Raw genomic sequence first — 72,089 nt, forward strand, 5'->3', positions numbered from 1 at the left:
GACAGTTGAGAAGGAATGTCGTTGCTATGACGACCACACACACCGCTTACAGATAGGCTTAGCATCTTGAATCGCAAAGTTATCTAGAACCTTAGGGATATTTGTAGCTGATACCTTTTCGTGTGGGCGAGAGTGAGTGTAATAGAAGATAATTCCGCCATTTCGAGCAAGTTATCGCGTCGCAGAAAACAGCGGCGAGGTGTATTTGTTCCGAAGCGGGCGGCCAGCGCGCCGCCATGTTGTCAACGCAGCTCGCAAAGCCCGCAGCAACGGGCGTACGCCGAGATTTGATGCGTGAGTGCGCCCGCAGGACAGACCGCGTTACGTACGGATCTGCGCATGCTCATTCGTTACCCACATCGTCGCTGCGTCTTTTTTCAAAACACGTGCATAACCTTCCCAACTGCTATGATAAGGTGCTATTAAAATTTATAACCTAATTGTAGACATGAATTGCAGTCTTTGGATGAAACATTCCGCTTGTCATCTGTAAAGGATGCTTTAAGTAAAAATGGATATTTATGATCTAACGATTCTATATTTCCTATGCAACTGAGTGCTCTTTGTTTGCAATAACTCAAGCCTGTGAATGTTTCTCGTAGTCGCAGCATCCTTTCTGGGCCTCTTACTAAAGGGCACAATTCGTGATGGAAATATACAGCAAGGAAAAATCTTCAAAGCCTTCAGCCTACTAGATGACAGTCTGTCCAAACTGGTCACCGTGGGTGGATTCATGAAGGATAAAAAGGAAGTTGATTGCGTGAACGCGAGTGTCACGCGCTGCATTCGAAACGTGGCTCGCGTAGGAGCTGCGGCGGTGGTGACAGATCTAGCAGGGGACTAACCGAGTCAGAAGACCAGTTTCCGAAGCTTGCTGCGCACTAACTCCCAAATTTCTGCCCAGGAGAGACATATATGTCAAGGCGCATGGACGGCCCCCTTGGGTTAACCAACGTAGCCCTAGCTGACAATGTGGCCAACACTTCTGACAGCTGCCCCACAACCATCTCCGCCGAGTCCGATCTGGAGGCATTCTGGGGAGCCCGGAGCATTATGTCTCTGCCCAGGAGACCTGGATGCATCTACCGCGCATGGCGTGAAGCGGTCCAGCTCAACGAAGTGGCCCACTGGGAGCAGCCGGCTGCTTTGAAAGGAGCCCGGGGTGATGCTCCAGTGTCAGCGCCACCGTGTACACTCGGGGCACGAGATCACCGCCGAGAACTGGCAGCAGGGCCGGTAAGATTCGAATTTAGACAAGATACTTTAGTTCCGCAACCCTGTTAGTTATGCACCGTAGGGCAGCCGTAAAAGCGATAGAATACCTACTCAGCAATACCGCTTCTCATGACCAGAGTGTAGGTCGCTAGAGCTGTAACATTTGGTTTTCAGTGGGTGCATGGGGCGAAAAAATAGGCTTGGTTGGGGGGCTTAAAATCCAGCTTTTATGGTATGACGCCACAGAACTAACGCGGCTTGACAGCGAATCCACGTGTTGATTCTTGTTAGTGTTCATGAACTTTACCACTGGCTTAATCAATGCAATATATGCTATCTCTGTTATATAATAATAATTGTCCAAGAGTACTGACGTCAGCTTAACAAAGCCGCTCGAGCGTCCCTGTGCCACCTTGGGGTACAGTATCTCCGACTCTGAATGTGAGGTTCCTGGAGTGTTCGATGCCCTTCCTATCAGTATTGAAAACTTGTTATGGCAGCTCTTACCAAATGGGCGATGGCAAGTGACAGCGTGACGTCGTTAAGCTCTAAGGCTTAGTAATTCCCGTCTATATCAGCTGGCATCCCCGTCTGTATCAGCTATACCCATAATTTTTCTCGCAGCGCCGATGATGACGCTGGCAACGGGAACGACTGAATCCTACCATAAATACCGGGGATGGGCGAAAGGTTACTTGTCCAGTACAATTCTCCTTAGAAGCACGTGATAATCAAAATTCAGTCGCACTTGCACCTATAACTTCACAGCGCACGTTTTCGTCATTTTGTTCCTGAACGTACGAGAAGTATCGCACATCCCGAAAATAGATATCTAGAAAGAAAAGTTTTACGTTCGCTTTCTTGCCGCCCGGACCTTTTCAAGCTTTTGGTAAAGCAGCGCAAAATACTCGCGGCATTTTTTCCATACAGCGGCCGAATCATCCTTGCAACTTCCGCTTCATCCCGACCAAGAAAAATATTTACTGCCCGTGGCAGATATGTCGGCCGTGAAACCTAAAACCAAGAAGGATGGCTAACTGATGGTGAAGAAGCGCAGACTTAATTTGGGACATTCAATCCCATAAACCAACTAACCAAGCAACCGATAAATCTGGCACTAAGAAGCAGGTAGGCCGTAGGCCGGTGAGTATGCTTCCCAGCCAGACGGATTTCGCCGCTCAGTGAAACTTAGATGATAGATTTCTGAATATGATATCAACTTTTCCTTATAGTATAATATCCTGTTATTACTTCACCTTTAGTACATCGCTGAGTTTCTGGTATCTCACAAATGCTCCCTGAGATTCGTCACATAAGCCCCATATGACGGCTGTACAAAAGCGCGACTGTTACCTACTACACGCCTGATAATTAATGCGGCTTGAAACGCGCGTAGCCGCGCTCTAATCCGCAAATATCTACCAGAATTATAAATGGGGTGTATTTGGACCGATTAACTATTTTAAACTTCACTCGATCGCTTCAAAAGATCTCTACACGTTTTTGGCTCATAGCATGTCTAAACATCTATTGAGAGTTTCATTCTGACTTCGTTTGCTTAGATAAATGCTTTTTCTATTATAGGTAGGATCCGCATGGAACATCATACAAAGTCAGGTTGCTGGTCTGAACAGTTTCAATTCTCTTCTGCTTCTGCATGGGTCATGTACATAGTTCGTCACATAGTATTCTCATGAACATCTTAGTTTTATTTGAACGGGGCATGTTCAAAGCTGTGTGATGTCAGCAATATCCTTTAAAAATACTGCGTCACAATAACCTCACGCAGATTTTTGCATACTCAACTGAAACAAATGCATAAAAAAATCGGATTCTTCCTACGTTGAATTATATTTGTTTGAGGTATGAGCTTTTAAACTGTGAGAACTCCGGAGAGCTTGCCCTCAGCTCTGATGGTGTCTTTGCAAATGCAGAGCAGTCCGCCCCGAAGACCAAGCCAGATGGCCCGTTCAATGGCAACGCGAACCTGCTGGCCCCACAGCGTGGCGAGGAGCACGATGCCCTTGAACAAAGCTTCTACTGCACCGAAGATGTCGCCGGCAACAAAGACACGGTTTGCCGGTCAGAAAAGACGCTGTTTCTGATGCAAGATGCACTGTCGTCCCTGGTGCTTGGTGGAGCAAGCAGCTTCGAAGGCAAGAATGACCCCTCCACATGCGTCAACAGGTTGGCCCTTGCTTCCAAGAGCATGGACTTGACCTACGCCAATGCCTCCTCCTCTGCGCACGACTGCACTGATGCGTGGACAAGGATGTTCCTCCACTTGTCTCAAGACCACGCTTGGTGGCAAGGCCATGGACATAACTTGCACCAGAACATGTTCCGAATTCTGCCTTGCTCTAACTGCTTCACCGGAGAGCAATATAGACTTGCTACTGCAGTTCCGCAACTCTGGTTGGGTTTCCACAGGAGGGACAGCCGAGAGAGAGGTAGAATACTAGCCCGGCAATACAGCTTCTGATGACTGCAGTGGAAAATATTTTGGGTGGGGTGCTTAAACTCCGCTTTTAATGCTATATCGTCACAACATTAACGGGGCTTGTCTGTGCCTCCACGTACGAATTTTCTTTACCGTTCATTATCTTTGCCTCTGGCTTAGTCAATTAACTATTTGTTTGTTATCTCTACTATCTAATGATTATTCCCACGGCATACAGCTGTCAGCTACAATGTTATGTCAGATATCACATAAAATAGATATAAAACGACGCTTATCAAAGCCGTTCGGACGTTCCTGCGTGACCTAGGGATTGAGTGCAAGATTCATGGAGGATTCGATTCCCCTCAACCTTCTACCTGTGTTGACAGCCTGTTATGGTAGCTCCTACTAAATAGGCGATCAAGTGGTCGCGTGATGTCATTAAGCTCTAAGGCGATGTCAAGTGGTCGTGTGATGTCATTAGGCGCTAAGGCTTATCAGTTCCCGTCTATATCAGCTATATTCCCACAATTTTTCTCACAGTGCCGACTATAACACTGTCAACGGGAACGACTGAATTATTAAGTTTTGAGAAAGGGGCTTTTAACGCTGGTAAGACGCAGATATATGATCTTGTGTACGGCCCTTCTTTCTACATCATCATCATCTAAGCTTGATTTTAGTAGATACTAATATAAGCTTCATGGAGTTTCGTACACGTTCCCTGCAACCGATATTGCATTCATGAATTACAGGCAATCCGCGCATTGCCGGAGCACCGATTGAACTGTGCGGGCCACCCGTAGTATAGATACCAGGGGACAGGTTACGTGTCCAGTACAATTCTCATTACAAACACGTGACTCTTTTATCATCACTGCGCACGTTTTCGCAATGTTCATAACGAACGCCCGAGAAGTGCCACGTATCGCGAAAATACTATGTTGAAAGAAAAGTTGTGCGTTCGCTTTCTTGCCGCTCGGATCTTTACACGCTATCGGTAAAGCAATGCATTGTACTCGCGGCCTTTCAGCCATACAGGGATGGAATCATCGTTGCAAACTTCCGCTTCATCCCGACAAAGAAACGTGTTTACAGCACGTGGCAGGTACGTTGGCTGCGCAACCTAAAACCAAGAATGTTGGCCAACTGATGGCGAAGAAGCGGAGTTACTCAGGTGTTCTAGAATACGCACTTTAGCAACAGTGCTTCTGAAGGCCGACCCTAAATCTCTTCCACATAGTGACTTGCGCTCGCTTTCATGCATTTTGGGTGCCGCATTAATCGCGAATCTCTTCATTTGATATCTTAATTACCTCGAAAGTAGACTTAGCATGATTTTCCCAGCTACGATATGATGTGAAATGCCGCTCGACATAGTGATAATATACCGCTTAAAAAAGCCTTATGAAGGTGCCTGCGTAGCGTAGGAATGCTCTGTCCAAAAAAAGAAAAAAAACTATACGACCCAGCGAAATATACAAAATATTCCCTTCGGTTGTAAACATTATGCAGACTTTTCTGCAGTTCTGTAGCACTCACTAGTAGTACTGGATTTTTTTTCTACAGACGTTTCTGCATTCTGTAGTTCAATAGTAATTTATGTTGTAAACATATAATTCTTCTGTTACTAAAGAAGTTCCTGTTGTTAAAACAGGTAGCATGAGAAAAAACCAAACAAGTTATGTCGTAACAATAGGAAATCGTTTATAGGTTTTTCCGATAGGGTGGCATGTCAGACTCAGAATGCAAGGCTCCTGAGGGGTTCTATTACCCGCACCCTTTTATCTAAATTTGCAAACCAATTTTCCGAGCTCCTGCGAAATCACCAATGTCAAGTAGTTGCGTGACGTCGTTAAAAGTCAAGGGTTATCAGTCCCCGTCTATGTCAGATGCTGTAGCCATCCTATCGCTTTTCTCTCACAGCACCGGCGATGATGATGACAAACAGAACGCCGGCGTTTTTCTGAAGAACTGTGGTCTTAACGCTACCATGTTAAGAAGCAGATACATGATCTTGTTGGCGGCTATTCTTGATACTACACAATCCCGGTCCCCCAGTGCCGGCTTCTTCTGAAAAGGTGCTGCACGAGGTTGTTCTTCAGGCCTGGATGTGTCATGCTTCGCATTGCTAAGTGCAAGGGGTTGGTGAATGCCTTGCTAGAAAGTCGACACAGCCAGAAACACTGTATCAAACACGTCACCACTTTGTTCAGCGGGGACGGCAATGGTCCCGGATGAAGACAGTGCAGGTCACAGTGAACTGAGGCTGAAGCTGACAGAGTGCCTAGTGACTACGCATTAACGTGCTGTTTATTGTTTGTTACTGGACTGTGGTGGATATTGCATTTTTAGATTCAGTTCAGCTCTAATAACATGCCCAAAAATATCTTGAGAGTTCTAGTTTTGCTGTTTTGTTTATTTAAGGCAGCTGCATTGGGAAAAGCTTTAAATTATAAGATCAGAAGAAAACATTACACAGACTCAGGTACCCCGTCTTTAGAATTTAAATTTATGAATACTCAACTGTAATGTACATAATTCGTTAAATTCAATTCTAGTCAGACCTAAATAGCGCAAATCTTCCCGAGGCCAGCAGCATCTACAAATAACCCTGCCTAGCACGCCAGGCATGCCTGTTTTATCATCGGAGATTTTGCTGGGCACTAATACTTTAGCGTTCGAATTCATTCACATTCACTCCTTTATTTTCCATCAATCATAACATGCGCGATAAAGGGTAGAAAAATATAAATATTTTCTAATAATATGCTTGACTCCGAAAGATTATTACGTGTTCAATCCGGAAACAAAATTTATTTCAATATTATATTAGAAGCCATGCTTGCCTGCAAGCCACCGGAGACGTCGAAATCATTCCAAACGATCAAATACACCAAAACAACACATTCATTGGGAATAAACATGCTAATGGCGACTAGCTGCTACAAAAACACACATTTGTGTGTTTGCCTTACTATTGATGAAATATGTGTGCACACTTTTTATTCATTAGGATAATGCAGATAAAATATGCTTTCAATACGCCATTTCAGCATTTCTACAGTGCACGAGCCACTTGAAATGTGTGAACAACTCTGCCACACCATCTACGACAATGGAAATCAATTATTGCCTCCTTCTATAAGTCGAGAGTAAAGCTAGGCAGCTAAGCATCCTTAAATAAAACATTGAAAGTTTCGTTACAAATCTGGTGTATAGTGCGAAGTGATTTTGACGATTTTATTTGCGTGCCACTAGATTTGTAACGAAACTATGCTCAGACGGTAAATGGGACCGATGAACTCAAGCGAAAAAGTGGGGTTGTGATTTCAGAAATTTGCTCTCAATCTTTGTTTCTGTAATTCAACAACGTTATATGTTTTCAATAATTTGTTTAAAAACAGGCTAGCTTGCAACTTCACATAATTTTGCTGTCAATGCTTTTTTTAGTTTACAGATATGTTCTGTCCCTGGCGTATTGACAAATAAAAAGCTCACTGTGATAAGTTTTGGTTAAGAAATAGAGACATTTTCGGTACTGCTAAGTTTTCTGTTTAAAATTTTCTGTGATTTTATAGTTTTTTTGTTCAGAACTGCAAAAAAATATTTCTTATTTAACCACAATTTTTTGTTATACGGCGTTTCCTGTTTTTAATTTTTCAGTTCTTTTTTTCTCTCGCAGTCAAAAGAAGATGCAAATATATATTTTTTACTCGTCTTTCATTTCACATGGTTTTCTACCTGTAAGAACAAAAAAATTGCGTTAAGCGCTAATTTCTTCAATGAACACCATTTTTGAAGCCAAAGTTTTGCTAACTCCACCTCACGAATATCTTTTGGTGCTGGCAATACTCGATGGCACCCGAGCAACAGCCGTTGTCTAGCCACCCAAAAAGGAAAGTGGAAAAATGCAGAACAGATATCATTGTAGCAGGGAGCGAACCTTCCTTCTCGTTTGGTCTAATATATGCTCATAGTTGCCCACTACGGACTTCAGTGTGGCGCAACTAGTTATCTTCTGTCGAATCGAGTCTATTGCGCCTCCCATCGTCGAACAGCGCTTTCGGGGTTGTTATACCATTTCGCTTTCTATTCAGCATTTACCTACTATCGAAGTAATAATCAGTTTTCGATAGAAAATACAACAGACGACATAAAATATTGAATCTTTTGCCTTCCTAACATGGTTCCAGCTGGAAAAGAGAAAATTAGTTTTTTCGTAAGCGTATTTTGGTCACGGAAGGAGAACCGATATTCTCTGTACTGATACAGAAATGTTCTTTAAAAATGCCTGTAATTTAACACATTTTGTATAGTGAGTTATGCAATTTTTCACAATTTTTCGCACAATGGCTTGCTTCAGTTTTATAGAAATATTTTGCTCTAACGCTGCAATGGGTTTCATTCCCTCCTGAAGCGATCACTGCTTTTAGGCGGGAAGGGAACCTATAATAGTATAGCCTGCCAGTTCTTTAACAGTGCTGCGCAAGCGTCGACTGCACGGAGCTGCTGCGCCGGAAGACGCAGGAGATGTCAAGCGAGGGCAAGAGAATGCCCACCATTCCTGCAGCTCCAGTTAGCGTCGCCAGCTAGGCTGTTCTGATTGGCATCGGGGCCCGAAGAAGCTGTATCTGCTTGTTTTCACCCGCCATATGCGTATATAGTCCGAATAATATCTTGAAGGTATACACATTTGCAATAAAAGAGCTAACAAGGCCAATATATCTTTGTAGTCGTTACCTTGGCAAAATTATTGTCGATAAAATTAAATATCCTCACCCTGATTACTTATAAAAGAAACCTTCTCGCGACAGCCCTAGCAGATGGAGCCACAGACAAGTAATATTTGAAACGTTAAATCATCATCATCATCAGCCTGACTATACCCACTGTAGGACGAAGGCCTCTCCCATATTTCTCCAATTAACCCGGTTCTGTGCTAGCTGCATTCACTTGACCCCTGCGAACTTCTTGACCTCATCCATCCACCTAATTGTCTGCTGCCTCCTGCTACGCTTTCCTTCCCTTGGAATCCAGTTTGTTACCCTAAGCGACCATTGGTTATCCTCTCTTCGCACTACATGTCCGGCCCATGCCCATTTCTTCTCAATTTCCACTAGAACGTCAGTAAATGAAGTTATTTCTATGACCCCACTCTCGCTTCCTATCTCCTAATGTTACCCCTACCATTTTTCGTTCCCTAGCCCTCCACTAAAGTAGCATGATATCCCTCCCGTCCTTCAACAAATCTATAGTTATCTGATCCTCTCCAGCTGATTTCCCCCTTTTCATAGTTTCTATTGCTTTCTTAACCTCGTGCTTCGTCACTGGTGGAACGTCTGACTGTTTTTCCCTATCGCCAATCTCATTACGGTCCTGACTACTTTGGCTGCTGTAGAGATCAGTACAGAACTCCTCAGTTACTTTGACTACCTTGTCCATATTCGTGATGTCATTGCCCGCATTTTCCCTTAGCGCATACACCTGATTTTTACCTATGCCCAATTTCGTGACCGCTTTAAGGTTTTCCCCGTTCTTTAAAGCTCGCTCAATTTTCTCTATGTTACACTTCCTTATATCGGCCACTTTGCGCTTATTGATTAGCCTTGATATCTCTGCCAAGTCTATCTGGTCTGTTGGGTTGGAAGCTTTCATACTCTGGCGTTTCTTAATCAAACCTTTCGTCTGCTTAGACAGCTTACCGGTATCCTCTCTAACTATCCGACCGCCTACCTCTACAGCGCACTCTGCAATGATATCTCTGAAATTATTGTCCATTTCTTCTAGGGTAACGTCGCCATCCTCAGTTAGAGCTAATTTTTTATTGTGCGTTCCTAATCTGTTGCGTTCCTTCTTCAGATTTAGACTAATACGAGACCTCACCATCCTGTGGTCACTGCATCGCACTTTCCCAATTACCTCTACATCTTGTATAATGGCGGGGGCTGAACACCGTATGAAGTCAATTTCATTTTCAGTCTCCCCGTTACACTCTAAGAACTGGAACTCTTATTTCAAGAGTCAAACAGCCTAATTACTCCTGCAGATCTCACTTTACTCCTGCCATATGCGAGGAAGAGTGAAATGGCCTTTCAATCTTCCAAGAAAAAATGAGTAAAGTGAACATTCTACTCCTGCAGATTTAGATAGCGTTAAAGGTTGTTTTACTCCTGCGATAAAGAAATTATAACTTTCCGTACCACACATGTTTCGATTGTTGCTCGGGCAGCACAAGTGTCCGTATTGGACATTGAAGCAGGCTTCTTTTTCATTTTTTCCTCCTGTCTGCGTGATACCGCATTAAATAGTAGTAATCAGCTATCAAGGGTAAAGGCTTCCAGGCGTGTCGTCTGCTACTGTTTTCAACTACGAAACTGTCAACTGCTCAAACCAAATTTACCTGAAGAAATGAATAACCTACGACCATCTAACTTCACAAATGAACTTTATTATTTGAAAATAATTTATGCATTCACAAATACTTGATAGTTATCAAACTCATGCTCCCTCTTCTTTCTTTTTTTTTTTTTTGCGTTGCGCAACTGTTGCTCTCCTTGTTCAGTTCAAGCGCTGCGTTAGCTGTGCGTTGTTTGTTCTTGCGGCCTGTCAGTTACATCGTATTTCGCTTAGAAATCCTTTATTACCGCCGGCTTGACCTCTTAAACTACCCTGTTATATCATTATGAAATGCATCGCAAGCCTCAAGCCTTCGCAGTGTTCACCATTTGCAGCGCGCACACAGGATATGACCTGCAACTTGCTTTCAATGCTCGCTCGCCAACGGCATCAACGGTCTCCGGACAATAATGGAGTCATTCAGGTAAGGTTCGCTTCTATTTTTTTTTCCGCAACTGCAAGTTTAAAACGCGCAAAAGCGTGTAGACTTCTGTTCATTAGCACATATTTTGAAGCCTCAGTTTTACCAAGCGCTATTTTCTTGTACTGGGAGCAGTGGCATTGTCCCTTGTTCGAACATGGGAGGCGCGTAGGCGCTATTTGTTTTGGCAGTGCTGTAACCGCTAATTTTCTTCCGTAGACACAGAAGTATGTGTTCTTGTGCATACATACTTTAATAACTTCCATTTTTTATCATCACAAATATGCATCGGCAGTCACGTTTACGTCCGGTTGACTGAGGCATTACAATTTTGTTCCTTGCACTTCCAGGTGTACACTGTTTTTGAAAATGTTCTCCTGGAAGACAGCTGCTTGCTCAGGGTGGATGCTTGCTTGGTTGCTAAAGGCGTCCCGTGAACAGCATTAAGCTCGTAAGTGTGTTCTTCCGTCACGTGATTCTCAAAAGGCACTACCATGATTAATGGTGATAAATGCTTTATTTGCCTACCTATGCTGTACAAGTGGAGGAACCGCGGCCTTAGGCTAAGCACATGCCCACAAAGTGCGGTCAGCTGTTGCCATGGTCTCCTAGGCTGTTCTGTCTGAGGACGTCATTGCATATTAGGGCACTTCAGATGGGCAAGCAGCTTGAGTATGCGAATGTGTTTGCTTGCACTTTATGTTCTGAAGATTAGTGTCGTGTGTAGCAGCCAATCAAGGAACTAATCGTGAGTTAATCCGAAGAAAATGAATTGTTCATTTTTCACTTCCTGGCATACTTTTTTTCTTCTGTAGAAAAGTCACTTATAAACAGTATGCATACTTTTTTTATAGCTGCAGCATGGACATGCTGTTATAAAGCCACTTTGAAACCTCAAAGAAGTAAAGTTGCTATTTAGGTCATGCTCATAAGAAAGAGAAGCTGCTAAGAATGGCTCACGAATTAATTGTCGAGTCATAAAGAATATTCTTTGTTGCTGTGCAAAATAATGCAAAATGTCCTACGTCTAAAAAAAAAATCTGTAAACATTTCAGTGACCTGCTGCGTGCTTGCTGAAACACACACACACAAAAAAAAGAAAATGAGGGTGGGGACCAATGTTGAGTGCACACAGGAAGTTGAGTAGCGGAGGAAGTCATCACCGAGCTCTATGACAGCAGACTTGGCATGGCAAGGAGTCATAGAGCACTGGCACGACAGTGTTGCATCGGCTTCAGCTCTTTCCACGCACTTTTGATGGCCTTCCATAACTCATCAGAATTTGCAGTGTGCAGGACCCTTTTTTGCAAAATGGCTTTTAAGGCCTGAAATGTTTTCAGTGACTTTCATATCAGCGACCTTAGGAAGCCAAGCTAGTGTAATGGGCTACAAAGCTTTTCAAGGTGCACTTTCACAATGTGCGCCGTGAGGATAGAGAAAGAATGCTGCGGCAGAAAATGCCCATTCTTGTAAGCCATGATTGACAGCTCTTAACCACACGGCCAGAGTAAAGAGCACATAAATGACGAACACAGGTGCTGAACTTCAATTTTATTCTGTAACCACTAATATTCTGCTTATATACCCATAAAGGCACAGACAAGTGGCGATTTTTGACACTTGTGGCAACAAAAACTAATGTGACAAATAAAAACCAAAAAAAGTACCGAAAGGGCAAACCCGAACGAGGAGAGAACGAGATAGGCAAGTTATCTTTTAAGCCACCAACACATGGAAAGTGGACTAATAAGTACAAAAAAAATACAAATGTGGAAGGAGAGCAGAAAATGGGTAGCAGAGGTAAAGGTAACAATTAGCACAGCAAAATGCATGAGATGAAGTGCACTAAAACTGAAAAAAAAAGCGTCATGAACAGCGACAATGAAGCCAACAATTGACATTGCCAAATGCAGAACACAAGCAGTACTAAATAGCTAAACCAAAGCAAATGAACGAAACGCGCATGATCAACAAGGGTGAAGTCAACAATTAACATAGCGAAAGGATGAAGATGAGGTGCATAAAACCAAACAAGAAAGATAAAATGTCAAGAAATGAATTCAACAAATGTAACAAAGCTAAAACCAGGCTAGATTACAGAATTCCATAAAGAAAGGCAATCTCTTTTTCCAAAAGTGAAATGGAGGGGGTGCTAACACAATCATCCTTGAGCCTCAAAATCTTGGCAGCTTCGACTATTTCATGTGTCAGCTTTACCAATGTGTTTTTAACACTGTTTTTTTTTTTTTTTCAAAGATTGGGTGGCATGGCTTCTTTGAGTCGGTTCCTGCAGTGGACGGGCAGATTCCTGGGGGATTACCTGAGAAGTCATTTTAATGCTCCATTAGCCTTTCATTGATGCATCAAAAAGGCTTGTTTGTCCATGTATACCTTACGGCAAGTGAAAGGCTTAGAGTGAGCGCCTTCTGTACACTGCTCCTAAGGGTTTTCTGTGCTTCTTGGTGCGGCATCTTTTCTTTTTCATTAACGATCCACGAAAGCTGCAATAGTTGCTCAGGGGCAGAAAAGAACGTCAACTCCTGCTTTCTTTTCACTCATCGTAAGGTTGTGGGAAATTTGGTGCATGCAACGAATCACTGCAACCTTTTTGCGTGGCCTGTGCACTTCAGCCAGTGGTTGTGTTTTTGCACTTGGTGTTTTTCAGCACTTTTTCTGCGACAGTGGAGAGGACTTGTAATGGGTACCCTGATTGCGTGAGCCTGCATACCTTTTTCAAGAAGCTTTCTTGCAATTTGTGCTCGCATGACTTGTTCAAGGCGTTGACAAGGGCAGACTGGATGATATTTCTTTTGACCAGCTTTGGAACGAGCGGAGCTGCATGTTAGGAAGGGATTGTTTCCCCTTGGTCCAATCCGCCTTTTGCGCGAGTTTTCTGCGCATGCGCGAAGCCCCAGCGGCGACTGATGAAAACACACTGAGAGGCGTCGACGGCGCTTCTCGTCGCCGCACTCATAGCCAACGCACGGGGGCTGGAGGCGCGGTACGTTCACAGCCTCGGTAAAACGATGCCAACCACCTGTGCCGCTTACGTCTGCCACTCTCGAGGCGTGCCGGGATGCAAGACGCGTTTTGTTAGGTTTCCTTCGGCAAGCCGCGACCTGCAACGGCGTGAAGCTTGGATTAGGGCAACCAAGCGTCAAGACGTGAATGGGCGACCTTGGCAGCCGACTGCGTGCTCTCGACTGTGCGAAAAACACTTCGTTACAGGTATGTATGCATCTAAAGGAAATGTGCGTGATGAAAAGTATCTACCGGAGTTTGCACCAAGCCTGGAACCCACCAGTGATAGCCGCAATAAGCATTTGTTCGGCGCGTCTGATGGCGATGTATTTTGTCGTTTGTTGTGAAGGGGCCGGGTAGCGCAGATATCAAAGGTGGTTGTGTGCGCTAGACCGTAATATTTAGCATGTTTTATTGCGACTGCCGCCTGACTAAAAAGAAGAAAAAAAAAAGGTGTTGTGATGCACCGTCGTCAGCGAGCCGAGTGGTTGAGCTGGTCATGAGGCTCGCGAACGGCAGTGCATTAAAACGCCGTATTTTTTTTTTCTTGTTAGTGAGGTGGCAGTCACGATAAAACATGCTAAATATTACGGCCTAGCGCACACAGCCGCCTGTGATATCTAAGCTACCTAGCCCTTTCGCACATAAAGATAAGAAGGGACAAAATACATCGCCTTCAGGCCCCGGTGCAACTGAAGCAATCACGCACCGAAGAAATCCTCATTGCAGCTATCACTGGTGCGCTACAGCCTGGGTGAAAACCAGTAGGTACTTTTCATCATGCCTATTTCGCTTAGATGCATACATACCTGTAGTATCTGTGTTTTTGCCGCTCGGAGCATATGACGCACTTGCACGACGCACAGTATTTTTTTTTTTAATTAAAGGCTCGCCTTCGTGCACGCCAATGCATCCGGACTTTGTTCCTTTAATGTACGCAATCAGATGCACTTCGTTAGGGAGCTTGATAATCGTCGTCTTCGTCCAACCGTTCGCAACGGCAAGGAAACCGCCCGGCACAATAAATGAGTCTCCTGGAGGGTTCATGCTCGTTCACTTGCAGAGTGGATCGCTCTGGACGTAAAACAGGGTTGGTTCCTGACCGAGATGCGCATCCGATATGTAGGAGATTCACATATGTGTCACCAAGTTGTTGATTCCGCAGAAATCGCGGCGGAGGCAGAAATGAACGTTGGAGATCCTTTCACAACAGAATGACCATTCTCTGCGCACCGAGAACCTTTTCACCACTGCGACCACATCCGTTCCGACTCCTGAGGCCAGAAACCGGCTACAGCTCTGAATCATCTATTGCCAGAAAAATGCAGCGCGTTTCCTGCAGGTGTGCATTTCGGCCAGGACAATGCCCTTTTCACGGGGTGTGTATGTGTGACTCTCTGCCGATCTTCGTGGATGAAATCCTATAGCTGCACGGTTGTAGATGACGCGAGGAGGAAGCGACGCCCATTGCACCATGCCGGCGCCGCGGTGACCGCATTGTGCTCGGTAACTCAAGACACCCCGCGCATATGCGCCGCTCAAAGTCACAGGATACGATTCCACCTAGCTCTGCAGCATCAACAAACCCCTGGCTGCTTTGCCCTTTGAGATCCCTCTCTCTCTCTGCCCCCACGCTCTCCTGTCTGCCGAAAACCTGCACGCGTCGAACACGGCCCGCGCTACACGCTCTTACAATACGAAGATAGTATATGCGTACGTGCGTTATGAGTGGATTGTGAAAACGCTCTACCTTCCCCCATACTGCGTGAACATGATATGCTGCAATCACTGTCACTACTTTCCGCTCCGAGGCCAAAAAAGGGGGGAAGCTTTCGCTTTCTACCAGCGTTGGCGTGGCCATTTCGTATGGTGCGCTCTCGCGTCGTCTGCTACACTGCCGCTCAATGTGTTTCCCGCCCGCTCCCGCATGATGGTGCCACATCCTCGCGCAAAAGGCGGATTGCCCGGCACACATAACTAAGTGTAAAGAAGATTCTTAGTTCCAGGATGTGCATGGAATCATTGTCCGGCATTTCGTGCATAAATTTAAGGGGAGCCAGGGCACTCTTAAGGACACTAAAAATTTCAGGTACTTCATGAAAAAAAAGGCTTCCTTGTCACAGTCGAAAAGAACCAAGAAATCATCCACAAAGCAGAAAATATTTTGAACTTGTTAGTGTTTGAAATGGTTCCTGAGACTTTTGTCATGCATAGCTAAGAACAGATCACTGATAACGGGGCAATACATGATCCAATGCAGATCCTGTGACTTTGGATAAAGTGTAAACCATTCCATTCTAGAAATGTTGATTTTAGGTACACAGAAAGCATAACCAAGAAACCATCTACAGAGACACCACACTCATTCTGGAAGGATACTGCTCCAGGTTTGTCGATAGCTTCACGAACGCATTTCATGAGGTCCCCCATCTTGAGGTATAGAATAAAATAATTTTAACATCTGTAGAAAAACACGGTAGGCTTTCTTTCTATTCCAGTTCAAAGACCTAATGATTTCATCTGCATTCTTTACCAGAAAGGTATCATCGATAGAAAGCAATTTCTGGTTGCCTTGCAAATACATAGAGACGTCTTTCTGCCAGGTATCCTCCGAAACAATAACGCACAGAGGGCACGAGAGGTATATCTGGCAGAAAGACGTCACTATGTATTTGCATGGCAACCTGAAATTACTTTTTATCGATGATCCCTTTCTGGTAAAGAATGCAGATGTAGTCATTAGGTTTTTGAACGGGAAAAGAAACAAAGCCTATCATGCCTTTTCTATAAATGCAAAAGGCTTGTTTTATTCTATACCTCAAGATGGACCTCATGAAATGCGTTCGCAAAGCTATTGACCAACATGGAACCATATCCTCCCAGAGTGAGTGTGGTGTCTCTGTAGATGGTCTCTTAGAATTGTTTTCTGTGTATCTAAAATAAACATTTGCAGAAAGGAATGATTCACACCTTATCCAAAAGCACGGGATCTGCATCATATCATGTATTACTTACTCCCTTGCTCAGTGATCTGTTCTTAGTTATGCATGACAGTAGTCTCAGGAATCACTTTGAAAACTCACGAATTCAAAAAATTTTCTACTTTGGGGACGACTTCTTAGTTAATTTAGACCGTGACGTAGAAACCTTTTTTCATGAAGTACCTGAAGTTTTGAGTGTCTTTAAGAGTATCCTGGCTCCCCTTGAATTAAAGCAAGAAATGCCAGACAATGATTCCATGTGCTTCTTGGAACTAAGCATCTTCACACCCAGTCACGTGAGCTGGGCATTTGAACCAAGGGGCAACTAGCCCTTCCTATAATATGACTCCGCTCGTTCAAAGCTGGTTAGAAGAAATATCATCCAGTCTGCCCTTGTCAATGCCCTGAACAAGTCATGCGAGCACAAATTACAAGAAAGCTTCTTGAAAAAGGTATGCAGGCTCACGCAATCAGGGTACCCGTTACAAGTCCTTTCCACTGTCTCAGAAAAAGTGCTGAAGCACATAGGCAACACGATAATGTTCCAGGGATTCCTTACATGCACCAAATTTCCCACAACTCTACGACGAGTGAAAAGAAAGCAGGAGTTGACGTTGTTTTCTGCCCTCGAGCAACTATTGCAGCTTTGATGAATCGTTAATGAAGAAGAAAAGCAAAAAAAATTAAATAAAAAAGAGGCCACACTAAGAAGCACAGAAAACCCTTAGCAGCACGTGCGGAAGGCGCTCACTCTAAGCCTTTCACTTGCCGTAAGCTATACATGGACCAAACTGGCCGATGAAGGCTAATGGAGCATTAAAATGACTTATCAGGTATATCCCCCAGGAATCTGCCCGTCCACTGCAGGAACCGACTTAAAGAAGCCATGCCACCCAATCTTCGAAAAAAAACTGTGTTAAAAACTCATCGTTATAAGCTGACACATGAAATAGTTAAAGCTGCCAAGATTTTCAGGCTCAAGGATGATAGTGTTAGTACCCCCTCCATTTCACTCTTGGAAAAAAAGATTGCCTTTCTTTATGGACTTCTCTAATCTAGCCTGGTTTTAGCTTTATAACATTTGTTGAATTCATTTCTTGACATTTTATCTTTATTGTTTCGTTTTATGCACCTCATCTTCATCCTTTCGCAATGTAATTGTAGACTTCACCCTTGTTGCTCATGAGCATTTCCTTAATTTGCTTTGTTTTCGCTATTTAGTGCTCATCTTCTGCATTTAGCGGTCAATTGTTGGCTTCATCTTTCTTGTCATGCACTTTTTCTTTCAGTTTTAGTGTACTTCATCTCGTGCGTTTTGCTGTGTAATTGTTAGCTTACGTCTGTTACCCATTTTCTGTTACCATTGCATTTTTTTTTCTGTTATTAGTCCGTTGTTCCACGTGTTGGCGGCTTAAAAAAATGATTTGCCTATTTTGTTCTCCCCTTGTTCGGGTTTGCTCTTACGGTACTTCTTTTTGTTTTTATTTGTCACAAGTGTCGAAAATCACCACTAGTCGGTGCCTTTATGGGTATATAAGCAGAGTATCAGTGGTTCCAGAATAAGGTTAAAGTTCAGAGCCTGTGTTCGTCTTTTATGTGTTTACTCTGTCCGTGTGGTTAATTAAGCACTGTCAACCATGAATCAACACCATTAGCCCGACAACTTTTTCTATCCTTGCAAGGTCCTTTTAGCAGGTGAGAAAGGAGCTGGTGGCAATGATTACAAAATAAGCTTGGGAGCTCAGCTGACCATCAATGCAGGGAAGAGGTGAGAGGCTGTCTTTGTGGTAACCCCCCCCCCCCCCCTCCTCCTTCACATGTTTAAGGATTTTTGAGTGCTTGGCCTGAGGCCATTGACATAAAGGGGATCATACCTTAAAATAGCAGTATTTAATGAAAGTTACAGCCTTGGCAGCAAAACAAACATGGTATATAAGAAAGCAAGCCACAGGTCAAAAGACAAAAGTATAATCATTTACTTTTTAGCAACTAGGCAGCACTCTTTTTGTTTCTAGGCCCACCCAGTACAGGCCCACCCAGTAATGCCTTAAAGTTAGGGCTTTTGTGTAGCCATCCTATCTGAATCCTGCTTTGTCACGCCTTTGCCTAATAAATTTATCTGACACATTAAGGCCCTTATCTCACCCCCTGTTACGAACAGGCTGTCACTAACTGAGGCAACAATTTGTAAATTCTTTTTGGTTGCTTTTTGGTGAGATAGTGGGAAGCATCTTTGATTTGGTCTTCATCCCGGTAAGTATGTATGATTATGCCCTCTGAAGCCTCAGCCACTCCAGTTGCTTTTCTGTAGTGCGCTGTCCAGTGATGTCCCTCTAATTGAGAATCTTTTCGCTTGAGGTATCGCGGCAGCCTTATAGGTCCGTAGCCATGCTGAAGCTCTAAGCAATGCATGTTGATAACTGTCCATTTTACAGATTGAAAAAGCGTTCACATCAGAAAGTGAGAAATGAACGATCCATAAATGGGTGTGTTTGGCCAGTGTTTAAATTGCATTTCTTCAATTGTTTGCTGTATAGGACCGTCTTCAGAACATAAAATATGAGCAAGGCCGTTTGTCTGCTCATGCTGCCTGTTCATCTGAAGTGTGCTAATGTGGAGTAACATCCTTAAAGAACAGTATAGCAGATGTGGGCATGCTATTCAACCCATGTACAACCTCTTGACCAATCACTTTGTGGCTAAGTGCAGTTACTACAGGCCTACTATTACCTTCCATGCTATGTGTGTGTTAATTGTTGCACTCCTTATTTAATCTTAAGAGAATGATCTGTGTAGGTAATTGCATAAAATGGATCACTACCTTATTTTGACAACTGATTTATTGCTATTGCTGCCATGCAGCATGTGACACTGATTGAGTGTATTGTTCTCAAGCACTTCCTTCAGCCAATGCTTGGTTTAATAATTTTGTTGTCATTGTCTTGTGTTAAGTAATGGCAATAATTAGTGAACTGGTTGATCTTGTGCCCTTCCAGCAGGTGTGCTTCTGCTTGGCAGCACATGAGAATCAGTGATTCTTGTTTATAAGTCACTGTATCTGTTCTGTTCCCAAACATGTAATTGTACTCAAGGGGACTCAATCACAGTTCTTCAATGCTGTTTTTTTTGTAATACACTAGTTGACTTTGCTTTATATTTGATGATATGTATTCTTTCCTTGACTATCATTGTGTATATCAGTGGGCCTCTTAGATTATCCACTGTCCGCAGGTCGCCTGAGTACAGCCCAGCCATTTGTTTACTAGGGTTGCTCTGGCGTTAGTCTTTCTCCAGGTGGACAGTTCCGGGCTACCTGCTGGCTGCTAGACTTGCCAGGATGATTTTATGTTGGCTACTCGCATCCAACTAGCAAACAACGGAGAGGTGATGGGGAGGTGAGGAATGTCTGCGGCTGTTTTTATTGACTAGGACCGCAGAGCTTCGGGTGAAATTATCTTTTGTTTTAAGGGTGTCTTTAATAATGTGCAGGCAGGTGCTCATTTCAGCTGATCTGCAGTGCTCATTTATTACATCTTTAACTGTCGCCGCATACATATTTTGTATGTGTGTGACATTGTCTCCCATCACATAATTTACAAGATCAGATGTTCGTTCCATATTGAGCTTAATGAGTTCGGATTTGCAAATTATATTTGATCTGTCAAGTTCTAGCATCAACTTATTTTACAGCATTGTTCGAGAACCTTCTCGAGCGCTAGAGCAGACCTCAATACCCTGTGCACTCAGGCATGCGCATTCATGCAAGTATATCGTCAGCATGCGATACACGGTCCGAGTGTTCGGTATTTACTTTTGTAGCGCAGTGGAAAGGACATACTTTGGTAATTGCTCAGAAATATTTTAAGATGTAACGCATGCATGCACTATCACGTTTCACTTGATTCATTAAGGTGGTCACGACAGCTAACAACTGAGCATAAACTAGTTATTGCATTTCACTCCTCACACGTTAAATTATAAATCCTCGAAATTTGAGCTCATTCGGTGCAGCAGATAGTTTTAAAAATAATTTTTATTATTATTGAAATTGGCTCTCTGGTCTGGCAACCATTGGCCGCTGACGTCATGAGATATCATTCCCATGTCGTCTGCTATTCGCGATGTAGTCTATGTAGGCTGCACTTTTGCATTCATGCTTGGATGGTGGTCACAGATTTTTTTTTTTTTCAGCAAAAATATTTTATTCGCATATTCTCTTTTCCTTGAAAAGCCTTTACTATAATATGCGACTTTAGTGATCCTCGGACTTGTTTTGGGCTTCGTCTAGAGATTGCCGAGGAGGCTGAAATGGACGGGCTCATGCTGTATAATTCAATGTATACAATCAGAAGCATCTTATTCTTACACTATGAGATTTAGCTTGTTTTAGCAACAAGCACTCACGCATATAAAAAGGTACTTGTCCGTTTCTTCCCGCCGTGTACCCGCGCCACGAAAGTGGGGAGGGGTTAGCATTATGTTCCTGATTGCTGAGGTATTGCCGTTGCTCTTTCGGTCCAAAAACTAAGAGTAAGCAAGCATTACCTTGAGGCGAGAGCATACCTTGCAACATTAAAGGAGCAGACAAAACTTTTAAACAAAGCAGTACCTCTTGACGACCTTCCATTGATCAGTTCCGTCGGTGTCGCGGGGCCGAAAACCTCACACTACGGTGATAGGTGCTGGTCGTGCTGGCATCGTCGCCAGTGTAATGCGAAAAATCATGCGTCGATAAGCTAAAGCTGATAAGCTGACTGACTGTGCCTTATGCTGAAGGAAACATGCCTTATTCTATATTGCTTTTGTGCAGTAGCATTTTCATCAAGCGCTTTCGTCTGAGGGTCGGTCACTGAGTCAATCAACTCCCTCCCCCCTCCCTGCAAAGAAAAAAAAAGTGTCCTTTGATATTGCAGCCTGCATTTCAGACGACGCTCCACCGTGCATAGTCTCCTGTCCGCAGTGATAAGAATGTTTTTAATATGAAAGCGCCTCTACTTTAATAAAACTTTAGCAGCACACCTCTGATTTGAATTCATTATGCAATTGGGGCTGGTACAAAAGCAGCCAATGGTGTGTGCTGTGCCTTCACTGTGGGGAACAACTGCTAGCATGACCAGCGTGGCAGTACGGCCTTGCATGTTGTTTTTCATGCATGATGGCTCACACGGGGAAGATTGGGAAAAAATAAGGCGATAGATAGTGCATGCATTTGGCATTTCTCAAATATTTCTGAGTGCTTCCGAAAACACATTCTTTTTTCACTGTGCAGAAAAATGAAATGAAGACGTGAAAAATTAATGCACTCATGATACTGATGTACTGTCTTTGCCAGAAGTAACCAGGCTGCGTGTTCCGCTTCTCAGTCGGTTAGCAGAGAATTCATAAAACTTCTGATGCTGTAAATTGGTGCAACATAAATGAGAGCTCCTGTCTTCACTTGCCAAAAAGTTATGATCCTCAGGGGATCCATGTTAGCTTCAGAATACAAGCAAGAAGCAAAACATGCAGCCTGGTTACTTTTGGCAAAGACGGTACATGCACTTATTAATGTGCCTTCTCGAGTACGTACTGGGAGCTGCAACCCACGGCAATGCTCGAGAAGGTCCTCAAACAGCAAGTCAAGTAAAATAAGCTGAGTACGGACTTGAGAGATGAAACGTATTTTGCAAATAAATCGATTTAATGAGCATAGTATGATGCAAACATCTGCACTTGTAAATGGTGAGAAGAGATATGTTGCCCCACATACACAAAATAAGTAAGCAATGGCAATGGAAAGACACACAAGATGTCCACCACGACTGGCAGAAATAAGCACTATCCTTGAGATTTGACTGAAGATAAAGCGCACGGGAAGACGCACACAAGAGAAGAAGACACAGGACACGCGCTAACTCACATCTGGTTTATTGCAGCAATAACAGCAAATATATGCTGAAAAGGGTTCATGCGCAGTACATAAAAATTCCATAAAGACAGAGGAAAAAAAATATAAGGAATATTACAAAACATTATCAAGGAATATCACAAAACCCGATCAAGAAAACTGATCTCTGCCTTCCAGAGCCGCACCGACGTATCGCTGACACACCTATCTCCCTTTTTCCCGATATGGAATGCCTCCAACAGCTCACGCGCTGTCTTGTCACGGCCTCTGCCCAGAATCTTAATGTCAGCCAGTCGCGGCTCGCACGCAGTGCAGTTCGCGCAATGCGCTGCCAAATTTGACCCTCCACTCCTTAAAGCCCGCAAATGATCCCCTGCTCGATCATTAATACAGCGCCCGGTCTGGCCAATGTAGGCCTTCCCACAGGTCAGCGGGATCTCATAAACGACCCCCATGCAGCAGTCGACAAACCGCTTGGCATGTTTTTTCTCACAACCGCTCGGTTTTCCAGCACGCGAAATGCGTGAGCAAAGCTCCGCCATCTTCTTCGGAGCGGAGAACACCACCGGCACGCCATGTCTGTTCGCCACTTTCTTCACGTGGTGCGCAACCTTATGCATATACGGTACCACAACAGGTTTAGCCGTATTTCTCACCGGAACAGTTTTCTTTCCAAACATGGCTCGCTTGGTTTTCCGGAGCAGGGCTTCCGTCACTGACATAATGACCGCGCAGGGGTACCCAGCAGACAGCAACCGCTGTATTTGCCTATTAAAACTCGACTGCACAGCATGCGGGCACGACTTCGTGAGGGCAGACCCTAAGCATTGGCTAGCGATAGCTCTTTTAACAGTTTTAGAATGTGCCGAAGAGTAGGGCAAAAGTTGTTTCTGTGCCCGCGGAGCGTACAACCAACAAACATGATCATTCCCTAAAGTAACGTTAATATCTAAAAACTGCAATGAACCCTGTGAAGGAAGTTCATGAGTGAAAACCAGACCTCTCCCATTCTGCCGAAAGTTGTCCAAAATCCCACCCACCGCGTCAGTGTACGTCGAGTTTGGTAGCTTGTTAAGAACAATCAGAAAATCATCCACGTACCGGAATACCTTTAGAACACCTTTCCCATTAAAGCTCTGCTCAAGGGCGCGGTCAACAAAAGCTAAAAACACATTACAAAGAACCGGGGCAACACAAGAACCAATACATATCCCTTGTTTCTGGCGATAAAATCTGTTCTCAAAAGAGATAAACGTAACACTAATATAAAACTCAAGCAAACGCATAAAATTATCCACTGTTAGACCACTAGAGTTCTGAAATTGCACAACCCCACTTTCTTCAATAGCATCTCTAACAGCAACGAACAGGGCAGCAAGAGGGACAGAATAATATAAATCTTCCACGTCTACAGAGAATACATAGCCAATCGACTTATTATCCTCGAGAAAGCTCACCACTTCATTCAAATTCTTCGTTAAAAAGGGTCTTGAAACTGCAGTGAATTTAAATGCTTCTGAAGGTACTTGCTTAAAACATGCTGCCAAGTACCATTTTCACTAACAACAGACCTAAAAGGCACATTCAGCTTATGTGTTTTAGCCGTAAAAAACACTGAGAGGGCGCTGTATTAATGATCGAGCAGGGGATCATTTGCGGGCTTTAAGGAGTGGAGGGTCAAATTTGGCAGCGCATTGCGCGAACTGCACTGCGTGCGAGCCGCGACTGGCTGACATTAAGATTCTGGGCAGAGGCCGTGACAAGACAGCGCGTGAGCTGTTGGAGGCATTCCATATCGGGAAAAGGGGAGATAGGTGTGTCAGCGATACGTCGGTGCGGCTCTGGAAGGCAGAGATCAGTTTTCTTGATCGGGTTTTGTGATATTCCTTGATAATGTTTTGTAATATTCCTTATATTTTTTTTCCTCTGTCTTTATGGGATTTTTATGTACTGCGCATGAACCCTTTTCAGCATATATTTGCTGTTATTGCTGCAATAAACCAGATGTGAGTTAGCGCGTGTCCTGTGTCTTCTTCTCTTGTGTGCGTCTTCCCGTGCGCTTTATCTTCAGTCAAATTACAATGCACCATCTAGCCCAACTTCAAGTTTTGTTAAATCCTTGAGATTGTATGAAATGTCTTGTTCACTAAAGTACCGCACATGCTCACCACTTCCATATAACCTCTGTTGTCTGCTAGCCGCCCAAGCGCAACCCACACTAAATCATCCTTGTGAGAGTGTGGCATTCAGTGGCATATCATCAGAGAAAAAATGACCCCCCCCCCCCCCCATACACACAGAAAAATGTAAGAGCTGGCTCCACGCTCGGGCGCCCCTTAGGCTAATAACTTAAGCCCAGTGACAAGGTGGCACGTATGCGGAAACTAACGATAAAAAAGAGTAAGCGTGACAAATGTCTCTTAAATGTAATTTATGTTCATTATTTTACCTGTGTTTGCTGTGTTTTTGGTCATTTATTTTTAATGTGACAGTATTGAAGGCCCCGTTTCCCCAAAATCTTGCATTGTTGGTGGCAACGTCGTGAGCAAAAAAGTCATGAGCAGGGTTCTAGCATTTGGTAATAAGCAGGTGACATTTTTGTGAGTCAGGCATTGATTTTTGGTGTTAGTTTGTGTGGCATCATGAGGCCGCATGAGATGCCAAATTGCCTGGAGCTCCTTACGATTGAAGGGTGAGATGGGCCCTTCCGAGTCGCACTTTTGTGCAATGTTGCTAAAGCAGGTATATATATATCTATGTCAGGTTGTCTTTCAGATAATGTGGTAGCTTATCACTGTATGCTAATGAATGTTTGAGATAAATGGATCAGTGACGAAGCGAATAGCAGTATGCAGGTACGAAAAGGTGGGTCACCTTGTAGAAATGCAGACTGAAGACAGTCAAACTACCACATTATACCCTTAAAGGCAGACTTTAAGTATCCCTCCAGGTCTTAAATTTAATTTATTTATCCGAGGGCTGTTTTTAGCACCTGTTTTCCTTCCGGATTTGGTTTTCATTTATAATTGTGTGAATTTAAGGTAGTCTCATTTCTCGCAAGGGTGGAAGAACGGGCTAGTTGCTGGTTCATATTGGGAAAGGAAAAAATGATTGCACACTCGACAAAGTGCTGTGTTGTCATTTTTTGTTCATGTCTCAAAAATGCGCTGTTATTTTTTCTCAAGCTCTCTGTTTACTGAGCTTTTTCATTTCACCTCAGATGCATGACCTACAGTAATGAAGAAGGACATGCCTCTTTGTTTATGCCTTATCACTTAATGTTGTAGTATTATATTTTTTTTCTTATGTCTATAGCCCTGTGTTTTAGATAAAAAGAATGACCGAGGTTGCCCTGCTTTGTTATATTGAACAACAATGCACCATAAAGTCATCCCGCTGTCAAAACATGCATGAACATCGGAGCATATCCTACCTTCCGTTATCACTCTCAAAGAAAGTGTCTAGTATGCAGAAACACTAAGGCGGTAGGCATTGCTAGTGAAGTTAACTGCCGCCTGACCACATGCCCACAGGCTACGAGGTCAGCCACTCAGTGTGTATGTGTGTAAGGGCTGATGTGTTAGCAGAATTAGGGTAGCAGCAGCTTCTCTACACTGCCAGGAAATGAACCACTGACAGGGTTTTAATTAGTTTGAATACTTGTCACGCAGTATGCTGTGTTGGTCCAACTGGTCACATTGCAATGCATCACCTTCTTAGTTGGATCTCTGCCTTCTCCACTACTGCAGAGTGTAGGTAGCAGTGTGTTATTAGTCTGTGCAGACGTAATTGAGCGGAAAGGTTGCTTTGTGGTCCAAGCAACAGCGATCCGATATCACCTTTCTTAAAGGTTGTTGGGCTGGTGGAGTGCATTACGCAAATATTACATGTATAATGTATGTTCTGCATGCACATGTGCTTGGTAGCATTGCCGCAGTATCTTTGACTATTCAGGATCGATGACAAGAATGCCAGCCTACCTACCACCAGCTGTCGTGAACACCTCGATTACTATATTATTGCGTTGCTATAGTGGCTTATCCACAACCAATGACTCGGTCAAAAGAACATAAGCACTCCAGAGAGCTTAGACGTTAGCTTGACAGGGTCAGGGTGCTTACTGAATTTGGTATGGCAAGCATCATGCAAAAAAAGGAAGTGGTGGCAGTCCTAAAACTTTTACACTCTGCTAGATATAACTTCTGTGTGGATCTTGCATGAAAGTAGCAATTATCAGTCAATTTTGCAAATATATTCGGTGGAATCAGCTGTGCAATACAGTATGATGCTATATCTGGCTAATTGCACATACATTTAGGTTTTTTTTTATTCTGCAAGCTCGCCATAAGGCATATTATAAAAACCCATCTAAATTGTTTTCCATAAGTAACCGAAGAAGGCTCTTGCTCTTATCGTTGTCGGTGAGCCATTTGGAGAAGTCCGCTTGCCTTGTTGCAGTTAGTCCTACTTCCTGCTGAATCTGTCCTTGATGGTCCCTGCACAAGTGCACAGCAGGTGGCGAACATCCACTTCTGCAGCTGGTGTGCAACACTTCGGGCATGTGGCGGGTTTGATGTCTTCTTGAGATTCCCATCAGCATGTTACAGATAGGGTAAGGGCCGCCCCAGCTCTTATTCTTGTTTCTTGCTATTGTTGTCTGCAGTACTAAAACCTGGCTCCTCATCTCCCTGGTATATGAAGTAATCAATTACAGTCTCTGCATCTCAAATACCCATATATTTGAACCTTTGAACAACAACATCACATGCAAAGATTTGAAAATACGCAAACAGACAGGCTAAAGTGACACTCCAAGCTAACCTCATGGTGTCATTACGTGGTTGACTGCTGCCATGCGCAAAGTACAGATGTGTCTGAATTGTTCTTTATATACCACAGAGCTAGACGATGATAATGATGGCAGCAGGCAGGGGCAGTACCTCGGGGTGTATGCAGGGCCACTGTACTATGCAGATTCCATTTCCTTCCAAATAACAGGTTCCAAATTTACAAGGAGTGGCTCATACATAAATGTAGCCCTTAGTCGAGTGTAAAAGGCACTCTATATTTCCTTGGTATGGATGATCAGGTCGTTTAGGCTTTTTGAGAAAATGTATTGCATAAAAGGGTTGCCCTTTCTCAGTATTATTTACACTTGGCAAAGTGCTAGACTGCATTATGCAAAGATAGTCTGCAGTCTACCTCTCCCTTCTTGCCACCCTGCTGAAAGATATCTGTTGTATGTCTGTAGCAATGCATCCGTCTGTTGTTTCAGGCTACTAGGAAAAGTGACACTATGCACAGGCAACCGTAATAAGCATACTTATTGCGTCCCCACTAGCAACGTAAAGCAATTTGCCTTTACAGTGGTCTTGTTTATGCTCTTTCAGCTAATTTCTTGCCTTTTCATGATGCTATTTCCTTACACCTTCAGTTAAGATCACTGCAAAATTGCCATATATGTGCCCTGGGGGTGAAACCGCAGCCATCTGCTGGGAAATAAATCACATGACTGCATTAATTTTGTAAGAACTGAATCTGCAGTTTTTACCACACATTAACGGTGCATTAGAAAGACACCAGTATCAGTTCTGAATGAAAAATGTAACCCTTACTAAATTTTATGGACATAAACACGTGAAAAAGTGCTGGCCTTTACACATTCTTTAAACTGACCACTGAAAGTCAGCAACAGAGCTATCTATGGATACATACACCTTCACATTGTCTTTTTGTTTACTGTTAAATACAAATAAAGTCAGATATCCAAGCATTCAGGCGCCTGATGCAGTCATTGGTTGTGGGTGTGCTGCTTTAGGAATGCAATAATAAAGCAGTTGAGGTGTTCACGACAGCTGGTGGTTAGGTGGGTCGGTGTTTTTGTCATCAACCCTCAACAGTTAAAGGCTAACCAAGCAGATGTGCATGCAGAACATCAATTGTACGCATAGTTTTTGTTTAAAGCATTCTAGCTGCACATCGAGCTTTAAATAAACTGATACCCAGTCGCCGTTGCTCTACTTTTGAAGCAACCTTTCTGCACAAGTAGATCTGCACATACCAACAAGCCTGGTAGGAAGTGGCTCTTTAGCATAACACCATCGGCTGCTGTCTAGTTTCAATTGATGAGTGTGCACTGCTCTACCTACAAAGGAGAGGTGCAGATTATTTGCTCTGTGTGCTATCTGCACGCTCCAGTAATTGAGAAGGTGCAGATCCAGTTGGGCAGGTGACACATTGTCATGTGACCAGTTCGGCTAACAAAGCATACTTCGTGGCTCGTATTCAAACTTCTCAAAGCCCTGTTAGTGGTTGATCACTGCCAGTGTAGAATAGCATTAGTGAAGCTGCTGCTACCCTGACCCTGCTCACACTTCAGAAGTTTTGCCTAGCCGGCACACTGACGGACCAACTGATCGACCTTGTAGCCTGTAAGCATGTGCTCGGGCAGTGGTTAACTTTACTAGTGCTTCTGATTTATAGTTTCTTGCACTGTTTTTTACATGCTCGACACTTTCTTTGAGGATGATAATGGGAGTTAGGATATACTCTGATCTTCATGCATGTTTTGACAGTAGGGTGACTTTATGGTGCATTGTTGTTCGTTATAACAAAGCAGGGTGACCTCAGTAGTTCTTTTTGTCTCAAACTCAAGGCTATAAACACATATTTTGACAGTAGCTCCACCCTCGTTCACAATAAGCATTTGTGATAGCTGAGGCCAATATAGGTGGGCTCTACTTCAGAGCTAGAAAAAAGTAGTGAAACCAGTACCAACAAGTTCCATAAGTACTCACTGGTACCAAGCTGTCGAGGATTTTCTCTTTAGTCTGACATATCGAATATACACACGTGGCAGCTGTTAAATTAGGTTAAAAAAAAAATAAAAACAACAGTAGGCGATAATGCGTAAACAAATTCATCTTCTTCATTGCTGTAGGTAATGCATCTGGGGTGGAATGAAAAAACTCAGTAAGAATAGAGAGCTTGGGAAAAAAATAAACCGCACTCCTAAGACATTAAAAAAGAAAGAGATGACAACACAGCGCTTTGCCCTTGTCTCAAGAGAGTGCTGTTTTTTTTTCCCAGAGATGAACTACCAGCTAGCTCATTTTTCCACCCTTGCAGGAACAGAGACCACCTTAAATCGACGCGGTGCTACAAATGGAAACCAAGTCCGGAAGGAAAGCAGGTGTTAAAAATCTCGGAAAAATAAATTAAACCTAACTTTAAAACCTGCAGGGATACCTAAAGTCTGCCTTTAAGGGTATGCTGCTAGTTGCTTCGTCACTGATCCATTTATTTCAAACATTTATTAACATACAGTGATAAGCTACCACATTATCTGAAAGACAACCTGACATATATATACTTGCTTTAACAATTGTATAAAAGTGCGACTCGGAGGGGCTTGATTGCCATCTCACTCTTCAATCACAAGGAGCTCCTAGCAATTCGGCATCTCATGCGGCCTCATGATGCCACACAAACTAACACCAAAACTCAATGCCTGACCCACAAAAATGTCACCTGCTTATTACCAAATGCTAGAACCCTGCTTATGACTATTTGCTCACGACATTGTCAACAATAATGCAAGATTTTGGGGAGAATGGGGCCTTCAATACTGTCACATTAAAAATAAATGACCAAAAGCACAGCAAAAACAGGTAAAATAATGAATATAAATTACGTTTGAGACATTTGTCACACTTACTCTTCTTTTTTATTTTAGTTTCTGCATACGTGCTGCCTTTTGAGTGCACTTAAGTTATCTCATTAGCCTACGGGGCGCCCGAGCGTGGAGCCAGCTCTTGCATTTTTCTGTGTGTAGGGGGGGAGGGGGGCTACTTTTGGTTGCTCCAGAATGCGTTCGTTTTTTCTCGACGATATGCTGCTGGATGCCAGACTTTCACAAGGATGATTTAGTGCGGGCTGCGCTTGGGTAGCTAGCAGACAACAGAGGTGATATGGAAGTGGTGAGCATGTGCGGTACTTCATTGAACATGACATATCGTACAATCTCAAGGATAGTGCTTATTTCTGCCACTCGTGATGGACATCATGTGTGTCTTTCCATTGCCATTGTGTACTTATTTTGTGTATGTGGGGCAACATATCTCTTCTCACCATTTAAAAGTGCAGATGTTTGCGTCATACTATGCGCATTAAGCCGATTGATTTGTAAAATGCATTTCATCTCAAGTCCATACTCGGTTTACTTTACATGGCTTGCTATTTGAGGGCTTTCTCGGGCATTAGCGCGGATTGCAGCTCCCTGTGCTTAGTCAGGAAGGCACATTAATTCGTACATGTACAGGGTCCTTCAAAATATGTGCGAACACGGCGAAGCGTGCCCGCGCTCCGTGAGCGTCAGCGCATCCGGCGCGGTCGCGCATCGAAACAATGTGGCGCATGCGAACGCTTCGAATATGTGCGAATATGCGAATATGTGCGAACGCTTCGCCGTGTTCGCACATATTTTGAAGGACCCTGTACATCAGTATCATGAGTGCACTCATTTTTCACATCTTCATTTCATTTTTCTGCAATTACAGGCAAAAATGTAAAAGTTCTCTTCAGCAGTTGTGAGTAATTGAGAAGTGGTAGAGGTTAATGAGTCCAATTGATAGAGGGTGACGTAGTGTTGTGTGCGAAATAATAATTAGGCCAATAAGGTAATTAGGTAATTAATTAGAGTTAAAACATGCAAAATCATGTCCGTAGCAGTTGTGAGTGATGGAGAAATCGTAGAGGTTAATGAGTGGTGTTAATTGATAGAGGGTGATGTAATGTGTGCAAAGAATTAGGCCATTAAGGTAATTAGGTAATTAATAAGAGGCAAAAAATGAAACAGTAAAGGCAAAAATGGTCTCATTAGCTAATGGCTTGGTGCCACATTTGAATGTATCAAATACTAAAATAATTAAACCAGTGAATTAAGGTGACTTCAAGTATGTGATATTACACAACCTGAAGTCGAGCTAAAAAAGGGCATATGAAGGGATTAGCATGCAATTTCAAAGTACCAAAGACTAAAGTAGTTAAGGCAGTCAATTAGAGTGGCGTCAAAGGTGTGACCACGCAACTGGAAATAGAGCTGAAAAAGGGCATAGGAAGGGATTGTGCAATTTGAAACTACCAAAGACTAAAATGAATAAACAAGAAGTGGATAATGTGAGCTAGAGGCTGTGACGTCGCACTACCAACCGGAAGTCTAGCTGAAGAAGGGCATAGGAAGGGATTGGTGCACAATTTGAAAGTACCAAAGAAAATGGGTAAACAATAAGTGAATTAAGCAAACAGAAGCAACCAACAGCAGATTCCGTGCTTTTGCATTACTCCAATTCAGATTCTGCAGCGCTGTTTTTAGTTGTAGATGGATGCCACTCTGCAGAAGCGGCCTCAGTAAACTCCAGAGGGAGTGGAGGTTCGCCAGTACAGCTGCATGTGTTCTACATCCAAAGCCAATTCTCGAGCAACAAACGGTCCAGTGCCGGCCAGGCTTGTGTTTAGCCTCTGAGGGACTAGCATAGTGGTATTCCCACTTGAGGTATAGCAAATTGGCAGTCAGAATAAACGAAGTATGTGGATTTCTAGATCACTAGCTTTGTTTAATGATTTGGAATGAAAAGTCTACACTTGGTCATGATGTGCCACTGCTAGGGCATACCTAGGTGGCGACCCCAGGCGTTCACACCAAGTTTTGTTTTGTTGCATTAGCTGTAGGTTAAAATGAAAACTTGAGATTAGGAGTATGTTTAGTTGCTTATAATGGTTTGCTTTAACCTCCCTTGCATTGTTTTTATTCTATATGCAGGCACCTGGAAAATGCAAGGATATCTTGAGCGGCTTCACTCGGCTCGGCAAGCTGCGATGTGGTCGAGCGGCAGGATCACTTGGTTAAAACTATGCTCACAGGATCACTTGGCTTGTAGCAGTGTTCTGGGCATCTAATGCCAATTAGACTGGTGTCGAAAACACTGATGGGCCTAGACCTCACAGAGCACATCCCAAATGTATTGCTGGCATGCACAGCAATTGTGAGAAAATAAAAGCTGTCATCAGCGTGCTTTTGCATCCCTATTTATTGAAGCACCGATTTCACATCACAGACTGTTGTGTGTATGGTGCAAGAAGTGTGGAAAAAATTTGTACATTCACCATTGAACAGTGTGTAGTGGAAATACTATGCACCGTTTTGCAGAGGAAGGTATGGCCAAAGTGAGTCCTACAAAACATATGGCTGGAACTGGTTTAAAAAATGGTAGGATATGTAAAACAGGCCATGAAATTCCATCAGGAGGAGTAAAATAAAACTCTCCTTGAAGGAGTACAGGCACTCCTATCAGTGGAGTCCTTGAACTCCTCCTGGAAGAGTTGTAGGACGCTACTACAGTGTGTAGTTTTACTCCTTTCGGAGGAGTACCTTTACTCTATTCACAGGAGTAGCGCAGTACTCCATCAGTGGAGTCCGATTACTCTATGGCTAGAGAGAGTTCTTTTACTCTGGAAAAAGGAGTCGTATATGGGACAAGCGAAAACTCCTCCAAATGGAGTTCTAGTACTCCTTCTGTTTTTAGAGTGTAGGACATTTTCATGTCAATTTCCCGTTCTTCCGTTTTCTGAAGAAGGTATTCATGATTCTTAAGTTATTGCGCTCTGCAGTCTCAACTAATAACTCCCCCCGGCTATTCCTAGAATCAATGCCACAGTCGCCGACTGCCTGTCTGCTGCCAGCTTTTTCTCTACCTTGGCATTGAAGTCGCCCATTAGTATCGTATACGGCGTCTTTACGTTTCTCATTGCCGATTCTACATCTTCGTAGAAGCTTTCAACTGCATAGTCATCATAACTACATGTGGATGCATAGGCCTGTACAACCTTCAGTTTATACCGCTTATTAAGCCTAATTACGATGCCTGCCACCCTCTCATTATTACTATAGAATTCATCTATATTACCCGCTATATACTTATTGACAAGGAAACCTACTCCTAGTTCTCGCCACTCCGTTAAACCTCGATAACACAGTACATGCCCATCCATCAGTACCGTTTATGCCTCATTCGGCCTCCTAACCTCACTAAGCCCTATGACATCCCATTCAATTCGCTCCAGTTCCTCTAACAGCACTGCTAAACTAGCTTCACTATCTAGAATTCTAGCGTTAAACGTTGCCAGGGTCAGTTTCTAATGGTGGCCTGTCCAGCGGAGCCAGGAATTCCTTGCACCCCCTGCTGCGTCACAGGTCTGACCGCCGCTGTGGTCAGTTGTTCCGCAGCCGCTGGTGACTGAGGGCCGGGGTTTGATAGCACTAATCATGGGAGGTTAAGGTTACACGCTATCACCAATCGAAGCCACGAGCATACAGCAGTTAGAAGAAGCGCTTGCAGAATAAGGGCATGAAACTTGAATCAAGGGGTTGCGTCCGACTGCGCAGAACAGCCAAGCAGACGACACTCGCTCAAGCAGCATGATTACGCCGCCTTGCTCGTTCCCTCTCCCAATTTCCGCTCTGTTTCGGCTCGGCGTCGCTGCACCGGGCAGTCGACGCTCGCGCGGTGCTGTTAAAGAATTGACAGGCTGTACGAAATGTTTAACGCAAAGTATTATTGTAAAACAGCCGCAAACCAACAATACACTCAGCTTGGGAAGAAACACGAAGAAGGAAATTACCTACAGGTAATTTTGAGTTAACACAGTGAGTTCAAGGCAGTGGTGTCAGCTTCCTAGTTTTGCATTTTGTTAAGAATTCTAAATTTCTTTTTTTTTCTGGGAATTTGCCAAGACTGTCACATACTTCTAGAGACAACGCTGTTGTCTTGGCACTTCTTCTGTTGCCGTGCTTCCTTCAGGGTTAATTGCAGAAACTGCCCTAAGGAAAACGAAACAAGAGCCTAGATTAGTGCACCAGAGTACTATTTGCAAGTACCATGAAATTTGAAAAGTTAGAAGCCAGAACTGTCGACATTTCCGAAATTTCAGGGCTTTCCCAGTGTTTGGCAACAATATTGCTATCACCAATATTTTCATTTATACGCCACATGCAGCTACATCAGCCATGCCTAGCAGTAGTAATATCAGCCCACAGCTCAGTCAAATTATCATCACTGACACAGAAATATATCGGCTGAACATAATTAATCTCAGATGCCACTATAAGATCGAATGTTAGCTTTAGAAAAGCAATAAGGACTCGAGGGATCATTGAATTTCATCTTTCAGTGATTCATTGCTATCAATCGAGAATAAAAATGAATTACTACAGGAGACAAGAAATGTCGATGGCACAGTGTAATATCCGGCAAAAAGGTGCTTCTCGTTCAGCCCCTCACTTAGCGATAAGAGAGGATTCAATTCTTCAATTATTGTAAACTACACTGTATTGAATGCTACCCAGTTACAAATTCATACTCGTTCACACTATACCACCGTAAACAAAGTTTAATTAAAGTCTAGTAGTGGAAGGCCTTACAAAGTGCATCCGCCCACAATGTGTTGAAATCAGGTAATAGGTGATGTAGGCGCAGCCCGCGCAAACTGATTGCGATGAATATGACAGGGAAGGGGTGCCGGTCAGCGCTCGACAGTCGGGAATTACTGGAAAGCGCGACTTTATATCCGCTTTGCCCAGGAAGTACACATCGAAGAAAAAGTGGTTTCGCTTGAAGGACAGGATACGCCGCCGCCGCAGAAAAGTCTCTTGAAAAAGCTCGCATGTCCAACAAGCATCACCACTGTAAAATGCAGAACAGAATTATTTGGTTTCCGTATCCCTTTGCCGCTGCTGCCAAAATGGCTACGTGTGGAGAAATGTTAGGTGAAGAGTACCCACGGGATATGCCGAATAAAGGTGCTGTAGCACCCACCTGCATACTGCATATCCTCTCCAAACTTAAAGGTGAATGCCACGCAGTTTGTGGCAAGGAATTTGCTCGGTGTCTTGTGCCAAAGTAGATATTTTTTTTCTTCGTGGGGGGGGGGGGGGGGTAGAAGGGGGAGTTTTCATACCATGCGTTCTCCGGCTGTAGCAATTATTTATAATGGGACCTGCATAAACGTAATTCTCATCAGTATTGTTTCCATTTATTCACATGAAAATAAATCTAGCGGCTAAGTTCGATAGCAAAGTACAATTTCGCATCCACAGTTTTTATGTGCGAAAGCATAGCGCCATGCGCGCCCTAAACATGACACAATAGTGATTACTGACAATGACGTCATCACCAGGTGACGTCGTCATGACGTCAAACCCGACCATATCAAATAAATGGAACTGACGTCACAATGACGTCGCATCTAGTCATGATGTCACCAGGCGATTCGTGCATATACGAAGCTTGGTTTACAGAAAAGAAAAGTCGCAGTATATGTCACAATTCTCGGCACACATTTGTTAATACGTTTAAGATGAGGTGCTTAACTGAAACGATCGTCGCACCTGGCGCCTGCACAGCGTTACATCCATTTAGTGATACTCTGGTTACGATCTGGAACACCATGGATAAGCGTTTAACAACTTAAATGAAACGTTAACTCCTATAATTATGCACCGGCTAGTCTTTTTGCTGTAGGTTTTGTACTGGTTGCTAATGCACAGAGTAAAGCTTTGAGGTCGCGCTTTGTCTCTATTCCCAACTATAGACCTTTTCACGACCCTGGGAGAAACCGGTTTGACTGGGATGTGAAGCAGGCGTGGGGGGAGAATCCGCAGCATTTTCCAGTGCTATGAGCACAGCCCAGTCTCCAATATGGCAGCGCCCTTTGGCCAATTTTGAAAAGGTCTATACGTTGTTCCAACACACCACATACCAAGTGTAGTGCATTTATTCTGCGTAGGAGGTGACAGTTACAGATGTCAGAGATAACTGACTATTACGTCAAAACAGGTCACGTCATCATGACGTCACATCCGACCATATCAATTAAACACAACTGACGTCACGATGACGATACAAACAGTCATGACGTCACCAGGCAATTCACGCATATACGAAGCTGACCCCGCCGGTAGTCCGATCCATGCGTCCGTAATCGCCTTTAATTTGGCGCTTCCTCGAACGCCGCACCACACAGCACACAGAAGCAGACACCGTATAGCAGCCATCAGCGGCGTTTCAAATCGCTTTGCAGGAAAGAAAAGGCGATGTAACTGTCACAATTCTCCGCAGACACCTTAACCGAGCCGTAAGAAAAAGGAGGGAGAAGGAACGTGGGATTGAAAAAAGAGAGTAACAAGTGCGTAATGGAGGACTTCGAATCAACCTGCAATAGACGCTTTCGCCTCATCTCACTTTAGTAGTTCTAAGTACCCCGTTGTTTTTTCCAGAAAATCCTACAAGGTAGACGAACTGGGTTAGTATGCTGATTTAAAATCCCCCTTCTTTGCAAATGTATCTTATTTTTTATTCCAATTTTCTGTATTTTTTTTGCCGGACACATAATTTTCGGTCATGATTTTTGGATGCGTAACATGTAAACCGAAAAATCAAATGTGAAAAAATAAAACTCATCAATGAAAAAAACGTCAGGAGGATATTTAGCTCGGTAATGAAGGGTATCACGCGAAAGGGTAGGTGGCCAGCCGAATTTAAACCTCAACTTTAACCAACCCTAATGTACGAGCCTGCGTTGTCCAGCTGTACATTGCCTGCATCCTGGGGCCCCGAAAGATGCATTCTTATTCAGCCTCCCCGCCGCCATTGAGCAATCCAAGATGGCAGCTCCTTCCATCTTTATCGCATCATGTGGCCGCGCTAAGCAGCACAGGTCGTCAAGTATCAGTTCCCATGCTAGCGGTCAGCACACCAGCTGCCTGCGCCTGCTTGGGGTTTTTGCAAATAAATAGCCGATCACTACGCCGATGATGACGCCGACAACTCCAATGCCGTATGTTCTGATTAACTGGGCCGTTAACGCTACCTCGTTAAAGTAAAACAAGAAACCAAAACTTCAAAATCGACGTTTTCAGAATAGATCGATCATTAGTGACCAAACTTAAAAACCAATAATGTCCAAGAAAAAAGTAAGCGTGTAGAATGTATTGTGATGAAATCAGCTTCAGAAGCTAGGAAGGTAGCATTCAGAAAGAGACACTAAAAGGTGAATAATAGTTTAGTTCTCCACAGGGATAAGCGTTGTAGCCACTGGTGACGTTTGAACGAGGCATTGCTTGGCCAACATGCCTTTCTCCCTGTGTGCTGCTACCGGCTCCTCGCTCTGCAAGATATAATCTTTTCAGCACCTTGTGCTATGTTGCTCCGTGATAGCAACCGCGCCGGATGCACTTGGCACGACTTCTAAACGTCCGCCGCGAGGTCACTCTGTAGATGCGCTATCCGTGGAATCTGGCGCTCTTAGATACGCCTCTATGACGCACACCACCACAAATTCCCTAGCCGCAACCCGCAGAAGCGTCTTGTATTTCTGGGTTGTAAGCAGCTCACTTCTTGCTGCTTGAACAATACACCGTTACCTAGTAGGCGTTTATATGGAACATAATACTTATTTTCGCTGAAAACGATTACGACGCAAGACGAGCAAGTCTGCCTTACCTTGTAACCGAACGCACCACCAGCTTTCGCGATCTCCACCATATGATAGGGGCGCCATAAACACACAAATGCTGATTATCTGGAGGAGCGTTTTTAACCCCTGCCTTAGAGCAGTAATATTTTAAAGGGCACTGCAGCACTTTTTGCAAAAGTGGGGCTTCAATCAGAAAGCCATAGTTTTTCATGCTGCGAGCGCGAATATCAGATTAAAATTAGGCAGAAGAAAGCAGAAATACCTTTTTTCAGCAGAAATACGCAGCCCGCGCGACAGGGCTCAACGCGGGTCACGCCGCTGCCCGTGATTGGCCAAGACGTCGCGTGACGACATTGTGAGGACCGGGGAAGCTGCCGATGCGGGTCCTTCGCTGCGCTTTATTGATCGCAGCTCTCTGCGGCTTTGTGAATGTCATTACGGCATGCCATTTCCACACAAATGACAATCGGGATTTTTAACGCATGTACCCGTACCAGATGAGCCCACAAACGATGCAGCACTTCCGTTGAGGGGAGCGTAGATATGGCATGAAAACTTGCTTTGGTTTCTGTGAGGCATTTTGAAAAGTAGTGTGTGTCATTATTAGCAGAAACTACATGGCCGTCAGCGAAACATCGGCCCGCATATTCCTGGGAAAGAAGGGCAGCAAACAATGCCCTAGCCGACTACCTCCGTCTCAGGCCTCTCGCCCCGTCCAAAAGGTGATTGTTGTGAAAAATGAACCCAAAGCTTGGTGTACAAATACTGCTTTGAATGCCAGTCGTGGTACCTTGGGAAAACGAAGAATTTTATAGAAAGGGTGAAGCAGTACACAGCTGCCACTAGACAAATGAACAATAAGCGAAGCGCGGTTGCGCAGCTCTGCAATGCATACGAGGCATTGGCGGGGCCATTGTGCTGGAGACCATGTCAAATGCGCGCCGAATGATTGTTGAGTCACACGACATTTAGAAGACGTTGAAAGCCTTTCCTTCTTATCGTACTCTCACAATACATGTTTAGTGAATTGACAGCTGACGTATGTTGAAAGCCAAGCTGCAGCTCCTCCACACCCATACCTTCATGAGAAAACCATGTTCCGAACTATGTTTTCTTACAAGAGCGTCGTCGTTTTCATTGCCAACCTAATTTGCATCCGCAAACAAGACAGGACTATGTAAAATGACGACGCAGCAACGAGTGCAAAATCGCAAGGCCATGTATGAACAACTTCGATGATTGATTGCTTGGAAGCACCGAAGGAAACCTCGCTCTTTGCGCTCCTTACCTGAATGCACATATACCCAGCTGAGCGGTACACTCCGTATCTTCTAATAATGCTTCCGTAAGGGTTCCACGAACATATCAGGCACATGCCGTACTGAAAAAGATCTCTCAGTCTTCACAACCTAGCTTCGACACAGCAGTGGGCTCTTCTTAATTATCTGCTAGTTCGCAAAAAGCATCAGCGCGTGCTACTGATGAGTTGTCCGTGTTTAGCACAGAAGCCGTTGCGCAAAGTTTTTCCGCAAAAAAAAAAGAAAAACAAGACACGCGAATAAAACCATGCGCCGATGCTATCTGAGTGTCCCATCATGAAATTGCAGTCCATGAACGGATCGCAGATGGCTGTTCCGACTGTTTTGTACAAGCAAACAGAAGGAACCGATTCATGGTTCTGTCATGCCTTTTTGTCAAAGCCCTATAGAAATCGCGTTAGGATCAAACTGCATGTAGTGACAGTTACGGAAATGCTTCGAGTAGAGTGTTTCCTTTGGTCGGCTTAAATTTATCTCTCTTCTCAGCAACGCCGCATTGCGCCGCAAGCTTTTAATACAATGTAAGATTATATCATCGCGTCCACAGCTGTTCGTGCATCCGAACACATACAGAGCTGTGTTGTATCAGGTGCACCACACTAAGTTGACGTGTTTTGTACGTTCGCAGCGCACGCAAAACGAGGAACAGCGCACGCCGAAAACCCCGTTCGTTGGCTCTGAATGCCTCCGGCTCCTAACGGTCACCTAACCATGGACGGAGAAGCGAGGTTTCTCCTTCCGCTTTCCTCTTCTGTAGCAGTCGTGCGGGGCGCGGGAAATTTGAACTGCGCGCTTTCAGTCGAGGATTGCGCAGGTCTTTTATACATAATCGAAAAAAATTACTTCACAGACGTGACAAACAAATAATCTACTTCAAAAGCCTATAGTATTGGTACATTTGAAAACCGCTGCAGTGTCCCTTTAATGATAGCTGCTCCGAGGCGTAAATTCGATCCTCTTCGTCTTCTTCTTCTTCTCGGCCCGTTGAAACGTGCCTCACGCCCACACGAGGAGAATTGCGAATGCTCTTTGGCATACACATCGCACAACTTGTTCTGTCTTCTCTCTAGTTCTCTCGCTGCAAAGTGAACAGTGATTTCAGCAAATATATTTCTCTGGATGCAACTTAAAAGGGAACACACTTTCATACAAGGCTTTCAGTGATTTGGTGCAGTAAAGGGCACCTTGTCATAAATACGGCACCCCAACATTTCATGTCGCCTCCTGTCTGTGTTGACCGCTGTATTTATGGCTATTTACATCCAAAGGCATTCCATATTGCAACATAAAAGAGACACAGCCTCATGGAAAATGGCAGTAATCTAACTGCCGCCGCTTCGACGACTCTCTGAAAACTGCTGACAGATATGCTGAGCGAACGAAATAGTGGTACCGAGAGGGCAATGACCTTTCGACGTAAGTGGCGATTCGACTATGACCAACCATGAACTATTGAAATCTGTCAAAGAAGCATAATCTTAAAGACTGCTGAGGATGCACATGTTATTGCTGGCAGTAAATTTGTTAAAACGTCAATTTTCACTTTATTTGTGTTGACATTTTCGAATATAATCGACCTGAAGCGCCAGCTTTGAAGATCATATAACATGAACAACGACAATAATATAGCTAGCCGCATAGACATCTGACTTCAAAACATCATTTTATTTAAAGCACAATCTCGGCTAGTGAAATTTTTGTGGAATTATTTATTGGACGCTTTCCGCTGTGAAACATCGAGATGCCACAGTAAGCGGCCTACAAGAGTAGACGTTTGCCTTGCAGAAAAGTGAATTTTCGCGACTAGAAATTCGTCCTTCTTTAAAGAGAAGTGAATATAGGAGAAAAAAAAGAAAAAAGCATTTCGGCAAGAATACAGGACGACATTTAAGTATACAAAGAATAGGGCACATTCCAAAATTGCAAGCATTGTATGAATATTGCAAAAGTTTTTTAGCAGCCTTTGTAAGGTGAGATCGGATTTCTCATGCATAGATTGCTCACTAATTGAAAAAAAAAGCTTGTTCAAGCAACAAAAGCAAACAGACCGGTATCCCATTCTCATTTTTTTTTTCATAACGTTAAGTGATAATAATGGAGGCGATTTGAAATTAAATTTGATAATGATTAACTGGGGAGATCAAGCAATGCCCCTTTCTCATCTAATTTGTCTGTTTTGCTAGGCTTTAGAAGTGTTATGCAAGTCAGGTTGATAGTCTTAGCATCAGATGGGCGCTCCTTGAAGTGTTATATGGTTATCACGGCTGTCTAATTATTTACGTGTAGTGTTCTCGTACAGATTTTTTAAAAAAGGTTAGGTTAAACAAAAGTCCGAGTGGCAGAGGTGATCTTCCAATCTACGGTCCTTTTCGTGAATGTTTGACAGCTGTCAGTTCTAGGCTTCGATCAGAGTGAAGCAAAGAACATAGACCTAAAAACCCTCCAGCAGTGGTACGTGTCTTATTAAGGTGGAGTTAAAAGCCAGATGGTCAGACACAAAGTACGTCAGAAGAAAGTAGCGCTGAGACGATGCAAGAGAAGGCGAGGACAGAACGGGCACTGCTGTTCAAAGTGTATGAACTGATATTTAAATGCTTCCGACCAATTAGGCGATAAGGTGCAGGTCTCTACGATACGGTCTCTTTTCAAAATACGTGCCTTGCCTTGGTAAAGGGCAGAATAATCTACCCAAATGCCATGATCATGCAATTCATTGTAGACAAGAATTGCAATTTTTGGGTGAACTATTCTGCTCGTCATCAGCAAATGGTGCTTTAAGTAAAAATGCGCATTTATGATCAAATGAATCTATATTTTTTATGCAACGCAGTTCATTTTTGCAATAACTTAAACCTCTGCATGTTTCTCTTAGGGGCAGCATCCTTTCCGGGCCTCGAAATAAAGGGTAGAATTCGTGCTACAAGTATATTGTAAGGGCAGATTTTCGAGGCCTTCTAGATAATAATCAGTCCAACTGGTCTCCGCGGAAGGATCTATGAAGGGGAAAAAGGAAGATGATCGCGAAAAAGCGAGTGCCACGCACTGCATTCGGAACGTGGCTCGCGTAGGAGCTGCGGCAGCGGTGGCGTATCTAGCCGCTGGCTGACCAAATCAGAAGACCAGTTTCCGAAGCTACCGGGACACTTACTCCGAGCTAACAGCCTGATTTCTGCCCAGGATAGAACATATATGCCCAGGCGCACGGACGGCTCCTTTGAGTTCAGCATCGTGGCCCTAGCTGACGATGCGGCCAACGCTTTCAACACCGGTTCCAGAACCATCTCTGCCGAGTCCGATCTCGGGGGAGTCTGGGGAGCTCGCAGCATTGTGTCTCAGCTCAGGAGACCTCCATCCATACGCCGTGAATGGCACGAAGCTCTCGAGCTCAACAATTTGGCCCACTCGCTGCAGCCGGCTGCTGTGGAACGAGCCTAGTGTCAGCGCCAGCGCTTACACTCGCGGCTGGAGACCAGCGCCGAGACCTACCAGCAGAGCCGGTAGAGTTCCGTACACACGAAACCAAGCTTTTCAACAGCGAGAACTCTGTAGAGCTTGCCCCCGCCACTGATGTCTTTTCAAATGCAGAGCAGTCCGCCCCTAGGACCAAGACAGATGGCCCGTTCAACGGCGACGCGAACCTGTTGGCCCCACAGCGTGGCGAGAAGAACGATGCCCTTGAGCAAAGTTTCTACTGCACCAAGATGTCGCCGGCAACAAAGACACGGTTTGCCGGTCAGAGACGACGCTGGTTCGGATGCAAGATACACTGTCGTGCCTCGTGTTTGTTGGAGCAAGCAGCGTCGAAGGCAAGGATGACCCCTCCACATGTGTCAACAGGTCGACCATTGTTTCCGAGACCATGGATGATCTACGCCAATGCCTCTTCATCTGCGCACGACTGCACTGGTGAGTGGACAAGGATGTTTCCTCCGCTTGTCTCAAGACCACACTTGGTGATAAGGGCATGGACATAACTTGCGCCAGCACATGTTCCCAATTCCGCCGTGCTCTAACTGCTTCACCGGAGGCAATTCAGACTAGCTACTGTAGTTCCGCAACCCTGTTTGATTTTCCACAGGAGGGGCATCCGTGAGATAGGTAGAATATTTGCCCGGCAATACAGCTTTTGATGACTGCATTGCATATCGCCGGTGCTGTAACATTTGATTTCCGATGGGTGGGCCGAAGAAATAGGTTTGGGTGTGGCGCATAACTCCGTTTTAATGGTATGACGCCACAGCATTAACGGGCCTTGTATGCGTCGCCAAATACTGATTCTCTTTAGTGTTCATGAACTTTGCACTGGCCTAATAATTGGACTATTTCGTTGTAATCTCTCTTATCTAATAGTTATTATCCGGGTCTATAGCCGTCACCTACGATATTATGTCAAATACCGCATAACATAGACACAAAGTACTACTTAACAAAGCCTTTCAAATGTTCCTGACTGACCTAGGAGTACAATATGTCAGACTCTGAAGGCAAGGTTCGTGGAGGGTTCGATTCCCATCAACCTTCTATCTGTATTGACAGCCTGTTTGGCAGCTCCTACCAATAGGCTACGTCAAGTGGTCGCTTGGCGTAATTAAGCTTATCTGTCGGGGGCTTATCAGTCCCCGTCTATATCAGCTGGCATTTAGTTACACACATGATTTTTCTCACATCGCAGAAGATGACGCCAGTAATGAAAATGACTGAATTATTTTTTTTTGAGAAAGGGTTTTTAGTGCTGTCATGATAAAAATCATATATATGATCTTATTCATGGCCCTATTTTCTACAACATCAGCTATGCGTGCTTTTAGAAGATACTGATATAAGCTCCCAAGACCTGCGTATACTTTTCCTGCAACCGATATTCCATTCATGGATAACAAACATTCCTCGCATTACCAGGCCACAGATAGGCCAGTGTGAGCCACAAGTAGTAGATTCTAGGGGGTCAGGTTACGTGTCTAGTACATTTTTCTTTAGAAACAAGTGATACTTATAATTGTGTCGCATTTAAGCCTATAAATTCACAGTGCATGTTTTCGTAATGTTCATCCATGAACTGACGAGAACGATCGCCCGTCACGAATAATTATATATTGAGAGAAAAGGTTTTGGGTCCGCTTTCTTGCCGCGCGGACCTTTCCACGATGTCGCTAAAGCAGCGCATTGTACTCGCGGGCTTTCAGCCATACAAGCATGGAATCATCGTTGCAAACGTCCGCTTCATGCCGATAAAGATAAGGTTTACAGCGCGTAGCACGTTTGTCCGCTGCGCCAACTAAAACTAAGGATGTTGGCTAACTGATCGTGAACAAACACAGAGTTACTCTGGGATGTTCAACCTCATAAATCAACTAACCAAGCAACCCAGAAATCAGGCACTGAGAATCAGGTAGGCGGGGAGCCGCGAGGATGCTTCCGGGCAAGACGGATTTCGCCACTCTATACAACTTAGGTGTTAAATTTCTACATATGCTATGCACTTATACAGCTTTTATACTATAATATGATATTATTAATTCACCTTTAGAAGTCCGAAATGCTCGCTGGCATTCGTTAGATATGTACTGTATGTCGGCTGTCTAAAAACGCGTCTGTTGCCTACTAGACGCCTCATAGTCAAGGCGGTTCAAAGCGCGCAGCTACGCTCTAATCAGCAAAAATGTACCAGAATTATCAAATGAGGTTTATCTGGACCGATTAACAATTTTAAACTTTAGTGATTGCTTCAAAAGACGTCCACGTTTTTGGCTCAAAGCATGAATTGAGAGTTCCATTCTGACTTCTTTCTTGGCTTCTATCACAGGTGTAGCGATAAATTCTTTGTCGATTATACGATCCGCGGAGATCATTAGACACAGTCTGGGTGTTGGTCTGAACAGTTTCAATAAAAGATTCTTCGCTCGTCATGTATATAGTTCGTCACATAATATTCTCCTGAGCATCTAAACTTAATTACCCAAACGGGCGACGTTCAAAGCTGCCAGATGTCAACAACGTGCATTAAAATACTCCTGATTCACAATAAGCTGATGCAGATTTTCACATACCGACTTAGCAGCCTACTCCTCATCCGGTGTTATCAATGGTTGACAGCCCTGATGATATTACTACAGATTTCACTATGGCAGAATCACCCATAAACCACCTCAAGACAAACATTGCCCCCGGACACGATGGCAAACTTAATTCCTTGTTTCGCAATATAAAAGTGTCGGCTTTACAGTCTCTGCTTGATACGTTAATTGAAGTGTGACACTCTGGAGTAATTCCGAGAGAAAGGAAACATTCTATTGTTTTGCCAATACCAAAATCAGGTCCATTGCCAGTTTCTCTAACGTCCCTCCGTCTTATTTCTCTTACACCTGCTATATGTAAGCTTTACGAGCACATTCTAGCAGCTTGCTTGTCATGATGGTTGGAATCAAAGACTTGTTATCCAGAATCTCAAATCGGGTTCCGTCCTCTAAATTGGAGAGAAGACGGCCTTGCAGTTTTCGCTGCTGATGTACTTAATCATTCTCCCGAGAGTCATTTGGTTCGTACTGTGATCGCTACAGACATCGCAAAGGCATATGACAATGTCCTTCACTTGTCACTTCTTGGCACCATTCAGAATCTGTCTCCCGAATCGCTTTCTTCTCTCAAATCACTCCTTTTTAAGAAACAGAACCTTTAGTATTCGTGTCCATGGGAAGCCTTTTGTTTATTTTACCTCCAACCAGGGGGTTCCTCATGCTCCATCTCCGCCTCTACATTATTTACCTTGGTTTTTATTCCTCTTGTCCGAGCCCTAGAAAGCATGTCTTCTGTACGCGTTCTTGTGTATGTCGACGACGTGACTTTGTGGTCCTCTCATCCAGATGCGTCCGTACAACAGTCGGCGCTCCAGCACGCGCTGGATGTTTCAACATCACAGCTCCCCCCTTTGGGTCTATCCATATCATGTAATAAATCATATTTTATTCGCCTCGGAAACAGATCTGGCTTACGGAAAGCAGCATCTTTCACTTTTACGGTGGATAAATCTCAAATTCTTCAAGTAGAATGTGTTCGTGTGCCAGGTCTTCTTCTTCATACATCTGGGACTGGAACAGCTTGGCTGAAAACTACCTGTAAATCGTCTCAAGCTGCACTTAGTCTGATTCGTCGCATAGCTATGCGCTCAGGTGGAGCGCGTTCCGATACTGCTCGTCGGCTCGTGCGCTCCATCCTTCAGCCGCGGATAGTGTACCAGGCACAATTTCAGTGCCTCACCCATCGTAAATGGGACTCCCTTGAAGCTATCAGTCGCGAGGCTATGCGCGCCATAACCTATCTCCCTCGTCTTGCACCCATACCCGTTCTGCAAGAATATGCTCAACTTGATACATTAGCTGAACTCATCGACTAGCGTGAGACAAGCAGAGCAAGGCAAATGTCGCTTCACCTCCATCGCTTACCCACCCTTCCTCCTTGGTCGTATACTATCAACTCACAGACAATCGCTCCACTGCTTCGCCGCTGATATCAGCCGTGCATTTGCCTCCAATTTGCATAATATACACCGATGCATCACTCACAGCTCAGCAGGGAGTTACCGCTGTGTACAGTCTCTCCCATCCTCATCTTCTCTCTCGCGCAACGTACGTATGGCGTGGATACATGCAACACCCTTGCATTGGAGCTTCAGGCGATACACAACTCAATTAGTTCCCTCCCACTCGAACCCACATTTGATACTGTTCTCATTTACACTGACTTCCTAGCCGCCCTTCGGCTGTTCGGCGCTGTTCGGCGCACATTCAAAATTACACAATCCGTTCACCAGCTCTGTAAAAAATATCCCTGTCCTGTTCGTGTACACAGGATTCGCGGCCATGCTCACGATCTACATACGATGCATATGGATAAAATGACCCACCTTGACACATAAGACATCCCGCCACCCTCCCCTCTTCCCCCAGATGTGCTCATGTCCCATGTTTCCGAGAAGAAATCTTTGCGCCAGCGAACACGCGCTGTAATTCCTCCGTGATCGTACCCTCTCCCCCGTAATCTCTCTCGGGAGGAGGAGGTATCTGTGCGCCGAATTCAGGCAGGAGCTGCTCTGACCCCTTCTGTGCGTCATCGGTGGCGTGACCAACGCTTACAAGTGACCGAAGAGTGCCCGCATTGTGGTGCTTCACCGAAACTGTGCGATGAGAAGCATCTGTTATGAACCTGCCCAGCTACGGCATCCGTGAGACAATGCTACCTACGGAGAGTAGGCCTGCGGATGGACCGTGAATGTGATTGCCGGAAGTGGACGCTGAGCTATCAGTTTATCGGCAACATATGTGATTATTTAAGGGAGACTTGTTTGTACTCTTTCTTCTAGTTTCCTCCTACTCCCTGTTCCCTTTTAAATATGGCTGATGGAAAATACCTCGACTAAAAAAAAAAGAAAAAAAAGGCCGATCTCATACAAATGGTACAATATCATTTCTCATACGCTGAATGGTGTTTGTATGAGGCATGAGAAATATACGTGTCTTCTACGCAGGCGCTCGGGGGCCAAATTACGGGACTCGCTCTAAAGTTTTAGACCGTGACGTCTCAATGACGGCACCAAGGCGCCTCTGCGATATGTCAACTTATGACGAAACGCGAAATCAACCAATAATCGGCAGGGTGCAGCCCCGTACCGCTTATTTTTACGACAAGAGGTTTATTCGCACGTCAGTTACATGTTTGCTAAGTTTTTTTATATACATTGTGTGTGAATAAATTAACTAATGCTTTATTTTTGCAAGAAGCAGCATTTCTTTTTCAACATCATGAAAAAAAATATCAAGCAGCAGCTACAGTTTTGCAATTGAATGGTCTCGTGGAAAACTTCTGTCGCCTTGAAGGTGCGCTGGCAGAGGTAAACAAGCCGTACAAATGGCGCCCTTCAGTAAAACAGCTGATTCCACGGCCAGTTCTGATTGTTGTGCATTGTCTGAAGTCGAGATACTGTGTGGTGGTTCTATATGCGTGAAGAAATCTCATTCAAAACAATGCATTCGGGGCTCTGTTTGTTTTTCCTTAACAAACAGACACAAAAGAAACATCGACCGTGGGCACGCTCCATCGGACAAAGTAAACTTTTATGGCCGCACGAAATTCTCACACACAAATTCTTCAGTTAGAACGAGCACAGGAAAAAGAAATGAGGTGGAGCATACCCACTATCAACCTCGCTCGTTTTCACCTGTTTTCTACTGTACGTCGCCTTCGCCAACGCAGTTTGATTTGCGTGCACTGCGAAGCGTACCCACCCTTCAGAGCGCCAATCTTGCAGATAAGGTCAGCCATTACACGCACTTACTTGTTCCCGTGGGCTTTGAGAGGGCCACGATCTGCGAAGACTTGATTTACTCCGGAGGCAAAAAAAAAGAAATAATAAAAATCTATCGGAGCGCGCACGCCAAGTCGTACTAGGCATAGGAACAACCCGCCGGAGAAGTAGAACGCATTCTCACACACTGCCCTTCGCCGTTGCTTGAGCCGGCGTTGCCGCTTCAAACACCGCAGCCAGCGCTCCACCACCGATGCCGTCGCCATTTTCGCTCCGAAATGTTTGAGACCACCTCATCGGGCACTACAAAAATAGTTTAAAACCACGGACATAATTAGACGCGCGACGTATACTGTTTTTCTCGAATCCGCGACACAATCGCAGCATCCCGTGACACAACTTTTCAATGTGCGACGGCGACCAATAGGAGCGGACGTTTTAGAGCACTCTCAATTCTACAGAGGCCCGTAATTCGACCCCGGACGTCACACTTTAGCAATACTGTTTTTAGAGGCCGACGCTAAATCGTTTCCACATGGTGATTTGCGTTCGCTTTCGTGCATTTTGGCGCGGTCTTTATCACTTTATTATCTTCATTTGTTATCTAAATTACCTAGTAAGCAGTCTTTAGCAGCACGCTTTTCTCAGCTACGATATTATATGAAATACCGCTCGACATAGAAATATCCCGCTTAACAAAGCACTATGGAGGTGCACATAGGGACCCTGCAAAGAAGTTTGGTGTATCGCTTGCCGCGCCGTAAGACATAGCCTAGCGAGAAGAGCAAACACTTTATGGGCGCTCCCGTAGGGCATTTTTACGCCACCTGCACGCGCTTACAGGGATCAGATTGCACGCAAAGCCGATCCCCTGTACGGCGTGCCTCAGATATCTGAGTTACGTTGAGCGTTTGGGCAAGGACGTTATCTGCCACACGCGTGTCTATAATGCTGAGGAATATGGTCGGCCATTTATCGCGAACCAAGCTGCTAACAGCTGCAGTTTTTAGGCGCACTGTGGAACAATCGCAGCGCCGCCTAGGCAGGGCAGGTTCCCGATAGGAGTGCCCTGTTTTAAAGAAGCTATACAACCGACTAAAGAGTACGACAAATCATTTTGTTCTGTCGTGAACGTTATTTTCAGTAGTTCTGCAGTACTCTATAGTAGTATTGGAGTTTTGTTTCGGTTGACGTTTCTGAAATCTGTAGATAGTAATATTTGTTGTAACTACAAAGAATGCCGACGTTATTACAGAAGCTCCCGTGGCGACAACAGGTTGCATGCCAAAAACCGAACAGAAATTATGTCGTAATAACGAAAACTTTCTGCAGCATTTCCCGACAGGGCGCCATGTCAGACTCAGAATGCAAGGGTCTTAGATGGTTCGATTACCCTCCCGCTTTTATCTGAATTGGCAAAACTGTGTTCTAAACTCCTGAGAAATCGCCAGTGTCAACCAGTGTCAAGTAGTTGCGTGACGTAATTAAACGCTAAGGCTTATCAGTCCCCGTCTATATCAGATGTCGTAGCCATGCGGCCATGCCATCGGTTTTTCTCTCGCAACGCCGGCGATGATTCTGACAACCCGAGCGACTTTTTTTTTTTATTTTTTTTTTTCTTTTTTTAGGAAACGGTATTTGTAACACTACCGTTTCATGAGCAGATACATGATCTTGTTGACGGATATTATTGATACTACAAAAGTGCCCTCGTGCCCACTCCTCCTGACAAGGTGCTGCACGAGGTTTGTTATTCATGACTGGGTGTGTCTGCTTCGCAGATGCCAAGTGCGAGGGGTTCGCGAGGGCCGTGCTCGAGTCTCCACAACGAGCCACACTGCATCAAACAAGTCCCCGTGTTATTCAGCGCGGAAGGCAACGGCCCTGGATGAAAGTGCCGGTCATCGGAAACTGAGGGTGAAGCTGACAGAGGGCTTAGCGGCTAGATGCGGACATACTTGTACTAAGGCACTGCCTGCAGAGTAGCTGTTGGCCTCTGTCAGGCGGCTCATGCAGCTTTGCGAATCTCTCCGCTGGTCTGTGCGTTGTTTTTAGTCTGCTTCAGCCAAGAACGCCATGGCCACGTGCTGCTCATCAAACTGATATCTCGGCTTCCCCACTTTACATACTGTGTTATTGTTTGTTAGTGGACTGTGTGAATTTCCAATTATTCGATTCGATACAGCTCTATACATCGCCCCAAAACGTCTTGAGAGATCGTTTTGCTGTTTTGTTTACTTAGGGCACCTGTATTGGGAAAAGCTTTGGCCTTTGTAAGATCCATGGGAAACGTTAGACAGACGCCGGTAGCCCGTCTGAACAATTTCAGTTTACGAATCGTCCCCAGTAAGGCATATCTTCTGAGTCACACCCTAATAGCTGAAATCTGCCCACGGTCAGCAGCATATACAAATAAACCAGACGTGTAGCACACCAAGCACGCCTGTTTGTTCATCGGGGATTTTGTTGCGCACTACTACCTCAGCTATCGAGTTCATTCACATTCACTCCTTTAGTTCCCATCAATCCTGTCATGTGCGATGAAGGTATGAAAATATATTTTCTAGCATTATGCCTGACTGCGAAAGAATCTCGCGTGTTCAAAAAACAAACAAAATTTTTTCAGCAATACATTAGAAATCATGCTTGCCTGGAAGCCACCGGAGACGTCGAAAGCATGCCAGAAGATCACATATACCAAAATATCACGTTCCTTTCATTAAAAAATTTAAGCGCGAAGAGCTGCTGCAATAACGCACACTTGAGTGTTTTGATACCTCGATATTGGTGGAATTTGTGTGCACACTGTTTCATTTGGATCTTGCAGATCAAACATGCTTTCAGCGACAGTTTAGCATTTCTACCATCTATGAGCCAGTTGTAAACACGTCAGTAATGTTTGAACTACTCGGTCCCATTATCTACAATCTCAATGAATTAATTATTGCCTACTTCTGTAAGTCCAGAGCAAAGCTAGAAAGCGAGGCATCTTTGGATAAAACATTGTTTAATACCTGACCACAATCACCTTTAGAGTTGAAAATATTTTTTGTTTTTAGTATGAATCACCGAAACCTTTCTTACGTTAAATAGGGTAGTTTTTATGTGTCCAACAGCCTTGTCAGTGCAATAATTATTTTTGATTTCACTCCGGATCTACGTAAGGTAGAGCAATTGAGTTTACGTACGTGGTTTGCCCTCCTTCGGTAGCCTTCCTAGCCCATGTAGAGTAACCCGCTTTGTTTGGAGGTGATATTAGAGGTCATGGAATCAAGGCAGAATTTAGCTTAATGCGTGTGCCATAGGTGCCACGTTCAAAGCCCATAATACCGCAGAGAAGAAAATTACACTTCCTATTAACTAATGGCGTTGAAGAACGCCAAGTAGAACACGTGATAGAGGAAGACGGCGAGGGTGTAATACTAATATTATTATTATTATTATTATTAATATTATTATTATTATTATTATTATTATTATTATTATTATTATTATTATTATTATTATTATTATTATTATTATTATTATTATTATTATTATTATTATTATTATTATTATTATTATTATTATTATTATTATTATTATTATTTACACTCCGCTCTCTAGTCTGCACTAATTTTAACCGCTTTAACAGCATGCAATCAGATTCTTAACGAAACTTTACTCAGAATGTAACATGGAACCGATTAACTCAAACGATGAGGTAAGGCGGGGATAAGTGGAGCCACCGCTCCACTTCTTCGCCGTCTTCCTCTATATCACACGTGCCCTTTTTCTCCGTATTCTATGGCATATAAGCATACTCGGCCGGGAGTCGGTAAAATTTATGTCAGCCACCGCTTCCGCCCGAAGTCGTCAAAAAGCACGTGCCAGACGTTACTTGCATTAGACATTACGGTGTCCTAATAGCTGCCAATGTAGGTACAGTCTGTGAAAATTGTAGAGCCCAGAGGGTCTGCTTCTGAGCCACATCGTGAAGCTTGTAATGCATTTACAGGGCTGCAGATCTCTTGATGGTAACTAGATTTTTTGTCCTGCCTTCTCCAGTGGGAAGGATCTCCACTAATGTTGAATCAGCACCACTGCAGAGCTCAGAAGCAGACCCCCCGGGCTGTGCCACTTTTTACAAAGGCTGTACATCCTTCCAGTTCTTGAAAGGTACCGTACGAGAGTCGGCTGCCCTCCGCTGTTGCGTCGGAAGACGCAGGATGTGACGAAGCGTGCGAGAGCAATAGCACGTCCACAGTTCCTTCTGCTGAATTCAGCGTCGGCTGCTCTACTGTTGTCATTAGTGCGAAGTAAACCCTGAATCGAATATTACGCATCGGGACTCCAAAAAGCTGCCTCAGCTTGTTTCGTTGCGAAAGCAACATTACGCCAAGTTTCGGCCCGTCGCGTAGTCCGTGGCCGCAGTCACGAATAACCTGGAACAGCCGCGAAGAAGACGAAGAGGAAAAGCACTAAGAAGAAGAAGAGGAAGAAAAAGAACGCTCGGCCACCCGCAGCTAATGCTTTCGCTTCGCATTCGGTTCAGCAAAGTTGAACCATTCTAATGTTTTATCTCTTGTATACATTGCGGCTAGTATCTGTAAATAATATTTGCAGTAAACAATTCACAATGTCCAATAACTACTTACAAGCACTTGTCTCTCAACAGTTATTCGTCTACAGCATGGCCATATCAGTGCACTAAATAATGTAATAAACATCAGCGAGACAGTACCCGCAGATGGTACAGGGGACAAGCGCCTTAAGCGCAACGTTGCAACTTTGCTGCTATCAAAGCTGCAAGCACAAAGCTGATAGAATAAGCTATAGCTAAAATAAGCTCTCTCACAACTCGGACGTAAATCGTGACTTGAGCGGCTGCTTCAGGGAAGCAGATCAGCCAAGCAGACGTTTTGCCCTCAAGCAGAACGCTTACATCCCCCCCCCCCCCCCACCATTCTCGTTCCCTCTCCAGATTTCGGCTTCGCTTCAGCTCAGCGCCGCTGTATCGGCCATTCGATGCTCGCACGGCACAGATAAAACATTTTCCACACGTACTGTTTTGAGCTTTAGGAAAGAGAACGCGGGAATGCGTGGCAGATAGCCGCATCGAACTGGAAGCGAAGCTCGACGTAGACGTTGAAAAAAAATGAGTGTGGTTCAGCTCCGGGTAAACCTCGTTGGGTAGCGAGAGCAACAGCTGCATGGCTACGCTTAGGATAGCGTGTAGGCTACGGTTTAGCAGCGGCCGGGCTGTCCTTCTCCAAATTGGTCGATTCTGGCCGCGCGCTCCTAGATTTATATATACACGAGTCCATACAACCAACGAAAAAAGTTATGCGCAGCTGTCGCCTGTTGTGGTTATGACGTCACTTATGCGACACCGGTTCAGCGCGCGGCCGAGCACTGCCGCGATCGCAGCTCCTACACACCAGCTGCTACCTGTGACTTCACTCGGCTTCTCGCGCATGCCCAGCTTGGCCCCTCCTGTACAACGCGAAATGGCTCGACGAATAGAGTAGTGTTGCTTTTGCAACAATAATGTGAAGGGAGTGTTGCTATTTCATGTTCTCGCTGCATCCCGTGCACAACGAGAGGATTTTGCATGGGCAGCTAAATGTCCCTGTGGCGTAAGGCTGCCGGCAACTGGTCCCCGTTCTCTTAACGCAAAATCGCAACAGCGGTTGATAACAAAATAACCACGTTAATCTTGGCGCTTGCGCATAAAAAATGAAATGTACAGTGTTTCTCAAAAGTTTATAGCCCAGGGGATCTGCTACTAATCCGTGTACTAGTGCTGCTTCAGCATTTGTGGGGGTCTTCGCGTTGAAAAGTGTAGGCCGAAAATAGTTTTATCTTCGTTGGATTAGAACACTGGGGAAGCACTACTCAGAAGCAGACGCCCAGAGATCTAAACGTCTGGCTGTACAACGAAAGAAAGCGATACGACATGCATTCTTGCATGCGGGAAGCTTGTGACATCACGCATGGCCCATGTATTGTTTGCACATGGTTTGTCTTTGTAGCACGTCGTGCACCACCGCCCTTGATCACTTTTGCAATCCTTGATTGTAGCAACGCGTAGAGGGCCTCATCGAGCGGGTAGTTCTGGCATCGGCGCTCCCGTTCTGGTTGGACTGGGTCCGATAGGTCTTTGGCGTTTTGCGATTTCAGTTATAACTTCGAAAATCACGCTTTCATTAGCCCCACGCGTGATCAACAACACCAAGGTAAGGACGGTCTTGTGGCCACACTGCAAGCATGACCTATCACTTGAAAAATATTTTCACACTCTTTTTGCAGTATATAAGCTGGAGATAGATCCTGCTGAAAGAGGTAGGAACCGTTTGGCAACGTTTCATTCAAGACGCAGCGAATCAGAACGTGGGCAAGTATTGTGATGTACGCGGTGCTTCTGAATTTTCTGCGCATTTTCACCAGAGGGCCTAGCCCGTCGCAGGACAGGGATCTACGCTAACAGACATGCGCCAAGTGGCCATGACCAGCTTGATAATTTTTTCTCAAACCCCCGCCGCGCTCCGTGGTGTTTATACAATTTGATTGATAATGTTGATTGACCTGAGAAAAAGCAACTACTCTCTTCCAGTCCTGCGCAGTCCATTTACTCGAATATTTCGCAAATGTAAGGCGAGAAGCCCTACTTGATTCCGTTTTGATGGCTTCTGTGCCTCAACACGGCTTCATAATCCGGCCTCTCTTATCAATCGGCGGACCGTAGGTTCACTGTCGCTAGGTTAACAGCTTGACGCACATCCCTTACACGCTGGAAGCTGTCCTGGGCTGCAGAAGCTATAATAAGTAGGTCCTCCTCATGCCTCTTCGTGGTCTTCCGCTCCGTGCGGTATATACGCTTAGACAATTCGGTTGGCCTCCATAAGTGGCCGTCCTGTGAGACGAGCGATGCGCCTTTGCCTGTAACTGCTTAGACAGAGCTCTACAATTCTGATGCTGTTATTATCAGACACCCTGAGCATCTTTAATTACGAGAGAATTGTGCCAAATCTGCTTTGATAGCCAAGGAGTAGAGGTTCTGTGTGCCGCACCGTTCCGAGACGATGCGTCTAGCGCAGCAGCGTATCCGATTGTTTCACAGCAGCAGGCGGTGAAGTTGTAAATAAAAAACAAAAACAGCCAAACCCTTTGTCGTATTGGTTTCTTTTTGTTCTCACTTTCTTCTATCCTTTTTATTGGAAGGCCTTAATAAAAATTACCGACGATTACGTTACTTCCTAATGCAAAATTTGAGCGCAGCAAATAAGCTGTTTCACCTTTTCGATAGATTGAGGAAAAGAAATCGAGCAACACATGTATGCGCTATCACTGAATTTTTTTTTTCACACGTTTTCCTTTAAGAAAGACTCCCTTCTCGGCGGCGGCGATGAGCTTCTGCTTCAGCCTCGCTTACACCTGGTTGCTCTCGACGGTGGCGATGAGCCTCCGCTTCGGCGGTGCGAACGGCAGGGTCTTCTCGGTGGCGGCGATGAGCTTCTGCTTCAGCCTCGCTTACTCCTCTGGATTCTGGCGGCGACGGCGCTGCGCCTCTGCTCTGGGAGCTCGTTTAGCAGCAGCAGCAGCAGCAGCAGCAGCAGCAGCAGCAGCAGCAGCAGCAGCAGCAGCAGCAGCAGCAGCAGCAGCAGCAGCAGCAGCAGCAGCAGCAGCAGCAGCAGCAGCAGCAGCAGCAGCAGCAGCAGCAGCAGCAGCAGCAGCAGCAGCAGCAGCAGCAGCAGCAGCAGCAGCAGCAGCAGCAGCAGCAGCAGCAGCAGCAGCAGCAGCAGCAGCAGCAGCAGCAGCAGCAGCAGCAGCAGCAGCAGCAGCAGCAGCAGCAGCAGCAGCAGCAGCAGCAGCAGCAGCAGCAGCAGCAGCAGCAGCAGCAGCAGCAGCAGCAGCAGCAGCAGCAGCAGCAGCAGCAGCAGCAGCAGCAGCAGCAGCAGCAGCAGCAGCAGCAGCAGCAGCAGCAGCAGCAGCAGCAGCAGCAGCAGCAGCAGCAGCAGCAGCAGCAGCAGCAGCAGCAGCAGCAGCAGCAGCAGCAGCAGCAGCAGCAGCAGCAGCAGCAGCAGCAGCAGCAGCAGCAGCAGCAGCAGCAGCAGCAGCAGCAGCAGCAGCAGCAGCAGCAGCAGCAGCAGCAGCAGCAGCAGCAGCAGCAGCAGCAGCAGCAGCAGCAGCAGCAGCAGCAGCAGCAGCAGCAGCAGCAGCAGCAGCAGCAGCAGCAGCAGCAGCAGCAGCAGCAGCAGCAGCAGCAGCAGCAGCAGCAGCAGCAGCAGCAGCAGCAGCAGCAGCAGCAGCAGCAGCAGCAGCAGCAGCAGCAGCAGCAGCAGCAGCAGCAGCAGCAGCAGCAGCAGCAGCAGCAGCAGCAGCAGCAGCAGCAGCAGCAGCAGCAGCAGCAGCAGCAGCAGCAGCAGCAGCAGCAGCAGCAGCAGCAGCAGCAGCAGCAGCAGCAGCAGCAGCAGCAGCAGCAGCAGCAGCAGCAGCAGCAGCAGCAGCAGCAGCAGCAGCAGCAGCAGCAGCAGCAGCAGCAGCAGCAGCAGCAGCAGCAGCAGCAGCAGCAGCAGCAGCAGCAGCAGCAGCAGCAGCAGCAGCAGCAGCAGCAGCAGCAGCAGCAGCAGCAGCAGCAGCAGCAGCAGCAGCAGCAGCAGCAGCAGCAGCAGCAGCAGCAGCAGCAGCAGCAGCAGCAGCAGCAGCAGCAGCAGCAGCAGCAGCAGCAGCAGCAGCAGCAGCAGCAGCAGCAGCAGCAGCAGCAGCAGCAGCAGCAGCAGCAGCAGCAGCAGCAGCAGCAGCAGCAGCAGCAGCAGCAGCAGCAGCAGCAGCAGCAGCAGCAGCAGCAGCAGCAGCAGCAGCAGCAGCAGCAGCAGCAGCAGCAGCAGCAGCAGCAGCAGCAGCAGCAGCAGCAGCAGCAGCAGCAGCAGCAGCAGCAGCAGCAGCAGCAGCAGCAGCAGCAGCAGCAGCAGCAGCAGCAGCAGCAGCAGCAGCAGCAGCAGCAGCAGCAGCAGCAGCAGCAGCAGCAGCAGCAGCAGCAGCAGCAGCAGCAGCAGCAGCAGCAGCAGCAGCAGCAGCAGCAGCAGCAGCAGCAGCAGCAGCAGCAGCAGCAGCAGCAGCAGCAGCAGCAGCAGCAGCAGCAGCAGCAGCAGCAGCAGCAGCAGCAGCAGCAGCAGCAGCAGCAGCAGCAGCAGCAGCAGCAGCAGCAGCAGCAGCAGCAGCAGCAGCAGCAGCAGCAGCAGCAGCAGCAGCAGCAGCAGCAGCAGCAGCAGCAGCAGCAGCAGCAGCAGCAGCAGCAGCAGCAGCAGCAGCAGCAGCAGCAGCAGCAGCAGCAGCAGCAGCAGCAGCAGCAGCAGCAGCAGCAGCAGCAGCAGCAGCAGCAGCAGCAGCAGCAGCAGCAGCAGCAGCAGCAGCAGCAGCAGCAGCAGCAGCAGCAGCAGCAGCAGCAGCAGCAGCAGCAGCAGCAGCAGCAGCAGCAGCAGCAGCAGCAGCAGCAGCAGCAGCAGCAGCAGCAGCAGCAGCAGCAGCAGCAGCAGCAGCAGCAGCAGCAGCAGCAGCAGCAGCAGCAGCAGCAGCAGCAGCAGCAGCAGCAGCAGCAGCAGCAGCAGCAGCAGCAGCAGCAGCAGCAGCAGCAGCAGCAGCAGCAGCAGCAGCAGCAGCAGCAGCAGCAGCAGCAGCAGCAGCAGCAGCAGCAGCAGCAGCAGCAGCAGCAGCAGCAGCAGCAGCAGCAGCAGCAGCAGCAGCAGCAGCAGCAGCAGCAGCAGCAGCAGCAGCAGCAGCAGCAGCAGCAGCAGCAGCAGCAGCAGCAGCAGCAGCAGCAGCAGCAGCAGCAGCAGCAGCAGCAGCAGCAGCAGCAGCAGCAGCAGCAGCAGCAGCAGCAGCAGCAGCAGCAGCAGCAGCAGCAGCAGCAGCAGCAGCAGCAGCAGCAGCAGCAGCAGCAGCAGCAGCAGCAGCAGCAGCAGCAGCAGCAGCAGCAGCAGCAGCAGCAGCAGCAGCAGCAGCAGCAGCAGCAGCAGCAGCAGCAGCAGCCGGATGACTTCCACCGGTCGTCTCGCTCATGGCTCAGAAAGAGCTGGCAGATAATTTCGCAGTGGCGAACGGCAGCGGCAATTTCGGCTCGTGCACTGCACATATACAGATCCGCCGCCACCGATCTGGCTCTCTGATTGCCACCGCACAGGGGTTGCATTGGAGGAGGAGCGAAGAAAGGAATTAAGTTCGAGCCGGCGCTTTGACAACCGGAGACTCGCAGGAAGAGGGGGGAGGGGGGCGGCGTGTACACCCAGCGGCAAACGATGGGGGCAGAAGCGTGCGCAGGAAGCGGACAACGCGATAAAGGTAGGAGGGAAGAGATAGCAGCGACTGACTGATGCTGCTGACGCCGATATTGAGTCAACCCCAGCTGCGGAGTTGGTTTCAGGGAACCGCCGCCGATGCTGACGCAAACAATATGATACCCTCGCTTCCGCAGCGCCAAGAACCAGGTCTAGCCGTGGGAAGGTGGTCACGTATTCGTCGACGTGCCGGGACCTACGTGAAATAACCGGCGCGTCGGCAACTGAAGAGCACCCTATCTGTCACACAGGAACAGGGGGGGGGGGGACCCTCCCCTCCTCTTTCTGCATGGCGGCGACGGTGTTCTATGCAGTCACGTTATCTTGACTCTCTAGCGGCGTCAGCGGCATCCAGCGGTATCAGTCGGTCGCTGCTAGCGCTGCGGGGTTGAAAGGGGGGCGGAGCTGGTTGCGAAGCCGACGCCGACGCCGACGCCGACGCGAAACCCAGGAACGGACGCCAAAGAGCTGCGCTCTAAAACGCGCTCCCTTTCTTCACTCTCAGCCGTTGTCTCAGTTTTCCGCGAAGCAAGCGGTGGTAGCAGTTCCTAGCAGCTGACACCGCACAGATATTTAGTTGCCGATGCAACTTTACTTTCACTTTCAACGCCGCCGTGGCGCCGCGTCTTCCTTTCGGAACGAAGCTATCTTCCAGGCGCTCTCGTGTTTCCTTTCATAAAGCTAACGACTGTAGCTGTTTGAGTTAGCGCTTTTGTACGATCTATACCAGTGTATACAAGCAGGAAACGGAGAAGACTTGCCGCTCGAATCTCAGCGAGTGAGGCCACCCAGCCTGCGAATATGTCAGTCGTCTAGCTTGCCTTGCACTACTTGGCTACATTTTCGTCTGCCGCAGATGGAAGGGTCGCCTATGCAGCTGCTGTACCCGACATGACAGCCCTGAGTTTAACTGGGGGCTTTCAAGCTTCAGGAGTATCGGTCAAATTTTCCTCAGGTGTTGGCTGTAAAACCTGGCGCGTGCATTCCACGATAAGGCCATGCCCAGAGTTCCTTCCGGCTTCAACAAACCCATACGCTCGACATCAATAATATTTTTCTTAGAAATTTACCAGTCACCATTGTATCATTTCAAAATGATTCTTACCACATTTATCGAAAACAGACGAATTGTCTACTGAAGCTGGTTTGTTACCTCAGAGTGTGAACGCATAAAGGCGCTATAACCTGTATTTTAACTGGGAAGCATACGGGAAAAAAATGGTGTCTAAGCATGGCTGTAACCTGCAGCAATAGAGCTAAAGCTAAGAGTGTTGCAGCGATGGTCTCTGAACCCGGCCTTTTAAATATGCGGTTTTTCTCAATATTTTTTCTTTCAGTTAGGTTTTGAGGGAAGGAAGGGGCCTCATACGTTGGGGTGTACACCATGAAATGGGGGACACCTATTCAGATTAAGTTCATGTTTTGATAATTTTTTGTAAATCGTAAATTATATTATAAGAGAGGAATCTCGCAGTATCTGTCAGACTTCAGGAAAGGGGGGAAGGTGGGAGTGAAATCGGAAGGAGTGAAAGAGGTGACGTAGAATAGGGCTCCGACGCAATTTCGGCAACCTGGGGGTCCTTAACGTGCGCTGATATCGCACAACACAGGCCTGACTCTCCATTGAAGCTCGCTTTTGGGGAAAATAAATCCAAGTATACATTGACTGGACAACCACAATTAGATCAAAGTCACTTGAAGGTCTAATTTAGCGTCTCGCGAAAACCGGTTCTACCTAGCGTAATTGTGAATTGGTTTGTAGGAAAGGAGAGGCGCAATAATGGTCAAGGTCACTTGAAGACCAAATTATCAGACACGCGAAGCACAGCTCTACCTGCTTTAGTGAAAGCCGTCAACACGTCAATGCAGTGGCTCCCAAGTCGTTGAGCGCACAGGCAGGAAGTGACAAAGCAGTGCAATGGAATGGAGCACCTGCGATTCTCCAACAGAATCACGCAACAGCAATCATGTATGTATGAGCATCCAATCAACGGCGATGAATGCGAACGTTGCCAAACATTGCCTCCGCCACTTGAAGAATTCACTCTCATACGACTGAAGTTGTTTAGACGACCCCCCTCCCCCCTCCCCCCCCAATTTATGAAAAAAAAAATTGAAGTGTTTCGTTCGCTGTCGCTATTGGCACTGGCATACTGACTTTATTGTGAAAACATTAAACTTATATGTATACAGTCCAGCACAATTTGAAGGCTATCGCAGGGGCGTCGATCAGTTAGCGTTCCAGGCGCCAAGCGGCCTGATTTATACAGGTAAAATCTCAATTTCACCTTCTTTTCTCCCTCGTTCACTGTTCCGCCCTTTACTTCCAACAAGACTACTAGAGTTTGGCATCAGTTTGAACATGTGTAAAATTGATAGCCTTATTTAGATGTATTTAAAGGTTTATATGCCATTTTCCTAGATTTCCCTGAAATACTCAAAATAACAGATGGTTAAAATAATTCACTGACGCTCATTTGCATTCGCAGCCTCGTACAATAATGCATTTTCTAATTGACTGCTCTCGAGTTTTAGACGGCTGAACAGATCCTTTTCTGAGCAAATTAAATTTATAGTTAATTCCTGAATAGTCAGAGTCAGCGCCCTCCATATCTCCGCGTGATTGCTGCTTTTAAAAAAATAAGAACGATTATTTAATTTTAATCTGGTTGCTAATAGTAGGGTACAATTACCTCACTAGGCTTGCTTTTATTTACCATCTAATGTTACGCTCAGTCTGAAATAAAGAAATTAACAATCATAAAAAAATTAGAAGGAATAAAAGTATCTTAATTAGAGCTGGAAATTGTCGTCGGTTCGGCATATTGTACTTTACGGTGTGAACTTTAAACTGCCCATAAAAGAATGTTTAACGACGTTAAGAACACCGCACGACCCGTGGGAATTATATTACTCACTTTCGTATTAAAAAACTTTTATACAGCATATTCAACACCGAAAACCAGCGCGACTAAAAGGATGCACCTCCTCTTCCCTCCTCAGATGCGCAGATGCGCGAGACCAAGACGCCATCTGTCACTGAGTGTCCAAGCGCGTTCCACCCACGTCACTTCTGCACAGCCAGTGAAATTGCTAACCCACTTCCGCCGCTCTGCTTCAGAGGCAGCGCGGTGGCAATGAGACGCTTTTAGGTGGATGACACGCTATCGGTGGCGAACACCATTTTTCAAAAATAGTTTGCAAAGTATAGTGTTCACGCAGAACGTTTAAATTTCAGTCCAGTACTGACAAAGACACCTTATACAGATCTGTAGTATTAGAACATTCCTTTGAAACTGTTTAGAGAGACATCGGGGGCAAATAAAAGTTGGCAAGGACTTAGAAATTACTGCTCATTATTTACAAACAGGTGCATTTGAAAAAAAGTAGGTCAGCATTGATCGTTTTGCCTCCCCACCCTCCCCTTTCCAGACCGCAAAAAGAAAATATACTCATCGCTACCCTCGGCTGCGTTCACAAACTGGAAGCGATCAAGCCGATTTATTTTAGGATGCGTATCGGTGATACTAAGTCATACATTCCATTCACTACCAAACTGTGATCATGTCATCCTATTTGATACATATTTCACAAGTTTGCACCGAGGGGTGCGAAATTTTTAAGCCCAACTTTCTCAGGATCGGATTCCTTTATGTGTGTTAACGTCCCGAAGCAACTCCGTTTATGAGAGATACCGCAGTGGAGGACTTAGTAAATTGCGACTACATGGGGTTATTTAACCTTCACTGATATCAAACAGCACACATTGTAGCCTGCCTTTTCATCTCCACCAAAAAGCGGCCGCCGCAACAAGGACTGTATTCCGTATAATTGACAGCAGTCGAGCGCCCTACCCACTGCACATGAGCGGCGTGGTTTTCTCAGCACTGAACGTAGCTTGTGTTGTCAATCGTGCATCCACGTAGCAGTAAAACACTTCGCCAGCTCATGAATGCGGAAAGGTGGTTGTCTACCGGTTTCTAAACGTCAGGTTCTCTATTTTGTTTTCATTTTGCTAATTCCATAACAGTAGTTAGCTGAACGGTCGTATATATGAAAAGCAAAGATCGGATGGAGTTGCCCTTATTATCGGTTGTATTGAAGCCTATACTGGCAAATTAATTTATAGTAGCAGCTATCTCCAGGTATAAAACAACGATAGAGCGCAGCATATCCTGTGTGCGCACACAAAGTCTTGTTAGCAATGAATTAGTAGCAGGGGAAACAAAATTGCTTAGTAATCCGTTGCCGGGAATAGTTTCTTGTTTCGTCTCTATAGTGCAGCAAATATCATCTTCCAGATTTGATCTGTAACAGGCAATAACAGTGAATCATTGAGCTTACTAAAAGCATTCTGTGTTTCAGTCAATTTAATTCACTTGTGACCACATCGCTGAAATGCAAGGCGCTTGAATATTTCACCTTAAACACTGCATCATGCAACGACATCCTCGAGTCCGCCCTCACATCCTACATAGTACTTAAGGTTTCACTTAAGGCAAAGCCTCCGGGTGGAATACGAAGTTGAAGAAGAACGTGAGAAAACGTGTGCCTCCGATATATGTCTGGGGTCAGATAAGTGTGGGCAATGTGTTTTGAACTGGATGTCTGTAAATGATGTGCGTTGCTGTAATAGTACAGGCATAACCTTTTATAGCTTCTAGTTCAATAATTGATTTAACGCTAGCAGCGAATGGACTAAGGGTCTCATCATGGTCTACGGTGGATGGTGGTACCTTTAGCGCCACTTCCAAAGTACATTTAATCGCTCCCTTTAGAGCAATTACTTGTGAACAAACATTTGTCAACCATGAACTCTTTAACTCTTCAAAAAGCTTGCGAATTCCCCTTTCTCCTCCATACCATCATCTGAGCAATCTGAAGGTGCTTAAAAAACACTCTCTTCTCTGTTAGATGCCACTGAGCATTCAGTGGTCGCTGTGAAATCGTTTGTCTCTAACAGAATGTAGTGCCGATGGTGGAACGAAGAATGTGAAAAAGCATAGCGTCGTAGAAAAGCTGCGTGGAAGCGCCTCTCTCATAACCAGCGTCCCCAAAATTAGATAAATTTTAAATGTTATGCGGCATCATTTAAAAAGAAACCATTCGTTAAGCTAATGATAAATATAATGCAAATATGAATATTTATCTCTCTAATCCAAATAGTCGGAAGGCTGAGGAGACCATGTTGCCGGGCTAGTTGGTGATCCATTAAGTAAAACATTTAGCGCAAAAAAAGAACACAAAGGACAAAGAAGAACACATAAGACGTTTGACGAGCGCTAAAACCGAGCGCTCGTCAAACGTCTTATGTGTTCTTCTTTGTCCTTTGTGTTCTTGTTTTGCGCTAAATTTTTTACTTAATCACAAGGCATTGCATAGATTAATGGAACGCAACCAGAGTTCATCTGAATAACATGTAACCGAGTCAGAAGTGTTACCACCAAATGAAGCAAAATATAAATTTGAACAGATTGAAAAAACCCTTGCTCTTCGCTTTCAAGCGCAAACGATGTGTACGTTATTTCGAACTGCGCCATGTGCGGATTTATTGCAGTTGAGCCATCGGAGTAGCATTGTATAGTGGCTGCTCTGAAACCTGTAGCTCCTGGGCGCGACGGTATTACAGTCGATATGCTGAGAGCTTTAGGACAAGACAACAACTCGATCCTAACAGTTGACTGTTGTAAATTTTTCCCTGAAGACTGCTTGGTTGCCAGATGACTGGAAAGCTGCTAAAATTATGCTAATCTTCTAAGATAAAAAAAAATGTTTGGCATGCAAAAACTTCGGCCGATTTCTCTAACTTCAAACTTTGTAAAACTTGTTGAACGCATATTTCACCTGCGCGCCACTAACCATGTTATGACCCTGAATGCCTTTACTGATGCAAAGATTGGGTTTCGTCAAGTGTGCTCCCTTTGGACAGCTCATATAAACTTGGAGAGTAGAATTAGGATTGCAATGAAGAGGAAAGAGGTGTCAGGATTGATAACTTTGGACATCGCGAAAGCATATGACAGTGTAGAAGACTCTAAGCTGTTGAATAAGATAAACGAAATTTTACCACCTTTTTACATTTTTTCATGGCTAAAAGAATTCTAAGGAATGGGAACTTTTTCTGCCCTAGAAATTTTTTAACTTCAGAACCTCATTACTAAACAAGAGGTGTGCCTGATGGATCGGTGCCATCTCAATTGATTGGTAATATATTAATGAGGAATATTCCTGTTCATCCAAATATAAAAGTGTATGCGTATGCGGATTTTTTTTTTATCTTCTGAAAAAGATATGTTCATTCTTTATACCAGTTATTGCAAGCCTGCTTGAATGCCCTTGAAGTTTGGCTGGGTAAAGTAAAATTAATTCTTAACGCGAAGAAATCCCCAGTACTCGTTTTCCCACTGGCACACCTTCTTTATATCACCCTTGCGTATTGCGGTTCGCAGATCCCATAGATTGAATCCTTAAAATACTTTGGTATATTATACGACTCCCAATTAGACTGGTGGCCTCATATCAAAAGGAACTGCCTGAAAGCCGAGCCCTTGGTCGTCTGATGAGAATTAGCCATACGAAATTCGGTATGCGCAGACTCTTTTGTTACTCTATAAACTTATGTAAGACCAATTCTGGAGTTCGGTTGGGTGCGTTTCTCTGGCTATCATGAATACAAACTACGACCTTTGTTGCTTCTGGAGAGGCGCGCTTCAGGACTATGTTTGGGTTTACCAAAATCAGTTTAAAATGCAGTCCTCTATTCAGAGGTCCGTGTACGAGGCCTGAACTCTCGGTTTGAGCTCCTCACTGTGCTAACCTTTTTACGTGCACTTGAACCTCTGTCTGTAGTGGCTTCTCCCATTTTTATTCCACACCAAGCTGAGCATTTTTTATACATTTTAACCCTATTTTCATTGATTTGTATTCCTATTGAATCAAATTTGTCCAAAATATTTGGGCAACACTAATTCGTTATTAATAAGTTATCTATCATACAGTCATACAGTCATCGACATCATGACTTTTCTTTTGAAAACCTGCAATGTATTCTGGCCAGTCCCCCACCGTAATTATGTGCCACATGCACCGCAGAAGAAGAGAAAGAAGCCTGTCTAGCGCCAGTGCTCGTGCTGCGCTTTTTGATGCTCTTCAAGGATAATCTATTTATTCAGTCCTGAAAGATGCCCAGCGCAGGTCACCCAGGCCTGCCAATTCCTGTTGGCGATTGCCGAGACCTGTGTACTGGAACAGCCTTGGAGAAAGCACTCTCGGTTACTTTGAGCCTGGCGAGTGGCGGCCCTGATGGTCCGAGAACATGGTGCGGCGGCAGTCCTTCCTACCGGGTCTCCTCCTCAAGGTTCCCACTTCTGCCGGGGTTCACTGGGCACAAGTGAGGTGTTCCGCCTATTGACGGAGGCAATACGGTTCCTCGGGAGTTAAGTGCCGAGAATTTCCTCATAGATGGGAGCGTATAGAGTGCACGTGTGAGAGTACAAGTCCATGTGCCATTTATCTCGGTGTAATTCGCACAACAGCTTTAAGTGGCGGTTGTAGCTTTTTTTCAAAAATGAGTCCACGCATGCTCTAAACTACCTGTCTACGTAGGTGTAGACGTCGCTTCAGCGCATTCACGTCGCGGTAATTGTTGAAACTATTGCCCCCAGCTAGTCGTACACCTCTTTGTCGGTTTCTTTTCGAGTGCGCTTTTCAAGTAACCCAGGGGTGCGAAAAATACTTTGCACGCTGAATTAGTTTTTCTGCGAGTAGTTACCTCAGCTGGACGCTCTTGCTCAGTCTAGCTCATCAATTTATTGCGCTTGCGTGTAATTTAATTTCAGGTTCGTTTTATCGAGTTTCTACAATAAAGTCACAAAACTATACCTCTTAAACGCTCCTGGCAAGCGAGCAGCAAGCGACTAGTCTTTCTCCCCATCGCAGCAACTGTACGCAGAAACTGTACAACATCTACGCTTAAGGAAATTTAACAATAATTTCAATTGAAGCACCATGGTTTCCACTTTAAAGGAGTCGCTCTAATGACTCGCCCAAGTTGTCTAATACAAGCCGTTCTTTCTGAGGAGTAACAATTACTGCATTAGAAGTAGACGTGCTGGCGCTCCCTTTAATATGCATGGATGGTTGCGTCCAGATCTGCAGCGTCCGGGCTGTCCAGCATGCCGCCGGTCGAAGAAGGCTGCCCCTACCAATCTGCGTGGCTCGCCCACGGCCCTCACAACGCTTCTATGCAGTTCGAGCTCGTTTTCGCCGACTACCGCCTAATCATCGCCGAAGACGTCAAAGGTACGCAATGTAACACTCAGGCTGCTGTGAAAATCTGCAGTGGTGGCCCTATGACAAATTAATGATATGGTGTTGTGCACGCGAGACAATTTTCGGCGTCCGAGTGGGGATTGGATAGAGATTAAAAAAATGTTTACTTCACTGATCTCGTTCCTCCTCAAGGAAAACATTGCCTCCGTTGTAAAGGCGGGGAATGCGATGGTCAGACCAGTATATTGCAGTGTGCTGGCAACTCACGCCAAGTGTCTAAATCTATGGCACCTTCTGAGCACTTTAATATTTCGTGTTGCGAATTAACGATCTGCATGTTAGCGGCATGCATAACGCATGATTAAGTTGGGCATGATGATCGGTAGCCAGCGATTTCTACTCCACGTCTAAGCGTCACTGCGACGAAGCTGTTTGGTGAAAAAGAGTGTCACAAAATGAGACATCCAGCCAGCGTTGTTTATTCTGTGAGATTGAGTTCGAGGCCTTCAATTTGGTATTTTATAGAAGCATGTATAGCTAAGCGAGGTGAATAACCTGTTCCGAATGTAATTTTTGGTAGGTGCAGCAATTCCTGGAATATTACTGGCATAGCCGGCAGGTAACCACCTTTTTCGTTCTTCTTTTTGCCACTAAATATCTTAAAGTCACAGCTGCTCATCATGATTGGGGTAATCTCGAGGATGCTGCCATATTTATCAAGCAAACGATTTCCCGGATGATGCAGCAAAATGCACTTTTTCTTACTTTGGAGTGAAAATTAATACATTTATTAATATTACAAACAAGGAACCAAATATATCTACCATGCACTATATTCACGCGCTACTGGAGGAGTTCGCCATTCGGGTCTTGTTAGGTTCATGCGGAGTACCGTAAATGTCATTTGGCTGCAGGGAGCACAGGCGGGAATTCCCATTCATCGTGTACTAAGTGAGCATGCAAGGTCAAAGAGAACGTGACAAGGCAAGGAGCAAGATGCTTTATTTCATACATTGCATGTTGCACTGCACTCATTTACATCGTCAGACCCGAGCAAAGGGTCAAAACGTCCGCGTTCATGGCTGTGTTTTTTTTTTCTGTCTGTGTGTCCCCGACAGTATACTGAAAAATTTGCTCTGTCGTGCGCCAGGTATTTCACATCTCGGTTCCACGACATACCTGCTACGGGTATCTGTGTCATCAGAGCTTGTAGCAGTGTTTCACGACATATATTTTGGTAAACTTTGTCAAGGTAGTATCGGTATTTAAAGTCAAACTCGAATAATCTCATCTGGTATAGCGCAAGGACTTTAATCGAGAAATGAGGTACGTGACTGGCAGGAAAAAAACAATTGCCTCTTTTATCCAAAAGAGATCGCTCATTTATGCCTACTGCGTTACGGACAACTGAAAGGGCGTAAGACAACCACTTTTTTAATGCAAGATTTAACCTCAACCGACTTGCGAGGGCTTCCCTCGGCTAAATTGGCGACGTAGATAAACACGGAGAGTACTTCTTATTTAGAGCCTGCACGCACATCAACCACAACGCTGAACTGTGAGCGAAGGCAACGCCTATCCTTCAGCGCCTCTGTCGAATTTACTCTGTTAAGGTTTGTCTTACGGATTTTTTCATCGACCGCTCGCGTCATATTGCAGCACGCTCGATGTACAGACGCCACCTGAAGCGAAAGCTTTCAAGGGGGACCTTTGGCCACAAGCTCGACGTTCATTGCAACATCCTCCCGATATCTAGGGCCTCGCCCAAATCCACCAGCAACACCCGCTGCTTCGGGAGAGCACACGACAACAGTGAGCAAGCTCTTCCACGTGATATCGCCCAATGGCTAGACACCAAGGGCTTCCTAAGAAACGCGAATTCGCCTCTGGCTAACTAAGCGACGGTCCAGTGGGTATCTTTGTACTGGAAATTGTACGTTGAAAGCCTGTTAGTTATTTCATTGTCGCGTCTTACAGGAGGGCGTAGTAATTAAGGCTCAGGTAGATTGGCACACAAGTGCAAGTCGCAGGTAGTTCAGAAGAAGAGAAAAAATTCAGAGGACGCTTTAGCTTCGTCCTAAGAGTGCGCGCGTAACGTCTTTCATGCCACATTTCTATTCCTTGGATTTTCACCGGTAAACGGCTGGCATATATTTTGCCAAAGTATTTAACGTTTTTATTAGCCTGACGTTTGGGGAAAGGAAGGTGCAGTATCTTCTTCTTGTTTCGGTGAACATCTACACTTAAATGGACGGCACACAATTGGAAGTGCATTCCTCGTCGAACGCGCATGTCATCAGTTTGAAGCCTTGTAGCAAATGGAAATCGAGGAGCAGAGTGAAACCGAATGAGAAGAGAAATGCTATCATACCACCCTGAACGCCGCAAAAGAACAGCTCCCTCAAAATATTTTATATCAGGCCGCGTGTGCATTTTCCCGACACGTTTAACTACTAAGCATTATTTAGCTCACGCGCACCGTGTACGGATTCTATGTACAGAATGTGTCCGCAGTGGGTTTGTAGCTTATGTCTACTACTGAGCGCGAGTGCCACAACCCTAGGCAGAACGGCGCTAGCGTTGATCTAGAGAAGCAGGAGGGATCCCGTAACTCCTCTTACTGCTGCTGCAATAGGCGCTCGAATGAATTTCTGCATTGTAACAGCTAGGAATCTCGTATTTTAGCTTTTGCTCATTAGCCGGGGCCAACATTGCACATCTTGATCTTACGTCGTCGCAGGGGTCGCTATAGTTTATCTAAGCAACTGCTGCTGTGGTCCGTTCCTGTTTTGTACGTAAAAGCCGAAAGCATACCTCCACGAAAACTGTCGCGAGCTCTTATTTCTATGTGAAAAATAAGCTACGTGAAGCTTGGTTAATGGAACTGGAATTATGTAATAAAACGAACGGTATTTCTCTTTTACGCAGCGGGCATTTTAGAAAACAAGATTTCATCTCAGTAGTTACCACTGAACACTTGTGTGAGTAGTCGCCGCAAAACCAGTAAATACGCAGTAAATACTATAGAAGCAAGTAATGTGACTTCTGCGAGCATACTATGCCCAGCGAAGGAGTTTTTAAAATTTGCATTGCTGGAAGGCAAATATACGAGGCAAAAAAAATTTATATTGCGAAATTCATTGCCGATAAATAAAATTGAAAAACTGGACTGAGCTTCAATATTGACAGCTGTAAATTTCTTAATATATTTTGGCCATTAAAATCAATAGTAAGCACTGTAGATTACAGTTAATTTGGAGTAATAATGATTTCATCACTAAGTTCTATCCCGCACATAACATCCGCCTTGCTTTACAATCCACATGCACCAGCCGCACGGACGTATTGCTCGCAGGGCTTGAAATAACAATTTGTAAACGGTAAGAATCACACATGGTAGTATACCATAAAAGGTCAAGTTCAATTAAGTCATGTAAATTGGACCATTCTGTTTCTCTTAAAATAAAAAGTAGAGCTTGGATCCACGCCCATGCTCGAACAGGAAGAGCAATTGTTGGGTAACTGCTTGGGCAATTTAAAGTGTAGTGTTCTGCGGTAGCTCCTCTAACGTTACTGTGTTTAAATGAAGATGAAAAATGAAGGAAGAGCTCACAGCAGTGAAACGGAAACAGGCAACAAGCACATTGGTTGTGTCTCCGGATTGTGTGTTTATGGTCAAGAATACGCGTTCAGGTTAGGAGTGTCGCGTGTTACGAAATACAAAAGGGTATAGAAAATGTGACGGAGTATAAGCGGAGCCCTTAGACCATGGCTTAAGATTTCAGTGCATTTTATCGTGGGATTAAGCGACATTGGTTCCCTATTTTCCGGCTGATCACGACTTATCTGGTCTCCGGTGATTGGGAGAGAATGAATGAAAGATCTCAGGGATTTAATGATGAGCAGTGTGGATGTGTGTCTCGGTATTGTGCAGAGTGGAAACACCCTGGGTCATCGCCTAGCTCTGTCCTGTGTGTGCTGCAGTGTTTAGTTTTCCAATGCCGCACCAACTGGCCTACATATCTACCCTGCTAAATTAAAAACAATAGTGATGCCGTAAATCAAAATTAATATTTAGTACCAGGTAATTCTACAAACCCAAAGGAACCCCAACGCGAGATCAAACTGGCGAAAGAAACGGAATGAGCGGGTACAAGCAAAAAGCATCAACGGCGTCCATCGAAGCTGTCTTCTTTTTCTTTTTATAGCCTAGTTTCCTACTTCTCTTTATTCCTTTACCAAGCCGACTCGGATGATATTTTATTAGTAGATTAGATTCAAGCTGGCCCACGTTGTGAAGGATGGTTGATAAGATTTCCTATATAAGCGCTTCTTCTTTTTATTCTTCCTCTCGGCGCAGATGGAGGAGGATTTGTCCGCCTAGTGGAACAGAAGAGATATCTCAACAAAATTCGCGACCGTTGTTGAACAAACAGAGTAGTGTATCTTTCGTAGGTAGCTCTAAAGGCTAATCAATTTATACTAATTGTAGAAAATCCACGCCATACTGTAGTAAAAAAGTTGTATCACATCGACCTCTTTTTCTGCCTGGAAAAGCTTTTATATTATTTGCCTCCCAATTTGTTCGCCTATTAAACCGCGGGCGTTGTGGGTGACCAGTCCGCAATCCCCTTCGAGTTCCATATATCCAAGATCGACAGTACAGGTACCCTGGCCGCGTAACCTAGTGAGGTCTGGATACATTTTAATATGTAGCCCTGCAGCTGCAGGTTCATATTATGCGCAAAATTCATCAATTTCTACGCCTTTATTTAGGCGTGCACGAAATCGCTAATTTGTGACCGACCTTAAAGTCATCCAAGCCGCTCATTCCGCAGCGAACAATTCTAACCGACTGGGCGTGTATTGATGTTTTTTGTATCCCCTCTTCGAATGTGGGCCCCTCGCCTTCTTTTTTGTTGAGAGATTCAGGAGCCTAAACGTATAAGGTGCTCTGTCCGTCAGCTATATAAGTTACCCTTAAAGCTAT

The 72,089-nt window shown here is 45.2% G+C and overlaps 1 protein-coding gene and 1 long non-coding RNA gene across 6 annotated transcripts; both read left to right on the forward strand.

Annotated features, from left to right (window-relative positions):
- The first annotated feature begins 919 nt into the window (after window positions 1-919).
- Window positions 920-3,754, forward strand: LOC146172148 (uncharacterized). The gene is made up of 2 exons (XM_084585930.1): window positions 920-1,236; window positions 3,150-3,754. The coding sequence occupies exons 1-2, from the start codon at window positions 928-930 to the stop codon at window positions 3,318-3,320; spliced, it is 480 nt and encodes a 159-aa protein (XP_084442056.1). The 5' UTR covers window positions 920-927; the 3' UTR covers window positions 3,321-3,754.
- Window positions 3,755-10,189: 6,435 nt separating this feature from the next.
- Window positions 10,190-32,436, forward strand: LOC146172149 (uncharacterized). Of its 5 annotated transcripts, none has more exons than XR_014702458.1 (4): window positions 10,190-10,478; window positions 10,826-10,926; window positions 19,761-19,872; window positions 29,493-30,169. It is a non-coding gene; the product is annotated as an uncharacterized LOC146172149 (long non-coding RNA). The 5 variants fall into 5 exon arrangements; XR_014702456.1 differs by lacking the exon at window positions 29,493-30,169 and adding an exon at window positions 26,823-26,932; XR_014702457.1 differs by lacking the exon at window positions 29,493-30,169 and adding an exon at window positions 26,880-26,898.
- The last annotated feature ends 39,653 nt before the right edge of the window (window positions 32,437-72,089 follow it).

This window comes from Amblyomma maculatum, unplaced genomic scaffold (assembly GCF_055883805.1).
Source record: "Amblyomma maculatum isolate TAMU_Amacu unplaced genomic scaffold, ASM5588380v1 scaffold_13, whole genome shotgun sequence".
In the NCBI taxonomy this organism is placed as follows: domain Eukaryota; kingdom Metazoa; phylum Arthropoda; class Arachnida; order Ixodida; family Ixodidae; genus Amblyomma; species Amblyomma maculatum.

Bases quoted from the DNA above. Each gene is read 5' to 3' on its own strand.
- LOC146172148 (XM_084585930.1), top strand. From the start codon at position 928: ATGGACGGCCCCCTTGGGTTAACCAACGTAGCCCTAGCTGACAATGTG. The intron at 1,237-3,149 runs GTAAGATTCGAA...TTGCAAATGCAG, and splicing joins GAGAACTGGCAGCAGGGCCG to AGCAGTCCGCCCCGAAGACC.